We start from the raw sequence: 59,762 nt of genomic DNA on the forward strand, positions 1-59,762 counted from the left end.
AACAAGTGAGATGCGAAAGCGGTGCTAATTCTTATTTAAAGCATTTTTGTTTTAAAGAAAGGGGTCAGGCAAGGAGACAAAATCTCTCTAATGCTATTAACTCCATGCTAGGAAGAAGTACTAAAGCTATTAAACTGGGAAGGCTCAGGAGTGAGGATCAACCGCAAATATCTCGGCAACCTTCGGTTTGCAGATGACATTGTCCTGTTCAGCAACACTGGGGACAAACTGCAACAAATGACTGAGGACCTTAAAGGAATAATTTTACCCGCCGTGGTTGCTCAGTGGCTATGGTGTTGGGCTGCTGAGCACGAGGTCGCGGAATCTGATCCCGGCCACGGCGGTCGCATTTCGATGGGGGCGAAATGCGAAAACACCCGTGTACTTAGATTTAGGTGCACGTTAAAGATCCCCAGGTAGTCGAAATTTCCGGAGTCCTCCACTACGGCGTGCCTCATAATCAGAAAGTGGTTTTGGCACGTTAAACCTCATAATTTATTTTTTTTAAAGGCATAATTTTTGTAGGAAACTCTATGCTTAAAGGGACCCTGAAACAATTTTGACAATTTTGTACAAACATTAGGGTAGTCATTAGGGTAGGTCCTTCTGATCATTAATTGACGCATCTAAGTGCTCCGCATAAAGCCTGCAATTTATTACAAGTATTTAAAAACGTACGTCGCTACCAATCGCAGCACGCCACTCAGTTGAATTTTCAGCCGCCCCTGACAATTTGACGCAAGTTGCCCTAATAAAGCTAGTAGGGCGAGCTATCCGAATGGCTGCCCAAGGCGCATCATCGATAATTTTTCCAACTTTATGGTGAACAAATGTTGTTTGTGATAGTTGGCATGTTAGTTAATTCGTTTCTATAAAAAGCAAGTAACAGAAAAAGAATGCAGAAGGAGAATTTCTCACTACACTTAAGCACTTCCAGTACAAAGCAAGTGTCATCTGCTTATGTTACAACATGCTCCGTGTTGAGCTCCGCGGTCAGTTGATCTAAATCTTTATTTTCACAAGCACCATGGTTCCTTCTTGTTACGTTGTGGGCCGCAAATGTAGCGACTGGCAACATGTCATGCTGCGACATCACGTCCCTCTGCAAGGCAGCAGACAAGTGGAGTGGCTGCAGCGCATCGGACTGTCATTATCCGATCGGCACCAGGATTTGCGCATTTGAAAAAAAAAAAAAAAATTATGGGGTTTTACGTGCCAAAACCACTTTCTGATTATGAGGCACGCCGTAGTGGAGGACTCCGGAAATTTCGACCACCTGGGGTTCTTTAACGTGCACCTAAATCTAAGTACACGGGTGTGTTCGCATTTCGCCCCCATCGAAATGCGGCCGCCGTGGCCGGGATTCGATCCCGCGACCTCGTGCTCAGCAGCCCAACACCATAGCCACTGAGCAATCACGCTGGGTTTGCGCATTTGCGGCCGTCACTTTACGCCAGAGGATTACTACCACAATGGTGTTTCGTGTGTCCAGTATTGGAGTAAACACAAGTGAAAGCAGACTGCGCCTGGCCGGCCGTTTGACCATGACGTTTCACGGGATGGGCAGCGGCGCAAACATGAATGGTCTGCATGGTGCAGCCACCTGGTGGCACAAAGCTTCCAAACACAGTAGCAGTAATGGTATGGTATGGTATTCCTTGTGCAATGGCGCACACCCACTGTGGGGGATTGGCCAAGATTTGGATGAAATTAGGCAATCTTTATTAAATACTAAAATTGGTAAAGCTAACTGGAGGAAATGAACAAAAATAAGATGTTTAAGAATTCAAGACAATCTCTTTGTAGCAATTATAAATTCCTCCACGGTTGAGCAAATATCCCTGTGGCAGTAGCAGTAATAAAGTGTATTCTTCTTTGCTGTCGGTGTAAATTTTTTCGAAGCGTTATCGTGATCACATTGCTGTTGTGTCTCTGTCGTGTCCCTGTCTTTTTGAATTGCGCTAAAGGCTTTGCCATTATGGGTAAACCCTACCAACCAGCCCAAGAATCAGCCTTGTTGGATGTTTAAAATGTTTGAGCAATATTAGCTCTCCGTTTGTATTGAAGCAATGCACGCTGCTTCGATAATTCTCGCTTGGGGTCGACTGCACAGCGGCTGGCAGAGAGGTCGAAGAGGCTTCACGCACTCACTCCTAGACAACTGGAAGAATACGACACAATGTGCCATCATGACGCAGAGCCAGTGAAGGTGGAGCTTAGCCCCGATCACTCTGCGAACGAGTTGAGGGGAAAATGCATGGCTATGGAGGAGGGCAACTTGTAATCATTCGTAGCTCTCTTAATATGAGACGCTTCACACAAATTGTGGTGGGAATGATTAACTGTAGCTGTACCCTACGCGTCTACAAAATTTGTCCGAACCATTCCAGGGGCCCTTTAACAGGGAAAGTGGAAGAGTGGTGTTGAAGATTAATATGCAGGAGACAAAGATAATGCTTAATAGCCTGGCCAGGGAACAGGAGTACAAGATTGCCAGTCGGCCTCTAGAGTTTGTGAAGGAGTACATTAACCTAGGTCAATTACTCACAGGGGACCCTGATCACAAGAAGGAAATTTACAGGATAAAAATGAGTTGGAGTGCATACAGCAGAGATTGCCAGATTCTGACTGGAAGCTTACTACTATCATTGAAAAGAAAGATGTAAAATCAATGCATTATACCGGTGCTAACATATGGGGCTGAAACTCTGAGGTTGACAAAGAAGCTTGAGAACAAGTTAAGGACTGCACAAAGAGCGATGGAATGATTTTAGAACATTAGGCGTAACGTTAAGAGACAGAAAGAGAGCGGGGTGGATCAGAGAGCAAACAGGGATAGCTGATATTCTAATTGACATTAAGAGAAAAAAATGGAGCTGGGCAGGCCATGTAATGCGTAGGTTAGATAACCGGTGGACCACTAAGGTTACAGAATGGGTGCCAAGAGAAGGGAAGTGCAGTCAAGGAAGGCAGAAAACTAGGTGGGGTGATGAAATTAGGAAATTCGCAGGCTCAAATTGGAATCAGTTGGTGCAGGACAGGGGTAATTGGAGATCGCAGGGAGAAGCCTTCGTCCTGCAGTGGACATAAAATAGGCTGATGAGGATAACAATCTTTCTTCTGAAAAAAAAAAACTTTTTTGGATGCCATAGAGGAATGGTTCCTGCCAGTTTGAAAACTGCCTCTAACTTTCAGGTAAAACATTTCAGTAAAGCATTTTTTTAGTGCATGGGTGTGCTTTATAGGCGAGTAAAAATATTGCAAGTTTTGTCAAACTGAAATTACTGATATGAACGTTTCGTAGTATTCTTTACGAACTCCACACAATGACCAATGCTTTCAGTCAGCACTGTCATGCCAGAGCAAAGCAATATTTTAGGCTAGTAAAATAGTAGCATGTAGCAGTACTTGTGGGAGAGCGAATGATAGCTCCAAAGCAAAACCCAACCCCAAACTTCAACAAAAATCCGACGGAATAAAATTAAAGTGATGATACTTCTCAAACTGCGAATAAGGTTGTGGTGGTTTGTGATGTATGGAAAAGGAGCAGAGGATGCCACTTTTATAGACAAATGTAGGCTTCCGTAAGTCGGCTGCTTCGTGGTTCAGTCTTTGCACATAATCTTTTCTTTCTTACGCAGAATGTCATAAAGTCAGGAATAAGACACTGTTCTGAAGCCAAGCCTGAAGGCTTAGAAGAGTTTGTGTCACAGGGAAAGTATTGACATACAATTGTGTTATTAGTTGCACATGCCAGTAGTAAAGTACAGTGAAATCCCAATATTTCGAAATCTCTTAATTCAAAGTGACGGACAATTCGAGCTGCTTTGTTGGTCCTGGCAAAGTCCCATGTATTTGAATAGAGAAAACTCCTGCAAATTCGAACTCCGAAAATCACTCAATGGTTATTTCGAACCAAATCTCTCGCTCCCATGCACCGCTCTTCAGACAAACCCCGAGCCAAAGGCGAAGGTACGATGCGTTGCTAGCTACCATAATGTCGCACGCTGCAACAATGACAAGGAAACACATGCGGGAAGCTAAGAGTGAACTGGAGCAAGCAAAACAGTGCACACTTGATCACAGTACCATGCACTGACTGACCCTCTCACTCAGCGAGCACTTGATCATGTCTCCAATACTGGACACGTGGGAGTACAGCATGCCTCAATCCACCATCCCTTGGGTCTCCCTAGCACGTTTTCCCTCCGACCCACAGCAAACAGTGCGCAATCTTATTGCACTTGAACTTAATATGGAACTTGGGCTTCTCCCTGCACATGTCATGCGCTGATGAAGGTAAGACGTTTTCAATGTGAGCCAGCCCAAAGACTGTTTTGGTTTGCACGCTGCACCACACCATTGATCAGGCACTACATCAAAGGGGATTCTCCTTTGCTATCACTCCGTTTCATACAAAAAAATTTCCAGTCTCTTCGGAGTTCAAATTAACAGGATTCTATCGTAATACATGTATTTGTGATGTGATGCAAGATCTCTGGCTCTGATCATATGGCCCGCAGTAGCAGCAGGCTGTTAATGTCCTCCTTGGTTGTTACTTGTACTTATTGAATTAAAGAAATGCTAAATTAATGGAAATGAAAGTGGTTGAAAAAACCACTGGCCGCAGGTGGGATACGAACCGACTTTGTATTACACGTGCGATGCTCTTACCAATTGAGCTACCGCGGCACCGTTTTCCCATCCACTTTCTGGAGTTTCAGCCAGCGCCACCACTCACAAGCCTTGGCGATTGATGTGGAACTGCTTTCTGCTGCAGGCATCATGTGTACATGAACTTTTTTGGGTGAAGGCAACTAGTCAATAAAGCCACACATGCTACCCGACGGCATCAATGCTGCCAGATTCATTCTATCAATTTATCATTTCTTTAATTCAATTAATAAGTACAAGTAATTTCCCCTATGCTGTCCTTGGTGTCTGTTTACTGGCTTCTTATGATATGACTAACAAAAATCGAACCCCTCGATTTCCTTTCTTCTCCTTGGTTGTACACACACTAGATACCTGTGCCTTCTCAACATTTGCAAATCAACCACAAGTATAACTACATACTGTGCAACCCCCTGTTAATGATTTAGCAGGTCCTGGTTGCTTGTTTCTTGGGGTAATCTGGAGCAAATGTCCATGTTCCATGGAGCAGGAGTTGCAGGTCTATCTTGCCTCTGCCAAGCCCTTTGCAGCTTGGCATTGATAGGGAATATATAGTCACGTGTTAGTGCAAGTACACGTGTCAATACCAAAGCAGGTCAAAATGCAACACTACAGTCGAAACCCGCAATAACGAAATTCTCCTGACAGCAAAATATTTTCGTATCCCAGGCAAACGCCCACAGGATTTAATGCATTTTGTACCTCTCGACACAAAATGTCGCTGTACTACAATCTCGCATCAACGAAATTGGCAGCAACGTAACCCCGCATATTTCCTACTCCCACAAGGCTAGCAGGGTCCAAACTGTGCACAGATGCAATTGCTTTGCACTAAAATTCCATAAAATAACACCTATTTACACTTGCGTGGGCGTCGCCATTTTTGCTCGCAAGAACAACCAATTGCCGGAAGCAATTGCATGCGCTGGAAACAGGCCATGGCTGCCATCTTGTTTGTTGATCGCCCGTTTGAAGCGGCACGCATGTTGCTACCAACATTGTGACGACGGTTTTTGCACACCTAGTGCAGTGCATAATGTGCGCCTCAGTGAGAAAAATGCAGCAAAAACAAGGACATGCACGTCCCACCAATGCAGAATTGTTTATGGCGCTTGAGACGGCGGTCACAGCATGGAGTGGCACGCATCGAGCCGCGATTAAGCGATCATCTGGGAATACACATCTCTTGCTTCAAGAACGCTAGTTTCAAAAACGCATGCGGATTTGGCATCGGACATTTATTTGCACAAAGCAGCCGTAATCTCGATCGACTGCCTTAGGGTATACGAGATATGATCACTTTTGCGCTCGGCACTGGACGCATCGGCACCAATGGGCAACAGCGTGCATTGGAGAAATGCTGCTGCATACGTGGAGCACTGTTGCTCTACGTCCAGTGCAGAGTTAACGCAAAATCTCGCAAAAGTGATCATATCTTCGAAAGCAAATGGCCGAGAATACTGCTCCACGGCAGTGCTGCCACTGCTGATTGACACGTGCGGTGCACTTTGTACTGTTGGCAGTGCGGTTCTATGTCCTTGAGCTGAGCTTGCCAAAGTAGGCTAACGGAATTTTAACAGCAAGGTTTCATTCTGCAATGCATTACCTATCTGTGCTATCCCATTTCGGAACAACGAAATTCTCACGAAATCGAATTTTTTCGTGTTCCCCGCCGATTTCGTAGTTGCAAGGTTGAACTGTATTGGGACACTGGGACCATGCCCTTAAAAGCAGGACAGCTGGTTAGATTAAGTAATGACATAAACAGTTGACAGGAATCCTCATGATAAAATTAGTGGTTGTGGTGGTGAATCACCTTTATTCATAGGTGCACTCGTTTGAAAAATAAAATGACACAATTTGGAAAGAAGTGTTCCTATACAATGCCAAACGTTGCTTTGGCTTGAAGCAACAGTTGTTAGGTTATGACCTGGAGAATCCCCTGCTTCCAAAGCCACCTCTTCCTCTAAATCCACCACCTCCTCCTCTGTCCCCAAATCGACCCCCTCCACGGCCTCCAAAACCTCCACCTCCCCGGCCTCCAAATCCGCCGCCTCCCCGGCCTCCAAATCCACCACCTCCCCGGCCTCCAAATCCTCTGCCTCCACGGCCTCCAAAACCTCCGCCTCCCCGGCCTCCAAATCCTCCGCCTCCCCGGCCTCCAAATCCACCACGTCCACGGGGTGCACCACGGCCTCCACCTAGGCAACAGAAGAGCAAAGCATTAGTGGGCTATGAGCACAGGCACACACTTTTATTTAAGGAAGATGCTCCTCGAAACAAATTTTTTTGATCAATTGTACTAGAGCTTTCAGAATTCAGCCATTTATAGAGTTTTCTATGCAGATATCAAATATGTGTTTACTTTTTGTGTAGCTGTTATAGTTTTTGAGTTATGCGATACACAATGGCAAACTATAGTAATCTCTGTGGGCCCCTTTTTATGTACTAAATTTTCACAAAAAGCAACATGCTGTAGCTTTTAGCTCTTTGTAGATCACGAAGTGCTGATATCTAGCCAAACAGCGTGTACAATTTCTGGAACTATGCAAAAAAGATTATTAGAGCATTACAGCTAAATTTTTTTCTCGATTGCCTGAAATACAACCTTGTACTTTTGCAACTACTGCTGGGAGATATGGCAATTTCAAGAAGGTATCAGCACTGTACATATATTCAAGAGTATGTATGCCAATTTCGTTACACAATTAAAGATAAGGCAATTATAAATGTACAAGGTTACTTCCATGTAAGGTTATGTACAAGGTTATTTTCATCAAAAACTTAGTTGAACTGTCCTAATTTTTTTTCATAGTTGCAGTAATTGTAGATGCTGTTTAAATAGATATCGGCACTTAGCGGTCTACAAAGAGCTAAATAAGCTACAACACAAAGGTTTTTGCACAAATTTATTACACAATAAACTGCCTACAAAATCGCTCTATTTTGCCATTTTGTAGGTCATAACTCGAGAACTATAGCAACTACACAGAAACTAATGACATATCTGAAATATGCTTGTAACAACCATAAGTGGTTGGATTTTCAAATCTCTAGTACAAATATTTAAAAATGTTTTTTCAAGGAGCGTCTCCCCTTAATGTTATAACAGAAACATCTTACTTAAGTTAAGCAGTGCTCAGGGGGACCAATGTTGAAACTTCTTACATTAACACGCAGTCTGGAGAGTGGCAACAGTGGCATTCAGTAGGACATTTTGCAGTTTGACGACACCATCTACCATCACTAATCTGAAGCCATGAATGTGTATGCTTTGCCCAAGGTAAACTGAGAAATGCTTTAGCATGAATGTGCAGTGGGCAAAGGCTAGGTGCATTCATCAAGCTCAGCTAAGCAATGAAACAGACATGCCTCTTTAGAATTATTAACTCACTAATGCAAACATAGTTATCAGCGCTTATAACTGCACAGTAATGACAAGGTTCCTCCTTTAATGCAGAATTATCACATAAATATCTTTACACTTCTGGACCGAGAGACGGGGCCCCAGCTTGCGGCATCGATGGTGGAGGCGAAGCCTTGCGCGCAGCTGCTGCGGCGCTACCGAGAGAGGGCGCTCTCTGGTGTGACGTCACGCTAGGAGGATAAATGGGGCTACAGCTTGGCTCCTTGCAGTGGTCGGCGCGCTGCCTTGCGCTATGTCGGATGATGTATAGCCATAAGTTTAAGAAAGGGCAACCATGTCCACACCATCAGCCAAACCAAGGCGCAGCCAAGGGTATTGCTTTCGCAATCTTCCAGGCTTAACCAAGCTAAGCCTTCAGCCAATTTTTCGTTTGCCCGACAATTTGGAAAATTCTGCGGCCCCTTTGCGTGCAAGAAAAATCGATCGGCAACTGTACTTATTTGCATAAAAGGTCGAATTTCAATACAATGAAATTTCGATACAACGAAGCAAATTGCAGACTTTACCGACTTGGTTATACAGTCGAACCTCGATATAACGAAGTCCAATTTGCAGCCGAAAATTTCGTTAAATAGCGAGTTTCATTAAGTCGAGGTTCGCATGTTTCAGCAGTCCAAATTAAGATACAGGTTCTTGGAACACTCCTGGCGTATGGCACCTTGTAGATAGCAAAATTACAAAGATAAACAATAAACCCCGGAACTAATAACACAACCAAGAGCGTGATGCCCGATAGCCAGCGGGTACGAACGCATTTTTCTCCATCGCGCATACGGTGAAGAGCAGGTCTGCAGCAAGCGCCGCGCCTAGTGCTCATCGCTGCCACTAGATGTGGCCATCAGTGCCATCATCATCATCATGATTTGTCACCACTAAAAGAAAAAAAATTCCTTTCACGAAGACATGGCAACCCGTGGCGCAAAGAAAAAAAATTTTGCACATACCAGAGCTATCAACTTGAATATTCTTTCGAAGAAAATTGGAAGTAGTATTAACTTGGTGGATCCATGAGGCCACCACTTACCATTAGAACGCTTAACGCTCGCAGCCATCGGATGATACCGCGCTCAGTAAAGCAATGACGACGTTGATTCATGAAAGCTGGAATATTTTATTTAACTTCCCTCAGAGCAATTCTATGCAACTCAGATGGAAGCGAAGAACTCCGTCAGCTTCATCTGCCGCTTTTTAATAGGCGTCGGGGTTATAAGGCGCTTGTAGGTTGACAGGGCTGCTAAGGCTTGCGAGTGCGAGTGCTCGCCCGCATACGTGCGCAAGGGATCCAGCGCATCCATGACTTGCTTCGGTGTAGCTATGCTGCTTGCCGCCTGGAGTTCTTCGTCCGAGTCGTCGTCCTGCTTTTCTGTATCTGTGACGCTCTGGATTTTTGCGTCATCGTCCAGCTCTTCCGTTGTCACAGCGCAAGCATCGCTGAAGACAAAGTCCTTGAGTGTCACGTCGCTTGGGGCACCTCCCTGATCACAGAGCAGCTGCCACGAGTCAACGACATCTGTTGTGTACGCCATACTTTCAACACCGTCATTGTACTCACGGCGGAGCAGGGCCTTAAAATTAAGGCGAAGGTCCAGGCTTGTTTCATAACCATGTCGCACTTCACTGGCAGGGACCGATCACGCATTTCAGCGATGTATGCCGCAAGCTTAGCCTACAGCTCCGGAAAGCGTCCAGACTTCGGCACGTGGGAAATTTCTCACTTGCCGTCACAGATCAAAATTTCGCTTCGCTGCAGTCGCCACTCTCGCACCACCCGTTTGTGATTTGTTTCTTCGGCGTAAAGGATGGCAGCCCTCTTGAACGCCGCTGTGAACGAGTGCCGAACGATTAGTGGGCCTAGAGCACTCATGACGACTAGGGAAGCATAGAAGTAGCGCGTAGCCGGCAGTCAAGTGGAACCACAGAACACCTATACAAACTTGTGGAACGCGTCAAACCAGTGCCAATGCCAAGCGCCGCCATTCTGAGGGTGCCGCCACAAATTGGAACAGCGGCGCATCCATCAACTATCGACACCCCCCATGAGTATTGTATGCACTGTAAAACTCTCAAAAATGTTGAAAAACCCTTCCGAAAAGCGAACAAACTCGCAGGATAGCGAAAAGATACGGGTAGGGCCATAGAGCAAACAAAGAATTGTAACTACGTTGTAGCTCCCGTTGGTCTCGCTTTTTTGGCGGGGCCATGTTTTGGTTTCGTTTGTAAGTCGACCCCCCAACTTCAGACTTTCAAATTTTAAAAAAGTGGTCGACTTACAATCGTCTAAATACGGTAACCAACTGAGAAAACGTGCCCAACGACAGCTGTTCGTAAACTTACTTCCGGTTGGCGCTTTCCCGTTCCAACAGGCCGGTGACGTCATAGCGTGACGCGTTCCGGAACTTCTGAAGCACTCCGGCTAGCACTACAGGAGCGCGTCCGCTGCGGGTTTCATACGTACACGATAGATGGCGCAGCGGCACGTTCTGCTCTACATATTGAAGCGCGCCGGGAAAATTTGAGCATTAAAGGGCGCATGCAAATCGCTGTATGCCCGGCTAAAGTTTTCGTCTGCCTGTCAAGGAGGCTCCTGGTACGCGCGTGCGATGCGCGAGGACTTCGTTAAATCGGAAGTACAGTATAAAGTGACCTCGTTAAATCGCGAAAAAAAATCCATGGTTTTCAATGGGGCAGAGATTGGGAAAAATAAAAAGTGCGTTATTTCGAGAATTTCGTTAAATTGAGGTTCGTTATATCGAGGTTCGACTGTATAGAGGTTTAACTAGCATTTTTGTGTGTGTGTTTGTGTGCCACATAAGATACATCACACAGTATGTGTTTGTTATACAGTAGAACCCCGCTGTTACGTTCCTCACTGCTGCGTTTTCCCGGCTGCTACGTCGTTTTCATCCGGTCCCGGCATAGCTTCCATAGGATCCAATGTATAAGGAACCCCGCTGTTACGTTGTAGCTGTGAAAACGTTCCCGCATGATACGTCGCAACTTAGCACCCCGAACCTGCCTGGGCTAAAGTACACAACGCGCTCCAACCGCCATTTTGGCTTTTGACGAGTTTTGGCTGGGCTTGGCCGGGCTTGGCTATGGAACTGGCTGCAAGAAGCCGCACGCCAGTTCAAGAGGCCGCATGAGGCCGCCACTAAGTGGCCATTCGTGAAAAATGATCTTACTATCATCACTGTGATTACGGTCACCGCTTGGTTAGGCTTGGTTGTTGGACGGGTCGACTCACGGAGGAAGGAAACTCGGGAGAGGCCCTGACGTCACTCTTTGTAAAGCTAAAGTGAAACAGGAAGTTGGCGTTGCACGTGGCGTTGCTCCGCCTATCGGGCCTGCTCTCCTCTCTTGTTTACGTTTCTCCCACGCCGCGCTGCGCGCAACCGGGCTGCTCGGACGCGCGCGCTCCGCAGCAATACTAAACAATCGTTAGCACGTTAGCATGATTACGCCAAAGAGGGCAAAATTTCCCGCGGATATTCGTTCGTCCGTTGCCATTGCCGTGGCGCGGTGACGACAAGGAGCACGAGCCGCATAATGCCGGGGAGTTGCCAAATCCTAGCTTTGGAGAAGCCGTCGCGGCTCTGGACCTCCTCCGCAGGTACGTCGCACCTCACAGCGACGCTGACAGCAATGCGGCCTTCCAGGGTATTGAGAAACGTGTGGCGATTTATAGCGAGCGAAAGAAACGGCAAGCCACCATTCTAGACTTTTTTAAGTCCTAAGCGCACTCTGTGGAAATAAATTGTCTATAGTTGAAGCTGCACTTTTTTCATTCATTTTCGGAGCTTTCCTCACTGTTGCGTTTTCCCGGCTGTTACGTTTTTTTCCCCCGGTCCGGTGAAAAACGTATGAACGGGGTTCCACTGTACTGAACCACTGTGAGGTGTGCCCCCCTGGCTATTTAGGCCATGCTGCTTCAAGGTGTTATGCGAGCAGCAATTAGCTGTGGCCTTTTTCACACAACAGAGCAGTTCTTGCCTACGGTGCATACCCCTACTCTAGGTGCTTTTTTTCTTTTTTAGATTATACAGAATTTTTAAGAATTTCCCATGGCAGATTTCACAATTCTAGTCCTTACACTGGTTGCTTGATCAGGTGGACATTACTTGCACAATAAACTTAAATGCCCAATCGACTAATAAACAAAAGTCCACTAATTAAGCTTGAACTAAATATTACAGCACACATTGCAATTTACTAATTGTAGCCGATGAGTTAGCAAGGCATATCCACAACATGCCGCTTCACACATTGAAGCAAAAAAGTAACCAGAACATTTCACCGTGCACTTCCGGAATGAATAGTACTGTATCTCTAAAGTGGTGTCATCAGAATTCTTTCCAAGTGGATACGCCTTTTGAACTCATCGGCTACCATTCGTAAATTGCAATGGTATGTGCTGCAAAGTAATTAGTTATAAACTTAATTAGTGAATATGTGTTAATTAGTCACGTACTTCGATTTCTCATGCAAGTGATGTACACTTCTTTCAATAATCCAGCTCAAGAACTAGAATTTTACTGCTACAGGCGATTTTTGAAAATTCCGTGTAGCCTAAAACAGAAAAACACCTAGTACAGTACTTTGCAAAGGCAGAAAATTGTGTGCTATCCAGCCCTCAATCACCAGCTTTTCAACAACACAGTGACTGGTCAGTTTTTGAGCCTCTGTTGAAAACCTGTGTAAACATTAAGCATAAATTTTTAGTGTTAAATGTGCAGTACATGTTGCATTTCATTTGTTTTACCACCTGGATTGGGAGGGGGATGCTAACCAACTCCGGCCCGCAAATTAAGTGGGTGTGCGCTGGCTGCAGCATGTACACAAAAAACAAATGCAGCCACTTGGTGACAACTTGGCGCTGCTGTGTCATGCCAGCGTTACTTTGGTGTTGCGATGATTTGACAGTGTGCTGGTATGTCCATGCTGTTCTGCTCACTATTGTTTTTTTGTTTTTTCCTTTTTTTGCCCCGGACAGTGCAGAGGAACCCTATGCAATGCTCAAAAACTAGGTTAAACGAAATGCAAATTACTCTGGCAAAATCAAGAGAAGCAATACACTGTTTTCTATGAAAACAGTCTAGGGGAATCTAAAGTTTTTTTTTATCAAAACGAGGTTCAGCTCTATTAAACTTTTCTTTCCCCAGAGTGATAAGGCGAAAAATTGCCAAATTAAGCGATTTGAATAGGTCTGTGCTTTAGCACCTCAGATTGAACAAATGGCACTAAGCAAGCAAGTACTCAATGCCTATACAAATTTTTTACACACATCTGACTTGACTTGAAGTCCTGGGAAGAGCACTACACATCAATTTGGCAACGAGCTATAAGCAATCCATATATCATTCCCTACTCTGCAGGTGCTGAACGTTTGTGGTCAGGGTTGTGCTTGAGAAGGCAAAGGAAGGCAGTACATCTACATTCAAAAAGCATTTATAACATTAACAAAGAGGCCAACTAGCTAATCAGAAACTGCATTAGGCAAAGAGAGCTGACCTACCAGCCCAGGGTATGGGTGGTCACACTGACTGCCACAGTGTGCACACACATGGCTATGGCAGGAAAAGCAGTAGTTTCACAGGCTTCACGTGGACTGCTTTTCAGAACCAAAGAGACACTGGAAAGTCTGCGGGACTGTGTACAGCTCCCCAGGCGGTGCTAGTATCTGTACCTCACCCACTGTAGGACCATTGTCCACCCTCCCTATCCCATTAGTTTAGCATGCTTGCTCATCACAGGACCTCCCATGCAGAAAAAGTTTACTTCTGTATGCAAGGATTCCCCAGCATCTTCAAGAAAGTATAGGTTTTTACGTCCCAAAGCCACACTCTAGCTTTGAAAGGTGCAGTAAAAGGGGCTCTGGATCCATTTTGACTGCCAGTTTTCACATGCTTGTAAACACAAGTCTAAGAGCACTAGTGTGTTTGCCTCCTGTTCCCACTCGAGCAGAAGAGCACAGCATTAGTGGGCCATAAGCACAGGCACACACTTTTATTTAAGGGGAGACGCTCCTTGAAACAACTTTTTTTATTACTTCTACTAGAGGTTTTAGAATTCAGCCATTTAAAGAGTTTTCTATGCAGACTTCAAATATGTCATTATGGTGGCTCGCCACAGCCAGGGATCGAACCCGTGGCACCGTGTTCAGGAGAATGCCATAACAGCCGAGTCACCATGGTGGGTCCCAACGTCATTGAATGACACTGAAGGTATGCAAAGTGCCACATAGCCACTATAAAGGTATTATAGCATGTTACTGAAAGTGAAGAGCAGACCACTTCTTACTAGTGCTACACGAGAGAAAAAACCAGCATGCACACATCTTTTGGCCATGGCCACACGCCGCATTCCAGTGTAGTTAATGTGACCCCAGCAGATTGCCACACAGACATCACAGGCAATGTGGACACAGAAGCTTGAAACTAAAGCTGCACAGGAATCAGGTTTGAAGCGAAAAAAAAAAAAAACATTGGCAGTGGTCTTACCTCTTCCCCCACCACCTCTTCCGCCACGGTTCTGCTGGGAGCCAGATAAATATTTTGCTAGCGGTGTCAGCTTGCGAGGGTCTATGTAGAACTGAAGAGTTTAGGATGGGAACAAAATCAGAATAAAACATGATGCAAGCAATAATCCCAATTGCTCATGCACAAAGTTTATATGGTTCAGCCATGCTGGGTGAACTTCACACCAATTTAGTGAGTTAACGGCAAAAAAGTAAGCAACAAAGCACAAACAAGGACAGAGGAGCATAATTAAAGGCAGGCATTAAAAGTGCACCAACAAATACAATATGACAGCGTAGACAGGATATGTGCAAGCACACAACCAACCAATATGTGCATGTCCCATCTTCTTCACGGTCATGTTGTCTTCATTTGTGCACCTTTAATAGCTTATGTATAACTAGACGGGTGTACCTCAAGACACATACGAGGGGTCACCCAAAAAGATCCAGAGATATTAGAAAAAATATAAGTATTATCATTTAGGACAAAAAAGACTTAGCTCCCTTCAAAATATTCTCCAATTGAGTCAATATACTTGTAACAACCTTTTCTCACACTCTGGAGCTCCTCAAGCTTCATGCAGTTGAGTCGCCCCAGCCAAGTCGTCTTCACCCCATGTACAGTGAGAAATCCGCTTTTTTATTGAATTATATTCTTTAAATATGTGTGGTTTGATAAATAGGGTGCGTAGAGAAAGCCAGCCAATCTCTTTTGAGTCACTTTCAATGTGATTTTTTTCAAATCCTGGCACAAAATCAATGAAGTTTTCTCTTTTGCTTTTTGTCCTCTATGAGCATTAGGGGAACAAACATTATGACAACGCATCTCATGCATAATTTCACACTCAAAATCCAAAATCCAGTCACGAGCTTCAGCTCATACCAGCATCTTTTGAAATCTTGTCGGATGTGTAGCAACAACTCTCACTGACTTTTCATCAAAACTTTTTCACAATCTCAAAGGTATGACTGCTTAAAGGTCGGCCAAAATGAGAATGGTTTTTAATGCTTATTTCTCCTCTCGGAATTGCCCAAACCACTCAAAAACTCGCGTACGGCTCAGTGCCTCTTCCATAAATGTAGTGTGAAGCATTTCAATTGTTTCTTTGGCCTTGCATTCTCTTTTTCAAGGACGAATCAAAATCTCAAGGAAGTTTGTTGTCCATTAGAGAAAGACATCATGATTTTGCAAGAGTAGTGCGACAACAGTTGACACAATTGACATGAACAAACCAGTGACATTTTACGGTGATGTCAGTTTGGGTAGTGACTCGCAAAGTGTCTACTTATACCCACCTAGCGATACAATTGCGAAGAGCTCCATTAAGCTAATAAAGTTTTTGCGGGACCGTACACAAAATTTCGTTGTCTTGATCTTGTGTAGTGTTAATGACCACAAAATTCATCAGTGCACCACCTAATATTGTACAAGCTACCAAGATGTGTACTTTGCACCTGAACATCCTTTCTTTATTGCAGATATTCAGCTAATTTTTATGAAGTGTGCTCCCATCACTGCAAATAAAGACAAATCTGGCACTTTGTGAGCTACGAAACTGTAAACCAGATAACGTCCTCACTCATCCTTGGCCTCCAATTAAGGCTTAGGAAGAGTTGTTGCTTAGCATAGAAAAAAAATTAGTCATCGTTCGTGCTATCGAACGTGACACGAAGAAGTAGGCGCTGGCACGCGACACGGATCTGCTGTTGACTACAGTGTGTGGCATTTGGAATGTGAAGAAGCTGCTCGGCAGTGCTGCTGCAACCGCAAGGAGATGTCGGCTATGAGATTAGACTTTTCGCCATCATTGCGTGTGTTGTTGCCGAAGTGGCGGCTAGCAATAGTGATGAGGACGACACGGAAAACGACAGCATGGGCGATTCAGGACCGACAGTGGCAGAAGCTGCGCATTACGTCAGCCTCGTGAATGCAATTGTCGCAACGAAAACAGCGCCCCGCAATGAAAAGGCACCCTGCGACTTCTGCAGTGCTACCGCGTGCATGCACAGAGAATACATAACGCCAACGAGGAATTTGCCATGCAAGTGTTCGCCGAGAAGAGGGGGGCTGGCTGAAAAGCTCCCTCGTAGCTTTAGTAGGTTCGAGGCGGCTGTCATCGCTGCTAAGCTGCCGTGGCATCAAACGAAAATAACACTTTTGTCGCACGAAGTGAATAAATACTGCATGTTTTTTTTCCCCTTTCATCGTACTCTCTCCGAGTTCCGTTTTTGACAGGTAAGTGGTCTATCTCATGCTATTTCGGTTAAACAGTACTACCGTTTAGTACATATGTTTTCCGAGCTCCGGCCAACTACGGCTTAAGTTTTCACTGTACAACAGCATCGTAGTGTTATAACAAACATCATGCATCCGTCCACCTTAAACCAAGAAATATAAGGACCCTGAAATTGTCAATTTGCTGAAATTTAAGTTTTTTATGCATTGTATGTTTTGCACATGTTAGGCACTATTGTTTAACCAGAGCAAAGGCTACCCATTAGTAGTGGCCTTTCCTACTGGTCAGCCGAGGTTCTGACATATTACAGCACATCAAGCATGAAAAATGTGCAGTGTATTACAGGGCTGACTTTGTCCCATAACAATCTTTCTCAAATTAGCTGATAGTGTTTTGCTATGCTAGTTAAGGGGGTTTACTGTATAACAAAAATGCCTGTTGGCATACTTTCTTTCGGTGACCACAGCGCAAGCAATGCAACACATTTAAATTAGAAGACAAACTACAGTTTTAGTAACTTTGCAGCATGCAGTGGCTTTTGTCTGCATAGGTCTGATGCATGCTTGTGACAAACGTTGACACAACATGCCAATGAGTAAAAAATCAGAAGTGTGAGGTAGAGCAAAGAAATCCAAGGTCAGTACTTTCGATACAATGAGAACCAACAAAGTCAGCACTATTGCTGCCTTACCTTCTGCTTCTTGCTGAAGGAGCTCGCCTTTACGTCCTCCTGAAGCTTGATTGAGACAAACTGTGACATTTGCAGTCAAGGGCAAAAATTTAGCAACGAGACCACAATTGCAATGAAGGCAATAGCACAGTAAAACCTCGTTCATACGTTTTGGGAAAAAAGGCAAGAAAAAACATACCAACCGGGATAATGTACAATCGAAAATAAAAAAATTTAACAGGCTCAACTATTGTTGACATTAATGTAATGCAAAGCGTTGCGGAACGAGGCGCCGATGCACATCGAGCTGGTGGTGCTCCAGCAGCCTGAGACGAGTTTTGTTGCTTTCTTATTGCGTATTGTTTTAAGAGGGTGACGGGAAACCGAAACAAAATCGAGCTGGTGGTTGGCGCCGGACGCCGCCGAAACGTGATGCCCATATGGCACTGCCTGCAGCAGGGAATGGCAGTGCGTTTGGATTATCGCCTACTAAAAGCGTGCAGTACGCTACCAATGGCACTATGCACCACGCGCTGTAAGAAAGATAGGTGAAGATGCTTACTGCAATAGGTTTGGCGGCGATAACTGTGAATGCGGCATGCGACGACGCAGGAGGTGAATTACTGGTACCTCTGCAGTGCTGGACATGTCCTAGCCATGCAGTAATGCCAGCATGCACTTACTTTCTGCAACTTTCAGCAACCATAGCCATGTACATGATACGTTAGACCCTCTGCACATACCACTGTACACCGTGAATTATTGTGGTGGCTACTGCTGGTGACCGTGATTGTGCAACAACCTGACAACATTCAGACAGCCTGCTTCAATTTGAATTTACTCTTGCTACATGCTCTTCACCCTCACAGCAAGAAAGAAACTATAAAAGCAGCCCTTACTCAGTCCCACCTCACACTGTGGACAAAGCAGTAATCATGTTTTGTCATTATTATCGAGATCAACTGTTTGTTTTGACATTTCTAGACCTACAGAGATGGTGCCAAGTGAGAAAAATGGTTTGATTTCCACTTAGCAGGTCGTGCCACAGAATTATTGTTGGTTATGCATTAGCAATATTAGCATTATTGTTGGTTATGCATTAGCGACCAAAAGCCAAATTCTTCACCACATCATTAATTTCGTACTATACTCTAGCATAGTATGTGATGACTATACGCTATAACATTTATCTCTGGGCATCTCTACCATGGTAAAGCAGAGAGGTGGCACATTCGCAGTTGGTTTAACTTATCACGATAACAGCTGTCGTGGGGTAGTGTACCACCATTCGGGAAAATGGCGTCAGCTAACTCTCTTTAGCACTATGGGTCAAAATCCCTGAATTTTCCAAAGCACACAACGTTCTTAGTGCTGAATGTGTTTGCTGAGGCAAGAAAAGAATGTGGGAAGTGTGCTAGTAGTATGAATGCAGTTTTCAAGAGAGATGCATTCCTCCCAAATGGGAGTGAGCGTTCATTGTACCAATGGGTTTCCGAACATAACAAAGATGGCAGGGTGATGAGAAAATGCCAACTAGATGCGGAGCTAACAATACGGCACAGGTTAACATATTTAGAGGAATGTTTGCCCCTGCTGTAGGCTAAGGAGGGTGCAACTACTGAGAAATAGTATAGATAACGCTACACCCCATTTCCGCATTCATGTAAATGTGGCATATGGCTTCATTGCTAATGTATTTGTTATGTTAACACACCTGCTGATCTAGGGAGCATAGATTGAAAGAATAGCTTCAACAGCACTGCAAAGAACTACAGTGAACTCTCACTTGAGTGAACTTCAAGGGACCCAAGGAAATAGTTCACTTAACTGAAAGTTCACTAAACTGAATATTCACTAGACCAACATAAGACATGGTATACATAGTCAAAAGTTTTAAGTGCAATTCATGGAGCAAAAGACATGGCATCCACAGTGTTAGAAATGTGTGAAATGGAGTTTGTACACATCAACAAGTACAAGGCTCATAACAGTTATAATGCTGCCTTTCTCATTTAGAAAAAAAATCTGTTATCTTCTTCTGCACTTGTACTTTTAAAGCACAGGAAGTAACAAAACTGTCCAAAGAGTCAATGTTTTTGTACACTTCTTCTGGCACAGCTTGCTGTTGACACAAAGTCTCTCAACTTTCCAATGTACCCTACAACCTCAGCTAGAGGGCTTGAAACTGGCTCGGCAGTTGCCTCTTCTTCGTCTCTTTTTCGAAAGAAAGAGACGACGACCATGCCACGACTAGGCGGTCGGAAAAAAACACACACCACGTGGTTTGTGGTGTGACAGATCGCCGCTTTGCTCTGGCGGCGTTGTAAGCGCCAGCGATGTTACTTTGTTCATGGCCTTCGAGATTACATGCTTGCTCGTTTTGTGCGGGCGATCTGGGAGGCCATGTCTCGTTGCCGTTCGTTTCCCGCGCCGCCGCTTTGCCTCAGGGGCGCTGTAGCGCCAGCGACCTTACATTGCCGCTGAAGCGGCGGTTTGATGAGGGCGGGCATCGGTTGTGATCGTAAAAATATGCCTTGGTCCTCTGAGCGAGTTCGTTAAACTGAAATACTGACTGTTCCGAAATTTGTTTAAGTGAACCACTCTGCATAGAATCTATAAGAAAACTGCCGGGGATTTTTAAAAAGTTCATTATTCTGAAATATTCGATAAACCAACGTTCGTACAACTGAGAGTTTACTGTACTGAGATAAGAGTATAGTAAATGTTTTTCTGATCTCTTTTCGCACAACAATAGTTAAAAATGAAAAGAAAACCAAAACAAGAAGTGCTTACATAAGCACTTTAATTGGTAATAATTACTTAAGTATAGTAAAAGAGCACCACAAGGCATTCTATTCTAGCAGGAACACGAACACAAAACACAAATACATACACAGGGCGCTATGTGTGTCTTCTTGTTTCCATGTTACTGCTTGCACTACTAGAATACTTCACAATGTCATACCAACAAGGCAACATTGCAATTCTCATTAATGACCAACAGTGACAAAATATCGCTTTGGCTAAATTTCTCATAAAGGAGTAGTATAAGCTATTCAATCTAGGCAAAGCTACAGGGCTGGTAATTGCCTAATTTTCTAATTAACAGCCTTTAAATAGCACCTCAGCACGACACATGCACTTGGTGGTTAGCAGATAACACAAAAATTCCAGCATGTAACTTCCGAGAATTTCAGCACTTCATGAGCCATAGGTCGGCAAACTCCCTCATAAGTCAACTCGCTCAGACTCGGACCGACAAAGTGAGCCTGGCTGAGTAGAATTTTGGCGAGTTTGAGTTCGAGTAAGCCTTAAGCAAAAAATATATTTTGTGAGCGAGTCTGAGTAAGTTTCGTTTAATTTGCAAACCTGTGTCGTGAGCGCTGACTGATCTCGGAGGTCATGCCAAGGAGCCACACTAGTTCTCAACATTCATGCGTCAGTTCTGGTAAGTGATAAAGTTGTTTTTTACACTTTCGGTAACAAAAACATCTATTTCTGAGCAGGAAAGTCTATTTCTGCTAGCATTTTCCAATGCGTTCCCTTATGTTTCAAATATAAAATTTTGCATGGAAGCTGCTCTATATCTACGCTACCTTGAAACTAGGCTTATTACGTGGTCAAAAATTTTGTTGAATTAGGCGTTAACATTCAAGGATTGAGCAAGGTAACCAAAGTCACAAATCTGTTTTCTTCAGCTCCACCAGAGATCATAATATACTGTTCCACACAAAAGCGTGCAGAAAGAAACATGTACACAGACTAGACAGGAAAATGAAAGATTCACCTAAATTCTAAATGGCTCATTCCTTTTCTCATCTCAGAACAGCAAAAAATAGTGCCACAGTTTCATTCAGTTTTACGAAATACAAGTAGCTGAAATCAACACTTAAGAATAATAATTGATTTAAAATGCACACATGCAGAATGCCCTCAGACCTTTTGCGTGTTTTTGTTTGTGCCATTGTGCATGCTACTCGCATGTGTGAAATTTTCATTCAATGCAAGCAGACTTGTAGAGTTTCCAAGAGCACAATAGAGAAACACTATGATGCAACATTTCTGAAACATGTGCATTGGACTAGTTAAGGATACGTAGTCCTTGATAGGTCCAAAGATCTCATCAACTTTGCCAATCTGCTGCTTGTTTTCCAAATAAAGTGGGGCATTGAAGAAAGGCACCCGCTCGTCAGTCACTTTAGCCACCAAGTCGTCCTGGCATGGGTGGCTCAGGCAAGCAAACTCTGTGTGAAAAAAAAAATGCAGCGCAAGGTTCCACATTGAATCTATGGCAAACAAAGAAACCCAGTACAGTACACTTGCGGCATAGTCCTAGAGACCAAATATTTTTTACTCAATTGTTCCAATTGCGGGTAATTATGGGAACAGGTATACACACATAACCGTGAGCAGGTGACCATCACTACGTTTCATGATTGAAAGGAAGAGAAAGATGCGCATGTACATCCAGGAACACACAATCAGGTCACTGGCACCTACTCTCTATGGCCCCTGTCAACATACGATGGTAGACAATAAGATATCATGTTGGGCACTTTCAGTTTCCTGAGCTAAACTGCCCGGAAAGCTGGCACTTCGACATCCCAGACAGCTAGTCTTGGACACTAAGCCACTTGAAACAATAGCCACTATGTAATTTACACCATGTAGCCCACCAACTGTCTGCAAATATATTGCGATGAAGCTGTATATGACATCAAATCAGCATGTTACAAAGCATGCGCGAGAAAAAAAGTTTAACAAGGAAAAATATGCAGACACACACACACATGAAAAATGCATTAACGGGGTGGAAAGTTGGGCTGCTTGATGAATCATGACTATTGCTACAGTGCGAGGAAAACAAGACATACAGTACCGATGCACACAGCGTTAACTTTCAACACATTTTACAGTCAGTGTCCGATTTTTCTGACTCCCTAGGGACCACGAAAAACTAAAAAAATCGGGCAGTCCGAAAAAAATGAATGCATGCCTTTAAATGGCTCAAATCACCACAGCCACATCTTAAATAGCTTTGAAGGTCTGCCAGCACAATTATTAGACGTCGCAGTGCTCATACCATGACAGGAGATGGCAGGTGCAAGCATGAATAATTAAGGAACTAATTTCATGTTCTGTGAAAGTGGCCCGTTTGCAGTCTTAGCACGCTTCACTACAATACATTATGTATGCTTGACTGCATAACAGCTGTATTGGGTATGCTCGACTGCATAGTAGTATTGCGGCGAAGCAGACTTTCGGGAACCATCCTTATGCAACAACGGTTTAGGTGTCTCAGTACTCACAATGTGACATGACACAGCAAAAGCATGCATGTATAATTAAGGAACACATTTTATGTCCTGTGACAATGGCCTCCTCTGCATTTTTGGTATGTGTCACCGCAATACGTTGCGTATGCTTGACCGCGTAACACTGCTGTACTGTGGCTAAGCTGACTTTCGGGAACTGGCATTATGCAACACTTTAAAGTTTAGAACCTTGCCGTGCTTTCAGCACTTCGACTCCATCAGCGAGGATGATTAAGATGAAGTCGACGTTATTGCACACAGTGGCAAATCCTTTAAAGGGGCCCTGAACCACCCCTCGAAATACATGAAAGAACACAGTCTGCGGATATCATGCGCTGCTGTGAACATCTCAACCAAATTTTGCAGTCGTGCACAGCGTGTGGATCTTGCAAGCAGAGCGTGAAGACACCTTTCTCTAAAAAACTCTCTTTTCAACAGAAGCCTACTCCTTGCTTTTTTTCTGGATGCTTTATTTCGTAATATAGTGGCAAACAACTGACATTAATCAAAAATGGTGTTCGGATCAGTGCGCTTTTTCTTACTGTCACTGTGTACATTTTTGATGCAGTTTAATAAACAGGCTGAAGTAAGCGAAAATACGCTTTCGAATTTCAATAATAATTATGCACTTCCGGAAGAAGTGGACTAGAAGTGGAAGAAGTCGAAGAAGTGGACTTCCGGAAGAAGTGAAAAAAGTGGACGCTTGCCAGTGCGCACTCCCTCCTGGCCGCTACTGGTTAGACGCCTTGGCTGACTTTGATTTGCAATGATCAAGGTATTGATAGCACTTCAAAATGCGCAAGTTGGATGTGGCTACTATCCGTCGGTCAAGCTGGTGCAGGACAAAGCCAGTCTGCACTACACAGCACAGCGAGATAGGAGCATATGAGTGCGAGCGCACATTCTAGCCCTGTTGTGCACAAAGCAAATGCTGCTGTTGCATGTAGCTTGCAGTCTGCTAAGTAGCGTAGATAACGCGGCTGCTGTGACGAGTCCCCAGGCTGAGCGCACTATGGCTCGCTGAGGACAACAGTGTTTGGCATGTTTGGTGCGTCATAGGCACTAAAATCGAAAATAGTGCTATCTACATGAACATTCAAAATCAAATTTGAACTGCACGCCACAGTCACGTTCCGTAGACAGAGCGTTGTGGGCATGCCCCGCTCCTCTGTAGCCTTTGCAGTACATGGCATTGAAGAAAGAGCGGAAGCACCGCGACGGGAGTGTTTGATTGCCAATAATTCTGATTCTGCTGAACGCATTCCAGTACTTTTCACGGCAAAGTATTTCTGAAATAGCCTAATTTAACTTCAAATGATTTCTCCACTTCAATAAAAAGTGGTTCAGGGTCCCTTTAAATAAAAAAACACAGCACCAAACAGCCGGAAGCTCGATAGCGAACATCAAAGCAGCTATGCCTCATGACAGCACGAAACGACTACTACGGCTGGCTACGGCTGCCAGCGGATCGGGGTGCTAGAGCAGTAGTTCGAGGCTGTGAGATAATCAAAATGGCGGCAGTGGTAGGTTCAATGAATACCATTTAGAACCTGCTGTCACGGCAAAAAAGTCACAAAAGTCAAACGGCGAAGGATTTCAGCATCCAAAGTTTCAGACGTCCTTACAATGGCTCTATGGGGTACGTGGCAGTGCTGCGAAGACGTCCGAATGATCAGGCATGTCCAAAAAACTAGTCATTGACTGTATTTGTAAAAACAGTGCGTTCTGCTGTTTGTGATTTTTTAATGAAATGCCTGAGCCTAGTCATGCAGTCTAATGAATCCTTGCATAGTGCAGCACGATTATGACAGGCTGGTGTGATTACAAGCGTATACAGTAGAACCTCGGTCATACGGTTTGGAAAAACTCGCAAGAAAAACACATTGGCCAGGAAAACGTACGATCCGAAGTAACTGAAAAAATTTGACAGACTCAACTATTGTTGACATCTACGTAATGCGAAGCATCGCGCGGATCGTTGCGGTGCGAGACGCCGATGCGCGTCGAGCTGGTGCTGCTCCGGCGGTCCGAGACACATATTGTTTTCCTATTGCGTGGTGTCTTAAGAGGGTGATGAGAAACTGAAACGAAATCGAGCAGGTGGGCGATGCCGGATGCTGCCGAAGCGAAACATGATGCCCACATGGCGCCGCCTGCAGCCGGGAACAGCGGCATGTTTGGATTACCGCCTAAAAGCGTGCAGTACGCTACCAATGGCACTACGCACCACATGCTGTAAAACAGATAGGTGAAGATGCTTATCACAATAGGTTTGGTGGCAACAGCTGTGAATGCAGTGTGCAGCGACCTGGGAGGAGATTTGCTGGTACCAGAATGAGAAACTGTATGTGGCGTCGTTTTCATGTGAGACAGGCGGCTATATACAGTCAAACCTCGATATATCGAACACGGATATATTGGATTATTGCGCATATCGAACACTTTTTATATTACCTGGAAAATCGCATACATTTTAAATTTCTTCTTTCGAACGGGGTCAGACGTAAAATGGATATATCGAACTCTGCCACCCCAGACAAGGTGCGCTCTGTTGACAGGCGATGAGTTTCCCCGTAACACCCTAGAAGATAGCAGTGGCGTGATGGGCGTTCCCGACTGCGGCGCACTATAGCTGCACACATCTATCGCACCGATGGCGCCATTTGAACGTAGCAGCGTACGCACGCGGCGGCTTGGCTAGTTCGACAACGTCAACGACGCACAGCATTTGCCGTACTGAGTCCACCTCGGTGCCGCGCTCTGCGCCTCGTGAGGACTGATGGTTTGAGTCCACAATGACGCGTGACAGCGCGCACTCACTGGGATCACTCATAGACGCCTTGGCAGACGCCACTTAATACTTTGATATTGACAGTGTTTCAAAATGCTTTGATTAACGGACGTGGAGATCGCAGCAGAAGCAACGGCCAGACAAAGATGCTGCCGAGGTTGTTCCTGCAAGCTCTGATGTTGCCCCGTTCCCGACTTCTACTGAAGCTGTAGCTGTTTTGACCTTTCTACGCCACTACTGCGGCGCAATAGAAGGCACCAGCCTATCGCTTGCGGATCGTTTAGATTATGTAGAGGACTCCGTGTTTAAGCACACAGCTGCTAATAAGAAGCAGGCTACACTGCTGCAGTACTTTCAGTCAAATAAATAAATACTTTGTGTTAAGCTTCAAGTGAGTATTTACTGCACCTCGATTGGGGCGCAGTCAAGGAACGTTCGGAGCACACGTTCGGTTGCACCGTGCACAATTGGCCTAGGCTACAACGACTTCGCGCGGCTGACAAAGTCAGCGCAGCCTAAGCCAACGCCTCCTATAATTAGAGGAGGTGTGGCCTAGGCTAATTGCGTGTGGCACAATAGACCGTGTGCTCCTGGCTGACGAAGTTGGTGCTGTCTAGGCAACAGAATGCGCGCTCCAAAAGACGATCACCGATTGCACCCTTGGTTCAGTGATTTATTTGCAGAAGTTTTTGACGAGTTTTTTAAGTGATTTTCTATATCGATTTCTGCCTATATAGAACTTTTTCGCAATTACCGCGCTGTTTGATATATCGAGGTTCGACTGTACTGTTCTCTATAGCACGCGCCTTGTGCCTTTTCTTGTTCAGTTGGAATCTAGAGGTCAGATAACATATGATTGCAGTCTGGAGCAGGGAACGGTGGCACGTTTCGGTTATTGCCTATTAAAAGCGTGCGCTACGCTTCCGACAGTACCACGCACTATGAGACAGATAGGCGAAGATGCTGATCGCAATAAGATTGGCGATGATAGCTGTCCATGCCACGTGCAACACCCCTGGAGAAGATTTGGTGGTACCAAAATGAGAAACTGAGTGCACGCTGGCATTCTCATGTGAGACGGGCGGGCGGCGAGTATGGCGGTGAAGCTGCTGCGGCGAGCAGCTTTATACTGTTCTCAATCACGCGCGCATCACACATTTTCTTGTTTACACGGGATCTAGCAACCGGAAAACATATCATAGGATCGCAGTTTGGCAACGTACTGAATACTGGTGTCGAAAAATTGTGTTTTGTGGAAACGTATAACCAGTACAAATGAGCGTAACTATTGGGTCATGTTCTGTATTCTCGACTGCGAATGTTGGCACGGGGAAAACTTACGTAACGGGAATGTATCAATGAAGTTCTACTGTAGTATGCTATGCACTGTGTTTTCAAACAAAAATGTGTTGAAAGTCAGAGCTGTATGTGTCTACTCCTGTCCATCTTCCCCACGCTGTATCTATACTTAAAGGACCCCTGAAATGGTTCAGACAAATTTCGTAGACGCATAAGGTACAGCTACAGTTAATCATTCGCACCACTAATTGTGTGAAGCGTCTCATATTAAGAGAGCTACGGACGATTACAAGTTACCCTCCTGGATAGCCATGCGTTTTCTCAACTCATTTGCCGAGCGATCAGGGCTAAGCTCCGCCTTCACTGGCTTTGTGTCATGATGGCATGTGGTGTTGTCTACTTCCGGTTGTCTAGGAGCAAGCTCGCGAAGCCTCTTCAACCTCTCCGCCAGCCGCCTGGCAGTTGACCCCAAGCAAGAGCTATCAAAGCAGCATGCGTTGCTTCAATACAAACAAAGAGCTAATACCTATTGCTCTAACAAAGTGTAAAACATTTTAACATTTATAAAGATGCTCACGATTACAATGTGCTCTTGATTACGCTCCTGCGAAAAATTTGCACCAACAGCAAACAAGAATACACTTCGTTGCTGCTACTGTGTTTGGAAGCTCTGTGCCACCAGGTGGCTGCACCGTGCTGACCATTCAAGTTTGCGCCGCTGCTCATCCCGTGAAACGGCATGGTCAAACAGCCAGGCCCAGTCCACTTTCACTTGTGTTTACTCCAATACTGGACACACAAAATACCACTGTGGTAGTACCATAATCCTCCGGCATAAAGTGACCGCCGCAAATGCGCAAATCCTGGCGCCGATCGGATAACGACAGTCCGATGCGCTGCAGCCCCTCCACTTGTCTGCTGCCATGCAGAGGGACGTGACGTCGCAGCATGACATGTTGCCAGTCGCTAAGTTTGCGGCCCACAACGTAACAAGGACGAACCATGGTGCTTATACAGCGGAGCTCTCGTCAACACGGAGCATGTTGTAATACAAGCAGACGACACTTGCTTTGTGCCAGAAGTGCTTAAGTATAGTGAGAAAGTGTCCTTGTGCATTCTATTTCTGTTACTTACGTTTTATAGAAACAAATTAACTAACATGCCAACTATCACGAACAACATTTGTTCACCATAATGTTAGAAAACTATCGATGACACGTCCTGGGCAGCCAATCGGATAGCTCGCCCTACTAGCGTCATTAGGGCAACTTGCATCAAATTGTCAGGGACGGCAGAAAATTTAACTGAGTGGTGTGCTACGATCGGTAGCAATGTACGTTTTTAAAACCTTACAATAAATTGCAGGCTTTACGCGGAGCACTTAGATGCATCAATTAATGATCAGAAGGACCTACCCTAAAGACTCATTTGTACAAGATCGTCAAAATCGCTTCAGGGTCCCTTTAAATATAAATGTACGCAAACTCAGCAACGTAGACAACAGTGAGCACCATGAAATAAACAAAGCGGATAGTGGAGCTACGGCAGTGGCAATAAAATAAATGTTATCCGTTATTTCCCTGGTAGCAGAAGTAGGCCAATATAGAAATAATTAGCAACTGATAGCTCCTTAAATGTAGATAACCAACTTTTCAAAGAAAAAAAAATCATATTGCAAGATTCTGTTTATACCGAACACAGCAGCCTAATTATAAAATGTGGGCACGTTTTTACTATTCGCACGCTTGGAATACCCTCTACACAGCTACCTTTGGCCGCATTGTTCTATTCTGGGAAGACTGAAGGAAAGTCTAAAATTATGTTTAACTGACATGACTTAGGAAGACCATTTTACCCCGTTTGAATCTTCCCCATTTTCAACTCCAGAAGGAAGTCGATTGGCGACACTGTCACACTCAGTTCTTGGAGTGGAACAATGTTGTCAGTTGCACTGACAAAAACAAAATTAACTGTGGAAATATCAGTGTTCTGACCTGAGGCTTCACCATAATCCATTCTAGCTTTGACAGGCATACAGCATTCTAAAGTAAATATGTAGATTGAGGGCAATTAGAGTATGGGCTCAGTGAAATCAATGTAACACAACTTCAGCCTACAATTCTGCTTTGCCTTACTTCTCTAGTTGTGTAGTATAGTGGTAGTCATGAGCACATGAGAACCCAAAGAGCAGGTTTCTGAATGCGTCAAAGTATTGAACAGCTGGTTAAAATCTATCGAATGACTTCAAGGAGCACCCGTCTGTGCTAAAATTTAGTCTCTTACAGCACAAGAAAGTCTGCATCGTTGCAAAAGGCAGCAGAGAATGCCACAATAAGATTGGGGCACTGCAGGAGATCGTGAAGTGTGCTCACTGGCAGAACTAACTAAATAACAAAAAATGGATGCCTCAAGTTGTGGGGGCACTCTCTGTATGAGGCTAAGGCTGAAGGCAAGCTCTGTATCTAGCCACACACAGTCGTTCCGTGGTACTACCCAACTTGTAGCACATGTAATCGCAGCTATGTTGGGTTCGGGCGAATAAGGCAACCAGCGGAGACAACTCTAACAATGTTTACTGCCACAAGCAATAAGTAACACTTGCAGAGGGAAGTCCACACTGTGGTAAGTAATAAATAGGCTTGCCTCGTTGCTTGTGATAGTCAGGCAAACAAGGTCGCTCATGGGTTGCAGCAGATATCCCTATCCGGCAGGTTCGAGGTCGGGGTGCCAGAGGGGGTCTCCCCCAGTTTTTAATGAAATGCCTGAGCCTAGTCATGCAGCCTAATGAATCCACATTGCGAGAGCGGGAGAGAACAAGGAGAGTGCATAGTGTGCCTTACGCGTGTCTACGCCGGCTCCTGACAACAGGCAAACATGACGATGTGAGTACGCAGGAGAAGATGGGTGCATGGGCTCCCCACAAAGTACATAATATAATGGCAAAAATCTGGGCTAAATCAACAACAGATGCACAGTGATCAGCGATTCGGATGCAATACTCAAACCACATGGCCGCCACTTGTTGCGCCACTGATGAGCACAGGGCGAGCTCCGAGGGGCCAATTGCAATCATGCATCACAAACGCTCTCACTCTTATTCTATACCACAATGCATCAGCTCGATATTTCCAGCCCCCATTGGTGGCACAGCGAGCACCGGCAGCCATGTGATCTGAGCATCACGTTTGAATCTCTGAGCACTGTACACTGCCACTGTATTTTAGCATGAAACATTACATCTTAAAGTAGCTATCCTACCATTTTAGGTAGATTTATACAATGTATGCATGAGTACACACTACCCAAGCATTTTGTCAAGTGCTTCTCCCAGGAAACAAGCTTAGTTGGATACCAAATCAGTTTTACAATTGCTATTATTCATATAGTTATAACACAACTCCCTTTTTCAGTGAATTTGAATGCATAAAATTGGTCTGTGTCTAACTTCAAGCTTTTCAGGCACCTTGGCTATGATATTTAGGTAATTTTATATCAATCATGTTTCTTTTCCTTCCTCTATATAGAGTGAAGTGGTGCAGGTGACTACCTATGATGACATTGGAATAAACTGGCCACAGATGATAAGAAGAGACTAGAATTTAAGAATGAGCACTGGTGTATCATGCCTGCCTTGAAACCCATTTCTACTTTCTCACTCTACTACATGAGGAAAACAACAAGCAGATACTTGCCAATAACCTCTTCAGGAGGTCCCTGGTCAAAGCCACTCCGAAAACCACCACCAAAGCCACCTCTGCCACCACGGCCTCCGCCACGACCACCAAATCCACCCCGATCACCACCTCCCCGGCCTCCTTGGAAGCCACCGCCACTGCCCCCATGAAAGCCGCCGCCGCCGCCGCCACCACGGAAACCTCCATGGCCTCCGCGGAAGTTTCCGCCCCCACCGAAGCCTCTGCTCATGGCACTGCATAGGAAAACACATAATTGCACGTGAAACAAACAAAAGTGAAGACAACGGTTATCTCTATGTCATGAGTTCTTGGGCCAAAGGAGTATTGCGAATGTTGTCGGAGCTGCCTCAAAGACTGCCACAGAGCTTGTTCCTGAGCAAATTTCCTCCATGCAGCAGTCGTGGCTTCAAATCGGTAACCAAACGTAATCAGCAGTGACAACTTAGCAATCACTAGCGGTGTAAGGGTGACATGGTATTACATACATGCTGAATAGCAAACAAGCATTCAATTAGCAAAGCATACTTTGGTAACAGGGAAAAAAAGTCAATAGACCAGTGCAATAGCCCAAAAACCAGGTAGCCCTATTAAATCTGTCAGAAAATAATAAGAACTAGAAGACAAACGATAAATTGTCTTCTCAGCTTCTCTGTCATGTCTAAGCTAAACAGAGTAATAGCGCATGGAACAGGACAAACAGAATGAAACAGACAAAACCCTGTCAGTGTCTTTCTGTTCGTCCTCTTCCGTTTATCTACATGTACCAACCGGCCCAAGTTAGCACTCTTTTGCAGGTCGTGTCGAGAGTTTCAGGCATCAACTTCTGTTGCAACAAACCTTATATTTAAAACCTGTATTTGTAGTGTAATGCAAACATGGCACATCAGGGCCTGAAGTGCATGTCTGCCAGAAAATACACTAGAGTGCACACCAGAATTATATTAAACGTCACTGGAATAAACTTCAGATCGGTAAACATAGGGTCAAATTTCTTGTAAGCAGGGACCTAGTAACCTTGCTTACCTAAGCAACACTGCAAGTAGGAAATTTTAAGTAAAGCTACGGCAGACATAATGCCCTAACCTTTAACTGAAATATTCATATTTATTAAGAAAATATTTAATGGAAGATTGTCGCCGGAACACTATACCTTTCTCTCCGCTTTTTTTCTTTTTCTCTGGTGCTAAAATGAAAGGTCAACACAGCAAATATGCTGATAATCGTTACAATTTTCCCACTGCTTGCTCCGTTACCACCAAACCCAAAAGGAAAAATTAGAACACGTTACAAATGCTAACATTAAGTTGTCACTCAGTTATGAGCTGGAAAAATGTCGCGTGAATCTATTCACATACTTATAAAAGGGCAAAATAACTGGCTCTACTTATTTCTACCATGATACAACTGCATTACTTACGTCGCAACTGCATTACACTACAACCATTGTGACAAGATAGATTGCTTTATTGATCTTCAATGCTCCACGACGGAGTGATGCTTTCATACAAACATTTTGCTTTGGTCTGTTCCTAGAAATTGGCGTATTGCGCTGAAAATGCCCCTTGTGAACATGACATTTATCGCACATTGCACATTGGCCTGTTGGTACGGCAAATGCAACCGAGGTTCCCACGTTTTCAATAACTGTGTACTGTCAGCGCGCCGCGACGTGCAAGCTTTTAACACATAAAGTTGGATGACACAGGAGAGGTGCCCTGGCCCGTCTGCGTCTTCAATGTTTCAATGTAATAAATAGCGATTTCTGAAATTGATCAAGACCTTTCTTGACGATCACAAAGCATTGCTGCCCTCCTTGCTGCCATCACACTGATAGTCTGCCTACATAAAATAATTATGGGCTGGATAGAAGTTGACAATGCAATACAGCCTCTTCGAGAAACTGGTGTTTTTTTTTCTCTCACAACGGCTGTCACACTCAATTGGGGAAGCACTTCTCGAGTTCAGAATTGCTATCAAAGCTGCAATAGGTGTACCAGTACGACAAAAAAAGAGAGTCCGATCTCATCATATACATTACCTTATCAAATGTTAACCCACAAAGCAGTTACAGCCGCGGCGGATGGTTAACACGTGCCAAAACACATGGAGAACGCAACGAAGGCAAGCGAGGCGCCTCGAATGTTGCCAGACTCTCTCCAGCTTTCTATGTTTCTTTACTTTCGATGGTGCAGCTTCCTAGTGGAAAACTACACTAAAAGTGACATTTAATAAACTGAAATAGTGATATGTACGTTACTAATGAATAAAGAAGCAGTTTAAGTTCGCGCATAAAGAACATTGTGAATTACTCGGATAGGACATTTTTTTTTTTTTTTACTTAAGGGACCCTGAAACGATTTTGACGATTTCCTACAAACGTACTGACTCGTTAGAATAGATCCTTCTGATCATTAATTTACGCATTTAAGTGCTCTGCGTAAAGCGTGTAATTTATTATAAAGTTTTAAAAATGCACATCGCTGCCGATCGCAGCAAACTGCGCGGCGGAATTGTCCTGTCGTCTTCTCTGTCTTTGCCCCTGCTATTTTGCGCTAGTCTTTTGAATAACGATGACACACCAACTAGCCCAGGGGCCGAATCTTATAATGGTTCGGAATACGAACCGTTCGCTTCGCCGCTTACGTCACTAGATGTGCCACTCCCAAGCCGGTGGTGGACATACAGTTTCTCACCACATTACCTAGAGGGAAATCTGGCGCTGCTGCGCTGTGGTATGCATGGGAATGCCGGTATATTGCGGATTCGGATTGGCATCGTTCTCGTAGAGACAGGACACCTTGAAGACGCGCTTGGCAAGTACCTTTCCGTCTGTCACAATGATTCATTTTCTACTAGAACAGCACGTGAAAAGCTGTTTTAGCTTTATTATTACGCGAAAACATGTTTTGTTTAACTATGAGAACTTGTTATTGTGTGTACGACTACATGTTACGCAAAAAATATCAGCGGGCCGCTAAAGTTGGAGAGCAGACGACAAGGTTCGCGCTCGCTTTGAAACAGTTGGTCGTCTGTTCTTGATTTTCTTCGCTTGGTCATGCATCGTGGGTGAGTAAAGATGTAATATGCGTGAATGGAAACATTTTATGAAGATTTTACTTTGAAAACGCGTTATTTGCGTAGCCATATCCACGTTTTAGACAAAGCCTCTTACAACACTAGCCAACATGAGCCTCGCAGACACATATACCGTAATTCCCATGACGGCACGGTGCCCCCTTAAGAGGAAGCTTTAGCTCGGGTGCTCCTATCTAAATACATGTAAAAGGAGAATTCGTTTTTCTCGGCAACCACTGTACCAAATTTAACAAGGTTTGTTGCTTTTGAAAGAAAAACTTAAAATCTAGTGACTGTTGGTTTCGAATTTTTGATTTAGGTCGTTAATTTTTTATTAAAATTTGACAAATATCGCAAATTTTCAAAAAAAGAAACTGTCAAGTTTACAGCTCTGTAACTCTAAAACGAAAAACGATAATACTATTCTTTGAATTGCATCTAATAGCACATCTAAAGCGGACAAAATTGGTATGCTATACATGAATCTAAAAAAATTTAGTAATATGGAAATACAGCTTTTGCAGAACCTTTGTAAACAACGTAACAAATTCACGTAAGATATAAAATGACATATAAAATTTGTCCGCTTTCAATGGTCTAATGGATGCCGTTTACAGAACCGCGATATCAGTTTTTGATGCAGAGTTATGAATTTGTAAACTTCGTTCTTCTATTTTTTTCGAACTTCCGAATTTTAGAAAATTCTTTTAACAAGATCCAGGACCTAAATCGAAATTCCGCTTCCAACAGTCACTAGAATTTAGCTTTCTCTCTCAAATGCAACAAACTTCATTAAAATCGGTCCAGGGGTTATCTCAGAAAAACGTTTTTGCGTTTTACATGTATTTGAATAGGCCACGTCGGAGTTGGGCCCGAGCTAAAGCTTCCTCTTAAGAGGAAGCTTTAGCTTGAGGGCTCCTATCTAAATACATGTAAAAGGAGAATTCGTTTTTCTCGGCAACCACTGCACCAAATTTGACGAGGTTTGTTGCATTTAAAAGACAAGCTTAAAATCTAGTGACTGTTGGTTCCGCATTTTTGAGTTAGGTCGTCAATTTTTTGTTAAAAATTGGCAATAATCGAAAATTTTCAAAAAACGAAACTATCAGGTTTACAACTCTGTAACTCAACCACGAAAAATGATAATACAAGTCTGTGAATTGCATCTAATAGTACATCTAAAGCGGACAAAATTGATATGTTACACATGAATATAAAAAAAATTTAATCATAGGGATATACAACTTTTGCAAAACCGTTGTAACCAACGTAACAAATTTACGTAAGATGTAGAATGACCTATTGAATTTGTCCGCTTTGAATGATCTAATGGATGCCGTTTACAGAATCGCGATATCAGTTCTTGATGCAGAGCTATGAATTTGTAAACTTAGTGCTTCTATTTTTTTCAAACGGTCAAATATTTGAAAATCGTTTAAAGAAAATTCAAGCCCTAAATCGAAATTCCGCTTCCAACAGTCACTAGAATTTAACTTTCTCTTTCAAGTGCAACAAATTTCATCAAAATCGGTCCAGGGGTTATCTCATAAAAACGTTTTTGCGTTTTTACATGTATTTGAATAGGCCGCGTCGGAGTTGGGCCCGAGCTAAAGCTTAAGAGGAAGCTTTAGCTCGAGGGCTCCTATCTAAATACATGTAAAAGGAGAATTCGTTTTTCTCGGCAACCACTGCACCAAATTTGACGAGGTTTGTTGCATTTAAAAGACAAGCTTAAAATCTAGTGACTGTTGGTTTCGAATTTTTGAGTTAGGTCGTCAATTTTTTATTAAAAATTCGCAAAAATCAAAAATTTTCAAAAACGAAACTATCAGGTTTACAACTCTGTAACTCAACCACAAAAAACGATAATACGTTTCTGTGAATTGCATCTAATAATATATCTAAAGCGGACAAAATTGATATGTTACACATGAATATAAAAAAAAATTTAATCATAGGGAAATCCAACTTTTGCAAAACCGTTGTAACCAACGTAACAAATTCACGTAAAATGTAGAATGACATATTGAATTTGTCCGATTTGAATGATGTAATGGATGCCGTTTACAGAACCGCAATATCAGTTCTTGATGCAGAGCTATGAATTTGTAAACTTAGTGCTTCTATTTTTTTCATACGGTCAAATATTTGAAAATCGTTTAAAGAAAATTCAAGCCCTAAATCGAAATTCTGCTTCCAACAGTCACTAGAATTTAACTTTCTCTTTCAAATGCAACGAATTTCATCAAAATCAGTCCAGGGGTTATCTCATAAAAACGTTTTTGCGTTTTACATGTATTTGAATAGGCCGCGTCGGAGTTTGGCCCGAGCTAAAGCTTCCTCTTAAGAGGAAGCTTTAGCTCGGGCCCAACTCCGACGCGGCCTATTCAAATGCATGTAAAACGCAAAAACGTTTTTATGAGATAACCCTTGGACCGATTTTGATGAAATTTGCTGCATATGAAAGAGAAAGTCAAATTCTAGTGACTGTTGGAAGCGGAATTTCGATTTAGGGCTTGAATTTTCTTAAATCGATTTTCAAATATTTGACCGTTTGAAAAAAATGGAAGCACGAAGTTTACACATTCATAGCTCTGCATCAAGAACTGATATCGCGGTTCTGTAAACGGCATCCATTAGATCATTCAAAGCGGACAAATTCAATATGTCATTTTACATCTTACGTGAATTTGTTACGTCGGTTACAACGGTTTTGCAAAAGTTGTATTTCCCTATGATTAAATATTTTTTATATTCATGTGTAACACATCAATTTTGTCCGCTTTAGATGTGCTATTAGATGCAATTCATAGAATTGTATTATCATGTTTAGTGGTTGAGTTACAGAGTTGTAAACTTGATAGTTTCGTTTTTTGAAAATTTTCGATTTTGGCAATTTTTAATAAAAAATTCACAATCTAACTCAAAAATTCGAAACCAACAGTCACTAGATTTTAAGTTTGTCTTTTAAATGCAACAAACCTCGTCAAATTTGGTGCAGTGGTTGCCGAGAAAAACGAATTCTCCTTTTACATGTATTTAGATAGGAGCACTCGAGCTAAAGCTTCCTCTTAAGAGGAAGCTTTAGCTCGGGCCCAACTCCGACGCGGCCTATTCAAATACATGTAAAAACGCAAAAACGTTTTTCTGAGATAACCCCTGGACCGATTTTAATGAAATTTGTTGCATTTGAGAGAGAAAGTTAAATTCTAGTGACTGTTGGAAGCGGAATTTTGATTTAGGGCTTGAATTTAGTTAAAAGAATTTTCAAAAATTCAGACGTCTGAAAAAAATAGAAGCACGAAGTTTACAAGCTAATAGCTCTGCATCAAGAATAGCTATCGCGATTCTGTAAACGGCATCCATTAGACCATTCAAAGCGGACAAATTTGATATGTCAGTTTACATCTTACGTGAATTTGTTACGTTGTTTACGAAGGTTCTGCAAAAGTTGTAATTACACATTACTCCATTTTTTGAGGTTCATGTGTAACATATCAATTTTGTCCGCTTCAGATGTGCTATCAGGTACAATTCACAGAATTTCGATATCATTTTTTCTTGCTGAGTTACGGAGTTGTAAACTTGATAGTTTCGTTTTCTGAAAATTTTCGATTTTTGCCAAATTTTTATAAAAATTTGACGACCTAAATCTAAAATTCGAAACCAACAGTCACTAGATTTTAAGCTTTTCTTTTAAATGCAGCAAACCCCGTCAAATTTGGTGCAGTGGTTGCCGAGAAAAACGAATTCTCCTTTTACATGTATTTAGATTGGAGCACCCGAGCTAAAGCTTCCTCTTAAGAAACTCACATAGACGGTGGCGCCAGATTACCCTCTAGGTGTTATAGTGAGAAACTCTATGCTATGGGTGCCACCTCTGAAGCACTCTGAAGTGTACGTCATTATATGACGAGTTAATCGAGGAATCGCAGAATGTTTCTGCTTGTTAAATAAATGTAAAATATAAATTAAATATTATACGCCAAATTCTGAAGTATAAACTTGTGGTGCCGGGCGTTTACGCAATGCAGAAGTAATTTATTAATGTCATTCTTTTTCATTCTCAGCCCACAGGCGGTATCGCAAGCGTAAATGAGTTGGCAAAGCGCAGCGCTATGTCGTCTGCTACCAGGAGCTCGCACGATGCACGCAACAGGAACGCACTGCCAGCACTTCTCAAGTAGCTAGCGCGACAAAACCATGAACTGGTTCTTAGGGACACATTTACTAGCCGACTATATCAATTTTCCTTCTTTTTTCGCCCTTCGTCATTGGTTCGGACATGACTCGCTCGCCGCCGCGCTGCCGCTATCCCTGCGATCTGCCCCACGGCGCGTGGCGTGGTAGAAGCAATGGAACTTGAAATCGAACATTGCAGTATACGGGCCCTGCATTGCCTGCGCGAAGTCAAATCGAAGAGTGTGGTGCTGACGGTGCGCGCTGTGCCGTGAAATTGAGGAACAAAGTGCGGCACTCCCGAACTACAGAAAAAAAGGGCAGCCAAATAAGAGATCTCCACAATATCCTCCCGTCCTGACTGCATAGTTTTATCAGCCGAACGAAGGAAGCGCTGAGCCAGCCTAGGTTGAACTCTTCTGACTGCTGAACGGCGATCTGCAAGCTATTCACTCTGGTGTTAGCACTAGGAATTCGATCTCACCATGCAAATATCTCCTTGACATTGGCTTTGACGCTGAGGTCACGGGAAAGTTGACCCAGCCCTTCAACCGGCCAACGCAGTAACTGCGAGAGCAACTTTGTGGACAGTGTCGGCAGCAGAGATCTAGGCCATTCCGATGAATGCTTCACGTCTGACCGACCTCTGGGAGCTGCAGGCCGGTGGCGATTAACCGCAGCGCGCAATGTTCCTTCCTCTGCGTGGAATGGCCACTCGTACGCTTGCACCCGGGTCTCCTCCATATGATAGCGTAGCCTGCAAAAGGTCTACTTAGAAAGCCAGCAAGGGTGGTGCAAACTCATTATCCGTCACTTCTTCGAACGCGTATCGCACTTCCAGCCGTGGTCGACACCGAAAGAGCAACGCCAAGCAGACGACGAAGGCAAGTAATAGCCTCCGAAGCAACCAACGCACGCGCGCGCGACGCCCGCGTGTCTCCGCGGTCGCGCGACCGGCGCGCGCGGCCAGAGTCGCAAGCCCACAGCCAAGCCACAGCAACGGAACCCAAAGCGGACTACCCCTTCGCCGGTTCCTAAGACTGGTTCGCTTTGAAGACGATTGACAGATGTGTGACGTATTCAAAAATTGCGATACCGCCCCGCTGCCTCTGACGACCTGTGACGTAATCAAAATTTTGGCCAATCAGGTGAGGCCAAAGGAACGGTTCCCTAACCGAACCGTTATAAGATTCGGCCCCAGCTTTCTGCCTTGATTGGAATTTTAAGCCGTCCCTACTCATATGACGCCATAGATACAGTGTACAGTACTAGTACACTGTACCATAGAGTTTCTCACAAAAAACTCTATGTATGACGCAATTGATTGATTGATTGAAAACTTTATTGTTCCACCGAGCTGGGGTGCCCGCCTCTTAATCTACACGTAGGTAGGGGGGGGGGGACGAAGCAGTCCCCGCGCGTTGAGGACAGTGAGTCTTCACGGCCTCAACGGCCAGGCAGATTGCTCGACGCTGGTCGTCTTCAGCCTCGCTCTGGAGCAAGGCCTCCCAGGCTTCTCTACTGTCAATGTTTTCCTTGGCCCCTGGGGAGCCAGCACACTCCCATATTATATGATCTAGCGTACCTTTTTGCTTACAAAATTTGCAGAGGGCATCGTTATAGTCCCTCGTCTGTGTTAAGTAAATCCAATGTGGTGATGTATAATTGTTTCCCTGGAGGCGTCGTCGCCAAATGCGAGTGTCCTCCAGAGAGAGAGACCGATGCGGAGGCGGAAAGATTCTTCTTTCGGCTTTGTAATGATCGACAATTTCCCTGTACGTGATCATGCTATCTTTTATCCCTGGAACTGGCTGCTCTAGAGTTGCCGGGTGGTAGAGAGCTCGGGCGAGCTCGTGAGCGGCTTCGTTGCCTGGGACTTCTTCATGGGCCGGTACTCAAATAAAGGTTATGTCCCTCCTGGGAGGGTTCTTGAGTAGAATGTGCAGGGCTTCTTCCGATATTCTCCCTTTGTTAAAATTTCGGATAGCTAATTTTTTATCGCATAATATTACTCCCGCTTTTGTACCCGCACAAGCGAGTGCTGCTGCAACCTCCTTGGCTGTACAGGCGTCCCTCGTGCACGTGGAGCATGCTATCTTAACGCACCTGTCACCATCAACCACCGTCGATACCGCAGCCCCGTCTCTGCCGCAAGCGGCGTCCACGTACGCTACGTTATGCGCCGGTGTGTTTTTAAGTTTATTTACTAGAGCCTTGGCCCTGTGAGCTCTCCTCTCTTTGTTGTAGATAGGATGCATATATTTAGGTAGGGGGGCAATTCGGAAGCGTTTACGCACGTCCAACGGAATGCCCTTCTTGCCAGTCGGGGCACCCCTGTCGCACTGGATCCCTACCCCATTCCACGATTTTTCTCCGTTTTAGACTGGCCTAATCTTTCCAACTGAGACACTCGCACTGCCTCAGTGAGCTCAACTAGCGTGTTGTGAACCCCCATTTTGAGGAGGAGGTCTGTCGAGGTCGAGTCTGGGAGCCCTAGGGCTCTCTATACGCTCTTCCTAATGATTGCATCTATTTTCTCCTTTTCTTCTCGTTTAAACACAAGATACGGTGTGGTATACGCTATACGGCTGGTAATGAAGGCTTGCATGAGTCTGAGGAGGCTGTTCTCTTTGAGGCCCCTGCCTTTGAGTGAAATTCTCCTAAAGATCCCCGTGACCTGCGCCGCGTATCCTTCTAGCTTTTTGATTGTCATGAGGTCGCATCCATTTCTCTGGATATACATGCCCAGAATTCTTATTTCCTCCACCTTGGGAACCTCATTTCCGTTTACGAACACATTGATGGGTCTGCTGCTCGGCGTGTCCCCTTTGATGTTTTGGCTCAATGATTAACAGCTCCGATTTCTGTGGCGAGCACGCCAAGCCTCTGCTGGCCGCATACTCTTCCACCATATTCGCCGCTATATGTAGATTAAGTTCGATTACTGCGTCACTCCCGCTGCTAACCCAGATGTTGATATCATCCGCATACATGCTAAATTTAATCGATTTAATCTTATTGAGTTCCGCCGGGAGACCCCTCATCGCTATGTTGAATAGGAAGGGTGATATAGCACCGACCGTTGCGGGGTTCCCTTGCTCCCAAGTGTGATGGGAGGGGATTTTACATCCGGAAATTTTATATTCGCCTCCCTCTGTGACAGAAAGTCTTTGACGTATGCATATACCCGGTGTCCCACACCTACCTCTTCGAGGCCTACCAAGATAGCCTTATGGCTAACAATGTCAAATGCCTTGGTGAGGTCGAGACCTAGGATCGCCCTGCAGTGGTGTCAGTTGAGTCGTATCGGTCTAGGATATCATGCTTAAGTCTGAGCATGACATCTTGTGTACTGAGCCCTGGCCTGAATCCAACCATTTCATGCGGCCAGAGATCATTCTTCTCCATGTACCTGGTCAGTCTCGTTTGAACAACATGCTCCATCAATTTCCCTACACACGAGGTGAGGGAGATTGGTCGCATGTTGTTCAAGCCGGGTACTTTGCCTGGCTTGGGAATAAAGACTACGTCCGCCTGTTTCCATGTTTTTGGGAGTTCTTCTTTCTCCCACACCTGGTTCATGAATTTGGTTAATGCAATGATGGACTCATCGTCTAGATTCCTGAGAGCTGTGTTTGTTATCCCGTCCGGACCGGGGGCCGATCTCTTTCCGAGGTTATTAATCTCTGCTCTAACCTCTGTCGTGATGATGGGGGCATCGAGATCTGGATTGGGAGGTCCCTCGTAGTCCCTAAACACCTCGCTCTCTGCTTTTTCAAGATATGTCTATTGGAGCTCGGTAATGAGCTCGTCATCTGTGCCAACAAAGCCATGCCTCGCTCTCACCTGGTTTGTACTAGCTTGCATTTTTGATTTGCTAGGGTCGATTAGATGTCTGAGAAGGCTCTATGTTTTGGAGAGACTCATATTGGCTTCCATCTCATCGCACTTGCTGTACCAATTCTGCTCGTTGAGCTTAATCGCATATGTTTCTATTTCTTCGTTGAGTCTGGCTAGTTCGCGCCGGATATTCCTGTTCCATCTTTGTGCCTTGAGTCTTTTCTTCAGGTTACTCTTTCTGCTCCACATGTTCAGCAGTTTGCTGTCTAGTGCTGGGGGTGCGTCCTCATCCTCTATAGTTGTAGTCGCTTCCCCTATATGCGTTTTAAGGAGGTGTGTCCACTCGTCGATATTGTAGATATCGTCCGGCAGTGAGGCCTCCTTTCTTATCTCTGAATTTATCCCACTCCGTTAATTTCGTTTGTTTGATGAGGCGTGTTTTGACGCCTTTTCCTAGCGTGAGCGAAATAATAAAGTGGTCGCTGCCTATATTTTGTCCTGTGCTTTACCATGTTACTGTTCCCGCCATATGGCTTATCGTGATGCAAATCACCCATATGACGTCAGTGGAGCGAGCTATCCGATTGGCTGACCAGGGTGCGTGATCTATAATTTTTCCAAATTTATGGTAAACAAATGATGTTCGTAATACTTGAAATGTTAGTTAATTTGTTTTTATAAAAAGAAAGTAACATAAATGGAATGCACAAGATAAATTTTTCAGTACACTTAAGCACTTCCGGCACACAGCAAGTGTCGTCTGCTTGTGTTACAACGTGCTCCATCTTTGACAAGAGCTCCGCCGTCAGTGTCGGTCTGTCTTTTCGTGAGCGCTATGGTTCGACTTTGTTGCGTTGTGGACTGCAAACTTAGTGACTGGGAATATGTCAAGTTGCGACATCGTGTCCCTCTGCAAGCCAGTAGACGAGCGGACTGGCTGCAGCGCATCGGACTGCCGCTATCCGATCGGCGCCAGGATTTGCGCGATTGTGGCCGTCACTTTACACCGGAAGATTACTAACGCAATAGTGTTTCACGAGTCCGGTATTAGGGTAAACGCAAGCGCAAAGGGAACAGGGCTTGGCCGTGTTCCCTTGCGTGTCGTTTCATGGGATGAAAAGAAGTGTAAATGTGAATGGTCTGCACGGTGTAGCCACCTGGTGGCATAGAGCTCAACCAGACACAGTAGCAGTAACAAAATGTATTCTTCTTTGCTGCTGGTGTAAATTTTTCGCAGGAGTGTAATCATTAACACGTTGTTTTTGTAAATGTTTAAAATGTTTTACACTTGGTTAGAGCAATATTAGCTCTTTCTTTGGCTGGTTAAGCTCTGCGCCAACGGGTGGCTGGACCGTGGAGACCGATCAGGCAGCTCACGTACGTCTACGCTAAAGTTCCTTCATCAGCTTGAGTTTATGCTTTCACCGTTCCGTCGAAACGTTCTGCTAGTGTGTGATTACCGGAATACCAGACACGTTCGGCACTACGACAGAATGCTCGCAATGCACGCTGCTTCGATAGCTCTCGCTTTTGGTTGATGGCCAAGCCGCTAGTGGAGACGTTTCGCGCGTAGGGGCGGGATCCAAAACAACCGGAAGTGGACGATGTGACGGCGCATCGTGACGCAGAACCAGTGAAGGCGGAGCTTAGCCCCGTTCACTCGGTGAACGAGTTGAGGAGGAAAAGCATAGCTAGGGAGGAGGGTAACTTGTAATCGCTTGTAGCTCCATTAATACGTAACGCTTCACTTAAATTGCGGTGCGAATGTTCAACTTAAGCTGTACCCTACGCATCTACAAAATTTGTCCGAACCGTTTCAGGGGCCCTTTAAATTTGAGACCCCTTTCTTTATAGGTATCTTCCTGCTTTTGTTGTGTATAATTAACCCTTTCGCTGTCACGGACGTACCGGTACGTCTTCGCGCTTCCCCCCCACAGTGTCACTGACGTACCGGTACGTTCTCTATCGTGCGTTCAAAATTTCGCGCCTCAGCGCAAAGCTGGCGTTCCTTAAAGCGCTCCTTAGAGTTACTGTATATGCTACCAAAGGTATGCTACCTTTGGTAGCATATACAGTAACTCTAGCGCTCCTGGACTAGCCGCGCCATCTGTTGACTCTTTCTACAAGCTCGTATTTTCGCCTCGACCTGTGTAATACATGTATCGAAGAGTACGGTGCGACTGCCACTCGCCCCTCTCTCTTTGCTGAGTGGCGCGGTGGCTCCGCGTTCACTGTATCATGCATCGCGCGCGTGTGGTTATGGGTTCAAGGGTTGTTCTGCCATCTCCGCTGGTTTGAAGGTTTTTATTTTTCTTCTGTTGGTGTGTCTGCTATGGCGCGTCAAGTTCAGAGGCATGCGCCGCGCCGTTACCTCTCCGAAAAGAGTGACTCGATTGCTGCTTTCGCTCTCTCACCGCACCCTGGCTTCCGACTTGCAGCAGTAAACATAAAGCCCTTCGAACTTTGTTTTAGCCTTTTTCCATCTCACTCTGTCTTCTTGATCACGCAACGTCCCACGTCCCATTTCTCTCCGTAGTGCGGGCGACTGAAAGCGCATCCTCCCTGCGCGCGGTTACTTTCGGATGGCTGAGCTCGCGGACCTTCGTCTGCTCATTGGAGCGGTGGCTCAATTCGGATTCAGAATACGAGCCGAGCTCGGATTCGGACTCGGACAGTCTCATGCGAGGAAGAGATGAGTTCCGCATCGTCAGGTTCGGATGTTGAACGGATGTTATAGTCAGGCTGATGATGATGATGTTTACTAACAACAGCTGCACAACACTGAAATGTGCATATTGCATTGACTATGTTGTTTGTATGCCAATCATAATCAAAAATAAATTGCTATGTTCATTCCCTGTTATGCTTGTTCCCTGAAACCAAGGCGACACTGGGGGGGGGGGGGGGGGGGGCGTCACGGCCAGAAAGGTCCGACAGCGAGGGGGTTAAGGTAGCTGTGGAACCTCTGTAGATATTTTCCAAGGTATTTACATAAGCGGTCTGTACTCCTTGATTAATGCCTCTATGACTACTGGTATCTTTACTGAATCAAATGCCTTTTAGTAATCTATGAAATCCATATAGAGAGGCTTATTGTACTCTGCGGATTTCTCGATAATCTGATTAATGACATGGATGTGATCCATTGTAGAGTATCCCTTCCTGAAGCCAGCCTGTTCCCTTGGTTGACTGAAGTCCAATGTTACCCTTATTCTATTGGAGATTATTTTGGTAAATATTTTATATAATACTGGGAGTAAGCTAATGGGCCTATAATTTTTCAATTCTTTAACGGCCCCCGTTTTGTGGATTAGTGTAATGTTTGAATCCTTCGAGTTTTCTGGGACCCTTGCAGTCGCTAGACACTTCGTATAGAGTGCCGCCAGTTTTCCTAGCATTATGTCTCCTCCATCTTTGATTAAATCAACTGTTATTCCATTTTCTCCTGCTGCTCTTCCTCGTTTCATGTCTTGCAAGGCCCTTCTGACCTCATCGCTAGTTATAGGAGGAGTTTCTGTACCCTGTTCATTACTGTGTCTAATTGAGGTATCCTGACTGACTCCTCTGGGTACTGTACCGGTCAGTATAGAATTCTTCCGCTGTTTTTACTATATCTTCGAGATTGCTGATGATATTACCCTGCTTATCTTTCAGTGCATACATTTTGGTTTGTCCTATGCCAAGTTTCCTTCTCACTGATTTCAAGCTGCATCCATTTTTGACGGTTTCTTCAGCCTTTCTCACATTAAAATTTCGAATATGACTTAATTTTTTTCGCCTTGTTGATCAGTTTTGACAGTTCCGCGAATTCTATCTTATCTCTTGAGTAGGACACTTTAATTCTTTGTCGTTTATAGGTCCTTATTACTTGGAAGAGCTTGCCTACTGGTTGCCTTGGTGCCTTGCCTCCCACTTCAATTGCTGCCTCTTAAGCCGGCCTATATAGTTACGGTTTCATTCATTAGCTCTATGTCATCACCATCGCTCTGTTCTAAGGCTGCATATTTGTTTGCAAGTAGCAGGGTGCAGGGGGGAGGGTGGTAGCGAGGAGGAGGCAAGAGGGAGGTTCTACTTTGGCGGCTGCTGCTTACAGCGCGGCCACCGTATCTTGAAAGCGATCTGCGGTGTGGACAAAATGCGCCAGTGCCGCTCACTTCTTATGCACAGTGCTTTCGATGTTCGCCTTTAGGCGAGAGACAGCACGAAGGTAAATTCGCTCGCTGCTAACGCGCTAATTATCTTGCTTAATTTGCTAACGCAATCGATGCTTTGCCTTTCGGCCGAAACTGTGATTTTTTAACAGCGGAGCTGTTTAAGCTTTCGTTCTGCCGTGGATCATTACCAGAAAACTCAGCCCAGCTGTGCGCTACCTCGCGTTGCTTAGCAACCACCTGCGAGAGCACCGAGCCACGTAACCTCCTCGCACAACACGCGCGTAGGGAGGAGTCGTGACGTCACAGGCAAGTACAAAAAGCTCGGGCCTACGCGGTTGGTTCTTCATTCTATGGCACACCTCTCGCCTCCTCTACTCCGTGCGTACGTGCTGCTGCATGGTAAGACTGAAGAAAGTCCGGACGCCCGAAGAAGAAGCGGCTTACCAGGAAGAGCGCCGTACTGCCAAGCAAGAAGCGATGCGTTGCCGCCGAGCTTCGGAACACCGCGCCGAAGCATGCGGTTGAGAAGATGCGACGCCGAGTCGGGGATTCCGCGTTTCAGAACGCAAGAGTTGGCGCCTTAACGCTCGACGTTGCCGAGAAAGCAATCCCATGCGACTGCTCGAAAATTACTAGTGTCAAGCCCGCCGAGACACAGGGGTGCGAACGGCCGATTCCAGCGCGAATTTCTGGGCATAGAGTTTGGGCACAGCTGTGGCGTCTGTTACCTACAAGGAAGCTCGACGCGCGGCTCAGCGGAACCACGACCAACGAAGGAGAGCCGATCCTGCCCATATCGCGCCAAGGCTGCCGCCGACAAATGCCGTCACTGAGCCAAGGATCCAGAGTTTCGGGACAGAGACAACGAACGCTGCCGAGTGAATGCTCGGCGCCGCCGGGAATCGGTTTCGGGCCTGCACGTCACCGAGAATTTCCAACACCAAGCCCACAAATCCATGCGAGGTGCGAACGGCCGCTTCCAGCGTGAATTCCTCGGCATAGAGTTCGGGCACAGCTGCCGCATCTGTGACTGGCTCTGGTTCGACGTGAATCTCTCCACGGTGAGCTCGGTGCGAAACTTTAAACAGAAGATCTCTGCCTTGCAAGTGCTTCGCGAAGCCTTCCCCGACGCCACCGATCACGACGACGGTCGGACGTTGAGGACCGGATCGACTATGATGATGACCGGTACTGATCAGCAATGTACGTAATAAATTGTGATGCACGTACTGTGGCTTGTATGTATGTGACTTGCTGGGGCTTGTGTGGCTTACCGGCCTGGCCTTGTATGACCTCGCAAAAACTTGGCGAAACTTAGCAAATCTTGGCGACACTTAGTATGAGCATAATTAAGCCATGCATAACCTTGCAAGAGTTAGCAAAACTTAGCAATGCTTGGTATGAGCCTAGCCAAGCCATGCATAACATCACAAAACTTAGCAACACTAAGTGTGAACCTAGCCGAGCCATGCATAACCTCGCAATACTTAGCAAAAGCCGGAACTAGCTCCGCTATGACCCAGCCTTGCACCACTAGTGCAAACTGCCCACTTTAATGTTTGTTTATTTGTTTTTTACTTTGGACGTTCGTTACTCACTTCTGCAATAAAGTTGTTGGACATTAAGACGAAAGTTTGGAAGTTTTCTTTTTTTGGAAGTCGAAGTTTTGGAAGCGAGGCGTTTCGGATATTACGGAGTTCGGATAAAACGGACATATTTTGCCAAATAATCAGGGTCCGTTGTAACGAGAGTCGACTGTATTAACTGTCTGCAAGGCATGATAAAATCTGTGGTAGGTGATCATCAAACACGTGGCATTAGAGGCTGGTCTGCCACAGACCAACATTCCTGTTGCAAAGTCGATGCTCAAGAGTGTGGCTGAGGGGATTGGGCAGGTGGCAGTTTGCTACAGCTCGATTTGGCTAAGGCATTTGACAAGGTGAATCTCATTCTTATTTAGTGTGCTAGAACATATAAATATTGTATCCCAGCTCCTTAGAGGTTAGGGTAATGATTCAATGAAGATAGTTAATGGTTCTCTCTCCCATCCAATTTTTCTTTTATCATTATAGTATGGCAAGGATTTTCGATGTCGCTGCTTCTTTTCTGCTTGTATTTAGAGTGGCATGTATGTGCAGTCTGAAATGGAAAACATTTCAGGAGTTTAAGTTGCCGTCAAATGAGATTCGTGTTCTTGCAAATGCTGATGACGTGGCCTTTTTCTGTAATGATAAAAAGAGTGTAAAGAGAGCACTTGCAATTACACAAACCATTTGCACAGTTTCTGGTGCTTGCGTTAACTTTGAAAAAAGCTCAGGTTTTTGGTTTGATCTATGACCCCTACGCAAGTCCTTCCAAAAGCACTTTTCAAGCAGTTCTGTGTGCTCCTACTCTTCCACTAAAAATTGTTGGATGTTAGTTTCTATTTATGGAAACAGAGTGGCACGTGGAGCCTAACTGATTGTCAGTGCTGTTACATGTCAGATTAATACTCATGAATGCTGGCACCACACAGGTCACAAGGTGCACCATACATGAACATGTGCAAGTGCAAGCAACATTTGACTTTTTAATTACAATTTATATTCAAGGTAAAGCATGTCACTTAGGTACATATCAAAATAATCACAACCTTCTGCTCATACAGAGACAGCTCTAAAGAAAGGACAGTAGTAATCTGCTTCTTTGATTTAATAATCCCTAGTAACAAACACTGCTGTAATACAAAAATCAGAGCTGGGAAGTATTTAAGGGAGATGTATCTTGGACGCTATTATTGATTATTGTGTATCTGTAGATGCTAATCCAGGGAAAACATGGGAAAGGCGGGAGATGAAAATTCAAGACGATGAGCAAAACGAGAACGAGGTAAAAACGGGAGCCAACATTTCGACAAGTGGACTTGTCTTTTTCAAGGCGACATATGCTTTCCTTGGCACAGTATATATGGGTAGGATTCTTCTAAAGGGGAGAGGTACCCGGGTAAGATGGGTGGGTGCGGCAATGACTGAAGGTGTGTTAACGGCGAGGGCGTAGAATTGAGAATAAAGGAGTGCTGTACACTAGGCCGGTGACACAGCTGTGTGTAAACAGCTGGGTGCACAGCACCCCTCTATTACGTGCTTCACTGGTGGTTGTGGGCTATCGTGTCTCTGAAAGAGATAATAAAAGGAGCGGCAGAAAACGGTGCTCATGAAAAAAAAATACTGAAATGGAATAAATATACAAATAAAAGAAAAAGGGAGGAAAGGGAGGGGAAAAACACACTAAGCAGCCAAACTTAGTGTTGTTGCCTATAGCTTGAAATTTAGAATAGCGAATGGATTCTAAAGCTCCCTTTGATGATGATGATGATGATGATGTGTTGTGTTTAGTGGCGCAAGGGCCAGGTTTGGCCAAAGAGCGCCATGACAAGTGTTAGTGTTGATGTACTGTGGAAGATGTGACTTGGCTGTAAAGTGGCCTAAAAATAGTCGCTGTAAAGTGCGTAAAATCTACGTGCTATAAAATTATGGCGATGATTAATGAAGAAAACTATGACCATTAAAATCCATCGTAGGAGAATGATGCAAAATGGAAAATGTATAAGATAGTAAAATTACTTGGAGCACTGCTGCCTCGCCAGAGCCCTTGAAACACAAGGGCCTAGAGGCGCGTGCTACACGAAAGAGCTATCACAGCGGTATCCTCTGAAGAGAGGACCCGCTACGAACATGTGGGGCTAAGAACATGCAAGACAACATCTTTCAGGAAGCCCAGGACTGCGCTGGAGTCAAACAGCGGTTCTGGGCCGAGTAACATTACTGGATGAAGGGGGATGTGCTGGCGGTATGCTAAGGGAAAATGTTTCTTTCTTTCAGATTCGGCTGCCCGACACTCCAGAAGGACGTGGAGGACGGTCAGCCTCTCCCCGCATCTACCACAGGTTGGAGGCTCGTTTCCGGTGAGTAAGAAGTTATGTGTGCCAAATGTGTGTCCTATTCTTAGACGACAGAATAGGACATCTGTCCGGCGTGATTTTGTTACGGAAGGCCAGAATCCTAACTGTGGCTTTATCACGTGGAGCTTATTATTTGTTTCCGCGTCCCATAGGCGTTGCCACTGGTTCCGTAGTATCCTCCGTAAGAAGGGCTTCAGGTCTGTGACAGGAACTGCAGCGGTGGGATTAGCAGAAAATGATGCAACTGACGTGGCCATCTGGTCCGCCAGAACGTTACCTTCGATGCCCCTATGACCTGGCACCCAGCATATGATGACATGCTGATTACCTACATACGCTTTACACAGAGCAGAATAGAGTTCGTTAATTACCGGATTTTTGTGGTTAGAGAATGCCATCAAGGCCTTCACAACACTAAGGGAGTCCGTATATATGACTGCTTTCTGGAGTTTTGATTTCCTGATATGCTTCACAGCCGACAATAGTGCGTAGGCCTCAGCCGTAAAGATACTAGTTTCCGGATGCAGTACGTCGGATTCCAAGAAGGATGGACCGACGGCTGCATAGGACACCCCCTCGCGTGACTTCGATGCGTCTGTGTAGAACTCCGTGCAGGAGTGTTTGTATTGGAGTTCCCGGAAATGCATTTGTATTTCAATCTCTGGAGCGTGTTTTGTAACTTGCATGAAAGATATATCGCATTCTATGTGCTGCCACTCCCAAGGAGGTAGCAGCTTGGCTGGCTGCATTAGGCGGAGCTCGAGGAGTGGGACATGCATTTCCTCACTAAGCTCCCTCACACGCATCGAAAAAGGCCGTCTTACGGAAGGACGATTATGGAAGAGCGTAGCATATGTCATATCGTTAATGGTATTAAAACATGGATGTTGAGGATTAGAGTGGACTTTCAGGAAATATGTTTGGCTGATGTATGTTCTCTGCAGATGTAGTGACCACTCATTTGATTCTGCATATAAACTTTCTATGGGACTTGTTCTGAAAGCTCCAGTGGCCAGTCGGATTCCTAGATGGTGGACCGGATCTAGCATCTTTAGCGCGCTCGGGGCTGCAGAATGATAGATCACGGCACCGTAGTCCAACCGCGATCGGATCAGGCTCTTGTACAGATTCATTAAACATTTCCTGTCGCTGCCCCATGCTGTGTGGGATAACACTTTAAGTAAGTTCATTGTTCTTAAGCATTTGACCTTGAGGTACTTTATGTGTGGAATGAAAGTTAATTTCGAATCAAGTATGATGCCTAAGAACTTGTGTTCTTTGTTCATAGGAATTCGCTGACCATACATTTCGATACTGGGTTCTGCAATGAGCCCTCTCTTTCTTGTGAAAAGCACACAAGAACTTTTGTTGGGGTTGACTTTAAATCCGTTTTCTTCTGCCCATTTGGACACTTTGTTCAAGCCCTGTTGAACTTGCCTCTCACATACTGTAAGGTTGCAGGATTTGAATCCTATCTGTATGTCGTCTACGTAAACAGAATAAAAAATGGCTGGCGGTAACGAGGCACGAAGGGTGTTCATTTTCACGATGAAGAGCGTGCAGCTAAGTACACCTCCTTGAGGTACACCAGTTTCCTGTATAAAAGGTCGCGACAATACATTGCCGACTTTCACGCGAAATGTACGGTTGGACAAATAGCTTTCTATTAGGACGAGCATATTGCCACGGATGCCAATTCCCGACAAGTCTCTCAATATTCCATAGCGCCACGTAGTGTCGTACGCCTTCTCCATATCGAGGAATACGGATAGGAAATATTGTTTATGTAGAAAGGCGTCGCGAATGTTTCCCTCAATGCGCACAAGGTGATCGGTTGTGGACCGCCCTTCTCTGAAGCCACACTGAAAGGGATCGAGGATATTGTTGAGTTCAAGGTAATGTACAAGTCTGCGGTTAACCATTTTTTCAAAAAGCTTACAAAGACAATTTGTAAGAGCTATCGGACGGTAACTTGCCGCCAAGGAAGGGTCCTTGCCCTGTTTAAGAACAGGGACCACAATCGCTTCTTTCCATGTGGATGGGAGGTTTCCCGCAGCCCAAATAGCGTTGAAAAGCGTGAGTAGTGTAAGTTTGGTTTCATCGTGTAAGTTTCTGATCATTTCGTACATGACCCTATCTGGTCCCGGCGCAGAGCCCCTGCATGTGGTCAAGGCAGCTCTCAACTCAGCAATATTGAAAGGCCGGTTATAAGGTTCATTCTGCCTGGATTTTCGTATTATGGGCTTACATTCTTCTATTTGTTTGTATTTCAAAAATGATTGCGTATAATGGTTTGAACTCGACACGCTCTCGAAGTGTTCCCCAAGTGAATCTGCCTGATCTTTTAGTGTTTCACCTTGTGTGTTTACCAAAGGAAGTGAATATGTTTGACGCCCTTTTATCCTATTAACCCGGTTCCAGACTTTGGCCTCATCTGTATACGAGTTGATACCGGATAAAAACGTCTGCCAACTCTCTCTTCTAGCCTGTCGGCGTGTTCGCCTGCCTTGCGATTTCACTTTCTTAAAGTTAAACAGATTCTCCGCAGTAGGAGAGGCGCGTAGCAACCCCCACGCTTTGTTCTGTTTCTTACGAGCGATCCTACAGTCCTCGTTCCACCACGGGACACGCCGTTTGCATGCCAAGCCATTTACTTGTGATATACATTTAGTTGCGGCATCTATTATGAAGGCTGTAAAGTATTCCACGGCAGCATCAATTCCTAACGAGGACATCTCATCCCATGAAATATTACTGAGAGTTCGGAATTTCTCCCAGTCTGCTGTATCAATCTTCCACCTAGGAGCTTGTGGGGGAAATTCATTTTCTTTAGATGTTCTTATCAATACGGGGAAGTGATCGCTCCCGTAAGGATTGCTCGTAACTTCCCATTCGAGTTCGAGCAGTAAAGAGGCGGAAACTATACTAAGATCTATTGACGAAAAGGTTCTGTTCGCAAGAGAGTAATATGTGGGTTCTTTCTTATTTAGAAGGCACGCTCCAGAAGAGTAAAGGAACTGTTCAACGAGACGCCCTCGCGCATCGATACGAGAGTCTCCCCACAAGGTGCTGTGTGCATTGAAATCGCCAAGAACAACATAGGGTTCTGGCAATTCATCTATTAATGACTGAAATTCATGTTTGCTTAGTTTGTAGTGTGGGGGTATATAAATCGAGCAAATAGTGATAAGTTTGTTTAGCAAAACTATTCGAACCGCCACTGCTTCAAGGGCCGTTCGTAGCTGTAAATGTTGACATGCTATGCTCTTTTGGATTACAATTGCAACACCTCCCGATGATGCGATTGCGTCATCGCGATCTTTGCGAAAAGTAACATGCTGTCGGAGAAAGTTTGTGTGTTGTGTTTTTAGGTGTGTTTCCTGTAGACACAGCACTTTTGGATTGTGTTTGTGTATAATCTCTTGCACATCATCAAGGTTTCTAAGGAGACCTCTGACGTTCCATTGTATGATTTGGGTATCCATATTTGATGTAAATTAGTGCTGTGTGTACGGAAACGGAAAGATGCCTTAGATTACAGAGCCCTTTCGAGGCCCTGTAATAGGTGTTTTGTTCTTTTTGAAGCGTTCGAGTGATTCTCGACGCTCCTTAGGCGCCTGGTGCGCCTTGAGGATAGGTGTGGTGTCCATTGCCTCTTGTGAGGCGCCGGACACGTGCTCTTGCGAGCGGGAAGTTTTCAGAGGGAGTCCCGCCTTGGAGGGCAAGACCCCTGCACCCACCAGCCCGGAGGTCGATGGGGCTCCCAGAGGGATTTGGCTGCGCTGGCCTTTGTCAGCGCTGGCAGGGGCCTCGGAGGCTGGCGCAGCCTCGGCTGCGTCCACCTTCGGGGTCGATGGCCCCGTCTGCTGGGTAGGCGGAGCAGCGCTAGCTGCAACCGCCGCGGGGGCAGGTGGCGTATCTGCCGACTCACTGCCTGTGGGTCGGACAGCCGCTGGAGGCCGTTGTGACGCTGCCCCCTTACGCGCCACATCGGCAAAGCTACTCTTAGACTGGTATGACATCCGCCTACGTGCCTCCTTGAAAGATATGTTTTCTTTGACTTTGATTGTCACAATCTCTTTTTCTCTTTTCCAGGACGGGCAGGCACGCGAGTATGCGGCGTGCTCGCCATCACAGTTGACACAGTGTGGAGTCTTCTGGCATGTTTCGGAGGAATGTTCAGTGTCACTACACTTGGCACATGTCAGCCGGCCTCGACAGTTCTGTGAACTGTGGCCGAACCTTTGGCACTTAAAGCATCTGAGAGGATTGGGCACGTATGGCCTAACACGAAGTTTGATGTAACCGGCCTCGACGGACTCGGGGAGGACACTTGAACCGAAAGTGAGTATCAGGTGTTTCGTATTGATCTCTTTGCTGTCTCGCCTGATCTTAATTCGCTTAACATTTATGACATTCTGTTCACTGAAGCCCTCCAAGAGTTCAGCTTCAGTGAGCTCTAGCATGCCATCGTCTGAGACAACGCCGCGGGTGGTGTTCATGGTTCGGTGCGGAGTAACAGTTATTTGGGTCTCCCCAAATGAGACAAGTTTCGGCAGTTTCTCGTACTGCTTCTTATCGTGGAGCTCCAAGAGAAGATCACCACTTGTCATTCTCGACGCCTTATATCCTGTTCCAAAAACTTCAGTTAAGGACTTCGAAACAAGGAACGGTGAAATGTTACGCACTAGTTTGTCTGGGTTTTCTGAGTGGATAACATGATATCTTGGAAAGTTCTGGACTTGTCGTCCGAAAAACTGAAAGGGATCTTCGGTGCGCCCTCGTTTGTGAGGGCGATCAGGGAGTTTAGGGAAGGAAGTTTCCATGAAGATGTATAAAAATTCGGCAACAGCGCCGACCGCCCACCACGGAGCCCAACGAGGGGACGCGGCAGAGCTTGCATGCAAGTCTGCACGACGCCAGTCGTACGCCGCCACTATAACCAAATATGGTGTACCCAAGGTTGGATAGCCACACAGGGTTAACCCTTGCCGCCAAGGAGAAAGGAAGTAAACAGAAGAGAGAAGGAGACAGGAAAGGTGGAATGTAAGGGAAAGACGAAGGTTGTAAGGAGAGAGTGACAGGAAAAGGCGACTGCCGATTTCCTCCAGGTGGGTCAGTCTGGAGGTGCCGTCTATGTGAAGCCGAGGCCGAAGAGGTGTGTTGCCTCCACCGGGGGGCCTTAAAGGTCCAGACACCCAGCATCGGCTCAACCCCCAGGATCCCCTTTTCCCCAGACACGGCTAAGCCGCGCACGGCTACACGCGGGAGGGTCCAGCCCTCGTGTGCTCGGGTACGTGGTGTCGCAACGCACCAAACGCCTGCTTGCGCAGACGCCCCTGCGGGGAGCTCCCTTTGAAACGTTTATGACTATTGGTTGCAATGTCTTGAACTTGTGGATAAGGTATGATTCTCTGTATTTTCTTTCTCGCTCAGAACGGAAATCTGACTCCAAGCTGTAGAGTTTAAGTTCATCAAAGTTGTGACCTGGTTGGTTGAAATACTTGGTGATGGCTTTGGGAAGCTTTTTATCCATGTCCTCGCGATGTCCGTTTAACCTGACGTTCATTAATTGTCCCGTTTCACTGATACATTGTTTCTTACAGATGGAACATTCAAGCATATAAATCACATTCGAACTCATACAAGTAAAGCAAGTTTTGACTTCGTGTGTATAACTATTTGCTGTGATGTTAATTTTAATGTCACTTTGAAGGCGCCTGCAAGTTTTGAGTTGAGCATGAAAACTAACCTAAGGAGTGAAAGGTAAACTTCAGGAGCGTGCACTTGGGGATTGACTGCGAGGGATTTCAATATGGCTTCAATTCCTTCACTCATGGGTATGTTAGTGTAAAGGGCAGAAACATCCAAAGTGCCTTGCACAGTGCGGCCGGAAAGGATTTGGTTGGTGTTCATGCCATCTATAATTCAAAGGAAGTGCGGTATGTCTTGAACAAAAGATCGGAAGGTGTTAGGAATGTTTGACAGGTGGTGATTTAAGAATTTAGATAGTGACTTGGTAGGTGTGTTGGTATGAGCCACTATAGGCTAACCTGGAATTTCTGCAATAAATCTTTCTTCCACGGGAACCTTATGTATTTTAGGAAGAAGATAAAAGCGGCCTGCTTTTTTGTTCTTGAACATCATGAAGCGATATTCAGATTGTGTGGTTAGTTCCTTGGACAGGAGCTCCGCTATTGTGCTTTGCACGGCATTGCTCTAGTCTGAAGTTGGGTTAGAGTCTCGTTTTCTGTAATGGGTGTGGTTGCTCAGCTGTCTGGAGGCCTCATTCTTGTACTTTTCTATAGGCCAGATTACAATACTGCCACTTTTGTGTGCTGGTATCAGCTATTAAGACAGCATTAAGTATCAGTCATTCTAAGACAATATTTTTTAGGAATATCGTTTACTTAAGATACCCGATACAATCACAAGATAAGCCAACAAGAACATTTTGGTTTTAGGCCACCTCGAGAGAACACTGGAAGCACTACCACACTTCGCACCAGAACCTCTTACACTGTACACCTTTCCTCATCTCCTGAACACTCCCTCTTTGGAAGACCTCCCTCAATGCTGTCATTTCGCACTAGCCGTTCATGGATTTCTGTTCGATTAATATTCCTTGCATTTTGAGTGCAAGCTTCAAGTGAGCTAATATGAGCTAATAAAAAGTGTTGGTTCTAAAGATTTTCCACTTATAGTGAGTCAAGCCTAAGATTGCATGACTGTAAGAGCCACTGTGAAGCAGAATTGCATCCACTATACCTTTTCTTTTCCAGCTCATTAACATGATTTTTGTGTTCCAGCATTTCCTGTGTTCTGAAACTATTGACAGCACAAAACGGCACGAACTATACATGAAAGGTACATGATCAAGCTTGTCCATGCATCTTTCATGTATAGTTCATGCCGCTTTGCACTGTCAATCGTTTCATATGGAATACCAATGTGCCCAATGTACCGTCCTTTTGAAGCATCTCCTGTATGTTGCGCCTGTTCTGTGTGCTATTTTGTCACATGATATTCCATAAAGGCTCCAAAATTTTAACTATGAGAGCCAACGGGAGTCACTGTGTCATCACAAGAATTTCAAATTTTTGAGCATAAGCTTAACTCTTAACGTACCGCACCCATTGGGCATCATTAGTCCACTAACAATGGTTTGCAGTGCTGCTTTCAAGACCTTCCACAACACTCACTGACAAACTACGCTATCGTACGTGAAGGAGGAGAACTATACTTTTTGTTTTCTAAGCAGTTTGCTTTCCCCCCCAGGCGGTGATTTTTGAAATCCCTCCAAAGTTCTCGCGATCGTCAAAGTAGAAAGGAAAAATGGCTGCCCACTATCGATGGTTTGAAACACTGCTTTCGAGACTTTTCGCGCCGCTCATGGACACTCTGCGCCATAGGACGTGAAGGAGAACTATACTTTTGTTTTCTAAGCAGTTTGCTTTTTCCTACCAGGCATTAATTTTTGAACGCACTTCGAAGTTTTGTGATTGTCAAAGCAGAAAGCAAGAATGGCCGCCTCCGGGAGCGGCACGTGCGTTTCGAAAGATTGCAGATCTCGCAATTCCACAGCGTCTGCGGCTGATTTTATTGATAGATCGAGCAGCGGCGAGTCTGAGGATGCTGCCTTTTCGTCGAACTTTGACTCTGAGAGCTACGACGATACAAGCCAGCTTGGAACATCGGCGCCCACAGCCCGGCACGTCAAACTGTAGTGCTTGCACCTACATTTCTGTACTGGAATACCTGTTCAATGAAAAAGTTAGATTTTTTTTTCAAAGATAGTGCCTATTAGATGGCAATACAATTTGTATACCTCATAATTTTGGTTACATTTTTTTCTTACTAGATACAAGCACGCCTTCACAAATTTTGTTTAATTTTATTCTACAATCTTGGTTCTGGCAATTTATATCTTTTTTTATGACATACATTTCGTTCATAAAACATTTATGCATGAAAAGTGCATCCATTCTCCTTGTTGTTTATGTATTACATAAAATATTGAGTGCAGTAGTTCCGTTAGAAAAAATAATATGGCGTAACCTACAAAAAACACCTATTTTCCCCATAGCAGGAAAAGAGTTAATAGTGATCATCTTGGTGTGCTGCATGATAACGGAGTGTAGAAACTGAAACAAATGTTATAAATACTAAATCTTGTTCTTTAATTACACCATTGTCAATCTTGCTGTTGCAATCGACTACTTCATTATATGCCACCAGTCCTAAAAAAAAGAGAGAGAGAGTTTGATGTTTCAAACTTTTTATAGACAGAAGACACTATGTATGCCTAGAAACGACAAGCAATGTAAAGCTCACACAATGAAAAGAGGCGAGCAAGGAAGATGACCAATGCTGATTAGGAACATCCTTAAGAGAACTTCAAATCTTAATTGCTGGAGTTGAACACACGAAAGCAGCTGCAAGCACAGTGTTGAAACGTAAAGTTTTCAGTTTCAGTTCTAGTTCCAGTTCAGGCTTCTGCATATTTTCCTGTTGAGCACAGGTTCAGCTTCAGAGAAAAACTATAATGGTTCAAACCAGTTCCTAAAGGTTCATAACGGTTTGGAATGATGGAGAATTAAAATTTTTAGAAAACAATGTTTTTTGCCTCACTCGCGAATTTATCTGAGCAAAAGGTAGTTTGTTTCTACTCTTACGTGACAGACCGAGATACCATGGGTGTCTTTAATGTTATGCGAGAAATTAAATACACCGTGACTCGAGGCGCGCAGGCATGCCATGATTCGTTTTTGAAGGCCACAGTGCTCAATGTGTCGAAAACACTCAGTTCCATTAACAGTTGCACCTGCAAACTGCCTTGCACCTGCGTGCACCTCTTGCCCATTGAGGCTGAGGGACCAGCGTGGGGCTAATATATTAAAATTTGGCATCGACAAAGGCCTGTGCGAAAGGCATTGCCCTTAAAAAATATGTTCTGTTCTGTACAGCCTGCAACTGAGTTCTAATGACGCACTCAAGCAAGTTCTACTTCAAAGGGATGGAACTTGTAACGCTGTGACATATTTCTTGCGTTACTGTTTGAATTAACGTGCCAATCAAGGTAGCCAATGGCCACTAAGGTCTGAAAATCCCATGTTTTGCTGGAGGTCTTGAACAGTATAATGAACGTTTTTGTGGCTCCTTGAATATGTCTGTCTGGATGCTCCTACTTTATGATAGAAAAACACTTATTTTGTAGTTGAAGAGTGCATGTGCCTGTTACGTGTCAGCTACAGTGTCACTATTGTCAATGTCCTTGAAAGCAAGCCATGAAGGCCAAGTCCACAAAAGTGTTGAACAAAATATTTATGTTAAAATGGCCCTGAAACACTTTCTGAACATCATAAAAAAAAACTGCCAATCTGTAGATGAGGCTCCTGTGAACAGGTGAGCAAAATATCATTGCATTGCATGCTGCAGGGAATTTACACTCTTGTGTCAAAAACAGTAAAAAATTGCTTGCTCTCTCCTTTACAATGCCATCATGCAGCTACGTCGCAAGCAGCCAAGCCCACCAACAGTTATTGGCTTATGTCATTATCGTTAAAACATTCTCAACACTATAATTACTTAATTTTAGTTAAATAAAGGAAAATAAACATGCCTGCAATCTCAAAAAGACAGAAAAAAAGTATTTCATATTTGCACTTCTGGTCTACACGCCAATGTCGCGTAGCTGTGTCTGCCAAGTGTGGCCTCCAAGATCGCGGTGGCGGCATAGCGTAAAGACCCCGGCAACCACGGGCTGCCGTGACGAGTGCTCTCATTAGCGAGATGATCGATAACTGCATCTGCTGATTGGTCTCTGTAAGCGACGCAGTTCCAGGTGTCTGAGCACTCATCTCATGCCAAGAGAGTGCTGCACATGCCTAACTGTAAGTAGCATCGGGGATAGTTGAACTAACAAATAGTTAGGCAAGGGGGAAAGGCA

At 44.7% G+C, this 59,762-nt stretch overlaps 1 protein-coding gene across 1 annotated transcript; it reads right to left on the reverse strand.

Moving 5' to 3' along the window:
* Nucleotides 1-6,461: 6,461 nt before the first annotated feature.
* On the reverse strand, nucleotides 6,462-33,107 carry Gar1 (Gar1 ribonucleoprotein). The gene is made up of 6 exons (XM_050196872.3): nucleotides 32,664-33,107; nucleotides 30,623-30,858; nucleotides 21,621-21,769; nucleotides 17,547-17,606; nucleotides 14,599-14,689; nucleotides 6,462-6,875 (listed from the first exon to the last, which is right to left on the reverse strand). Exons 2-6 carry the CDS (start codon nucleotides 30,852-30,854, stop codon nucleotides 6,598-6,600), a joined length of 810 nt encoding a protein of 269 aa, XP_050052829.1. The 5' UTR covers nucleotides 30,855-30,858; nucleotides 32,664-33,107; the 3' UTR covers nucleotides 6,462-6,597.
* Between the last annotated feature and the right edge of the window lie 26,655 nt (nucleotides 33,108-59,762).

Source organism: Dermacentor andersoni, chromosome 1 (assembly GCF_023375885.2).
Source record: "Dermacentor andersoni chromosome 1, qqDerAnde1_hic_scaffold, whole genome shotgun sequence".
Taxonomy (NCBI): Eukaryota; Metazoa; Arthropoda; class Arachnida; order Ixodida; family Ixodidae; genus Dermacentor; species Dermacentor andersoni.

Coding starts and splice junctions, on each gene's coding strand:
- Gar1 (XM_050196872.3), bottom strand. CDS start 30,854: ATGAGCAGAGGCTTCGGTGGGGGCGGAAACTTCCGCGGAGGCCATGGA. Junction 17,607..21,620: donor TTGGACCTATCAAGGACTAC/GTATCCTTAACT, acceptor CAAATGTCACAG/TTTGTCTCAATCAAGCTTCA. Junction 14,690..17,546: donor CCTTCAGCAAGAAGCAGAAG/GTAAGGCAGCAA, acceptor TAAACTCTTCAG/TTCTACATAGACCCTCGCAA.